At 36.9% G+C, this 71,712-nt stretch overlaps 6 protein-coding genes across 12 annotated transcripts in view; 5 read left to right on the top strand and 1 right to left on the bottom strand.

Moving 5' to 3' along the window:
* The window catches only part of LOC148880967 (Acid phosphatase/vanadium-dependent haloperoxidase-related protein), a 10,509-nt gene extending 7,693 nt beyond the window's left edge, over positions 1-2,816 (top strand). Inside the window, exon 2 of the mRNA XM_088963117.1 lies at positions 2,447-2,816. Within this exon, the coding sequence (XP_088819243.1) occupies positions 2,447-2,608 (162 nt within the window). The 3' untranslated portion in view covers positions 2,609-2,816. The remainder of the gene's footprint in view (positions 1-2,446) is intronic.
* Positions 2,817-24,542: 21,726 nt separating this feature from the next.
* SOS3 (Calcium-binding EF-hand family protein) lies at positions 24,543-32,880 on the top strand. The gene is made up of 9 exons (XM_088963116.1): positions 24,543-25,036; positions 28,687-28,845; positions 29,441-29,523; positions 29,623-29,682; positions 30,268-30,376; positions 30,559-30,611; positions 31,651-31,731; positions 31,827-31,939; positions 32,344-32,880. Exons 2-9 carry the CDS (start codon positions 28,767-28,769, stop codon positions 32,423-32,425), a joined length of 660 nt encoding a protein of 219 aa, XP_088819242.1. The 5' UTR covers positions 24,543-25,036; positions 28,687-28,766; the 3' UTR covers positions 32,426-32,880.
* A 2,456-nt stretch (positions 32,881-35,336) lies between these two features.
* On the top strand, positions 35,337-45,128 carry LOC148880965 (uncharacterized). 5 transcript variants are annotated; one of them, XM_088963100.1, is made up of 6 exons: positions 35,337-35,761; positions 35,977-36,428; positions 40,077-40,271; positions 41,606-41,635; positions 41,749-42,858; positions 44,360-45,128. In XM_088963100.1, exons 2-6 carry the CDS (start codon positions 35,994-35,996, stop codon positions 44,909-44,911), a joined length of 2,322 nt encoding a protein of 773 aa, XP_088819226.1. In that variant the 5' UTR covers positions 35,337-35,761; positions 35,977-35,993; the 3' UTR covers positions 44,912-45,128. The 5 variants fall into 5 exon arrangements, with proteins under 5 accessions (XP_088819226.1, XP_088819229.1, XP_088819228.1 ...); XM_088963103.1 differs by having other exon boundaries at positions 35,339-35,761; positions 40,168-40,271; XM_088963102.1 differs by having other exon boundaries at positions 35,339-35,761; positions 44,199-45,128.
* Positions 45,129-52,063: 6,935 nt separating this feature from the next.
* LOC148880964 (phosphatidylinositol 4-kinase gamma 4-like) lies at positions 52,064-56,215 on the top strand. 2 transcript variants are annotated; one of them, XM_088963115.1, is made up of 3 exons: positions 52,064-54,335; positions 55,464-55,859; positions 55,948-56,215. In XM_088963115.1, exons 1-2 carry the CDS (start codon positions 52,947-52,949, stop codon positions 55,848-55,850), a joined length of 1,776 nt encoding a protein of 591 aa, XP_088819241.1. In that variant the 5' UTR covers positions 52,064-52,946; the 3' UTR covers positions 55,851-55,859; positions 55,948-56,215. The 2 variants fall into 2 exon arrangements, with proteins under 2 accessions (XP_088819241.1, XP_088819240.1); XM_088963114.1 differs by having other exon boundaries at positions 55,464-56,215.
* A 2,004-nt stretch (positions 56,216-58,219) lies between these two features.
* Positions 58,220-59,129, top strand: LOC148880963 (uncharacterized). The gene has a single exon (XM_088963113.1). The coding sequence runs from the start codon at positions 58,407-58,409 to the stop codon at positions 58,995-58,997; it is 591 nt and encodes a 196-aa protein (XP_088819239.1). The 5' UTR covers positions 58,220-58,406; the 3' UTR covers positions 58,998-59,129.
* Positions 59,130-68,183: 9,054 nt separating this feature from the next.
* LOC148880962 (putative pectinesterase/pectinesterase inhibitor 61) lies at positions 68,184-71,652 on the bottom strand. Of its 2 annotated transcripts, XM_088963098.1 has the most exons (4): positions 69,820-71,652; positions 69,597-69,653; positions 69,313-69,449; positions 68,184-69,185 (listed from the first exon to the last, which is right to left on the bottom strand). In XM_088963098.1, exons 1-4 carry the CDS (start codon positions 70,797-70,799, stop codon positions 68,488-68,490), a joined length of 1,872 nt encoding a protein of 623 aa, XP_088819224.1. In that variant the 5' UTR covers positions 70,800-71,652; the 3' UTR covers positions 68,184-68,487. The 2 variants fall into 2 exon arrangements, with proteins under 2 accessions (XP_088819224.1, XP_088819225.1); XM_088963099.1 differs by lacking the exon at positions 69,597-69,653.
* Between the last annotated feature and the right edge of the window lie 60 nt (positions 71,653-71,712).

Genomic DNA, 71,712 nt, shown 5'->3' with positions numbered 1-71,712 from the left:
GCAGTTATGGAAAAAATGTTTAACCTTGGATAAATTATTGCATAGGGGAATGCCTTAGGAGCAACAGGGGTGTGTCTTTTGTTCTAAAGAGTTGGAAACTGCCTACCATTTCTTCCTGCACTGCCCGAATACTATCAAAATTTGGAATGTTCTTCTGAATACCTTTGGATGGTTAGCTGTTTTCTTCATTCTATCTGAGCTTTTCTTTGGAGCTGGAAGATCAGTGTGTCAGTAGTAGGGGTATGGAGGTTGCTTCCCATAGCTGTTTTTTGGCCTAACATGAGAGGAATGAAATTCTCGAGTTTTTGAGCACACCTATGCTGATAGTGATTTTATGCTGAACAGTAAAGGAAGACTTTGTTCATGGTTGGCTGTTCATAAGGATTTCAGGGGGTTGGGCTGTAACAGATGTTTTATTCTCTTGTTAATCTCCTGCTAACTTGTATAGTCCTATATGCAGGAGGACATTTCTTGGTTCCATGGTAAAATCTCAGGCAGTCAGGCTGACAAGTGTGACAATGTGGGTTCAAGTCTGAGAGATGTCAATGTGTATGAAAACATGCCAAAGTTTAGGTCTATCCAGTCCTGGATAGCTGGGACCAACCTTGTGCAGTGGCTGTTTGGAAATTCCTCAGTACTACTTTCTGACTCTTTTAGGATCAGTTATTTTGAGATTTAATTAAATCCAATCAAAATGGGAGCTGTACATGCAATGAGAATAAAATATACTAAAGACAGTACCTGAAGGCCCCCTCCCAAGCCTTGGAGATAAGGTCCCTACCCAACCAACCACATGAAGTACTAGTATAGAACAAAATGATCCTTCCCTAGTCATGCTATGGAATAATCAAAGGGGGTTTGAAGAAATTTAAGAGGAAATAGGGGGATTTAATGGGGAAGGGGGGATGTTACAAACATTGAGTATTGAAGTGAGGAAAGGGGAGAGAGAGAGAGATTTGAGAGTAATTTTATCAGAGAAAGTAAGATAGATTTTAATAGAGAAAATTAAGAGGGAGTTTATGAGGAGACATTTTAGTAAATTCTCTATTTTTACTTCTTCAGGTGTGGATAAGGAGAGAAAGGAGACTCCATGCACGGCTTGTGGTGAGAGGCCTTTCGCCCCCCTACACTTATCCTTGTATAGATATAAGATTGACTCTCAAAAACTGTCTGCTAGAAAGTTAGCTGATCTGGTTGGAAAATTGAATGAGAGTTCCCTTAAGCCACCGAAGACCTAGCTTCCCTAATGTAATGACACAACAACCAAGGACCCTTCTTTCATCCCTCACCCGCCAAATGATCACTTGGGAGGTCTCTCCCTCCAATCTATGGAAGTCCAAAGAAAAATTAGCCTCAAATCCTAAAGTAATGCCCAAATTTGTGCTGTCTGATACTGTTGTGACCAAATGGACATAGGTTACATTAGTAGTATGTACATTTCAAGATTTCAATAAATGAAACCTCTGGCATTTTTTTTCACAAAGTGGCTGCTCTCAATAAGTGAGAACTTCCTATTCAGAAACTAGAAGTTTTGCAGAAACAAGCTGCTGAAGAACTTAGTATTTCATAAGATATACAAATCTTTCCCTTTTTGTCATTTCAAAAAAGCTTTATAAATAGTTCACTTTTAATGAAATTTTTACCTGAGTAGACCTGTTCACGGGCCGGTCTGGGCTGGGCCGGGCTTTGCCTCTATATTAACAGAATATGTTCAGGCCCAAGCCCGAGCCCGACCTGACCCTCGGGCCTAGGTTTTGAGCCCGATCCTGGCACTAATATAAAGCCCGAAGACCGGGCCCTAACCCGAGCCCGGTTAGAGATTTAGAAAAAAATATTATTTCCTTTTTAATTCAATTAAAAGCTGTTTTGAGAAAGCCTGGTTATATATATATATATATATATATATATATATATATATATATATATATATATATATGTGCTTTTTTATTATATAAAATATAATTTTATTAATATAATACATTATCACGTCAGGCTCGGGCTTGGGCCGGGCTTTTTTGAGAAAGCCCGAGCCCGACTCAAAATAAAGTCAGACCCGATATTTTAGGCCTGAACCCGAGCCTGCGGGCCTGAAATCTTGTCCAAGCCCGACTTAGATCGGGCTAGGCCAGGCTGGCCCGTCGGGCTACCTGTCTCATGAACAGGTCTACCTGTGAGGAAGCTCAGGATGACCATTAGATAGATCCACTAATAGCATGGTCATGAGTCATGACTGTTAGAGGCTTCTATCTGATGGTTCTGTCCCCTGAAGACATTGGGGCTAAAAATTATGTTTGGTTAAATGATCCCAGGCATGTGCTTCTGAATTCCCAACTTCATGCTTGCATGGGATGTATTTGTGCTATGTTGGGCCAACATGATTTTAGTTCCCAAAATTCATAATTCTGCTACCATGGGTCCTATTACTCAAAGACAATTATTCTGGCAGGTTCTTAATATGATCATTCAGGACTTGTTTCAAGGGCATCCTATCAGTCAAAGAAAGCTTAAGGAACTCCTTGGTCACACCCCATCACAGGTTCTTGCTGGAGCTCTACTTGGCATCTTGGTTGCCTGCTTTTGTTGTCAAAGTTGTCTGGCATCTACCTAGGTTTTTGCAGGGAACTGCCGACTGCGGTAGATATATTGTCATTGTTGTGACATTCAAATTAAGCCATCCTGTCTCACACTCTCATTTGATAACTCTGGTGTATTCTATATAATTCTTTGAGAACCAAAATTCTTTTGGTGGCTGAGCCTTCTGAGTTCTGAGTTCTCAATTCTTTCAGCAGAGTAACAAATAATCTTTCCTGGTCCTAGATATGTCCTTTTTATGCATGGTGTCTGCAAATTTCATTATCGGTTGCCTTAGAATTATTTTATGCACTGCATGATATATCTGCCTTCCATGGGAAACAAAATTTCAGCCAGATTGAACAAGCGGTTATTTTTTAAGGTTACTTGGATAAATGTTTTACGTCTTATACTGGTTGGTTGCATTTGCATCAGTCCCAAAACATGAACAAGCGAACTATGGATATGAACTTCAATCTAATTAAACTGAGGATTTTTATTTCTCTTTTTCCTGTCTGTGCGCCTTCATGTTTTGGGGGTTGATTCTGACTGAGGTTAGGGTTTATGGTGATTTTCGTCGGATCGTTATAGAGAATGAGCTAATGGGGATAACGATCAAAATCAATATGACGATATGACATCAATCAAGGGCATTCAAAGAAAGAGGAGGGTGCAGTTATGCTCATATGTTCTGCTAGAAATAAGACATACAGACTACACGCTACACAGATCTCAATTACAGCTGCATAGCTGGTTGTACACACCTTGTATCTAGCAGATCTGGAGTCGCTATGAGCTGTCAGCAGCGATCACACGGTATTGTTGGTAAAATGCAATCGACAATTTAGGTACCATCTAAATCAAAGGATCATTTACTAATACACCCCTATACTTTCATGGATTTAAATCTAGCTTATAGTTTGTATTTTATTAAAATACTTCTATAGTTTCATAGATTTTTTTTTTTTTTAAATCTAGCCTATAGTTTGCATTTTTACTAAAGCACCCCTATGGTTTGCAATTCATTTATTTAACTGATATTTCATTAGATAACAGTCGAAAATGACAATTTTGACTTTAATGTTAATTTGAATAAATTTAATCAAAAGAAAATAAAAATGAAATTATTATTTTTATTCTTAGTAAAAATAGAGCAAACACTCTATTTGGTTCTATTTGGTTAAATTTGTTCTGTATGAAGAAGTGTTAGGGGTAATTTTGAAATAAACAATCATGGGTCCATGTCCTTGAACGTTGTTGCTTTAGTTTAGGTGATCATGCTACAATTTTCAGATGGCAAAAAAATACTTCTTAATGAAAGGTCCATTAAATAAATAGGTTGCAAAGGGGTGCTTTAATAAAATGAAAACTATAGAATAGGTTTAAGTAAATCTGTGAAACAATAGAGGGTGTTCTAGTAAATGATCTAAAATTCAAAATACAACTCCCATGATCATGGGCATGTGCTAAGAGCGGCCTTGACTTGGTCCTAGGCAGTTCCACCCCAGCCCACTAGGCCGATATGCTTTATGCTCGTTCTAGTAAAACTATGTATATTTGAATCCGGTTTGACACTTTTCATGTCGGATCCAATCTGAAGACCCGATCAGATTTGATATGACTCGATTTGAGTTCAAATCTTATTGGCACGTCAGATTTTCGAATCTGATCCAATCTGACTTGTTTTCTTTAAAATTAATAAATTATTAAAAGAAAAATAAAATATACTAATTTAAATAAAGTAAAAAAAATACAAATATTTTTAATTATTTTCATCATATAAATAAATAAATAACATATGTGTATTATATATATATATATATATTTATTTATAAATAACATAACATTTTTTTTAGATGGTACCTAGCTAAATGATCTAAAATTCAAAATACAACTCGCATGATCATGGGCATGTGCTAGGAGCGGCCCTGGCTTGGTCCTAGGCAATTCCACCCCAGCCCACTAGGCCGATATGCTTTATGCTCGTTCTAGTAAAACTATGTATATTTGAATCCGGTTTGACACTTTTCATGTCAGATCCGATCAGATTTGATATGACTCGATTTGAGTTCAAATCTTATTGGCACGTCAGATTTTCGGATCTGATCCAATCTGACTTGTTTTCTTTAAAATTAATAAATTATTAAAAGAAAAATAAAATATACTAATTTAAATAAAGTAAAAAAATACAAATATTTTTAATTATTTTCATCATATAAATAAATAAATAACATGTGTATTATATATATATATATATATATATATATATATATATATATTTATTTATTTATAAATAACATAACATTTTTGTTTAGATGGTACCTAGCATTTTTATTTTATAAAAATAAAATATATTTATAAATAAATAAAAACATATATATATATATATATATATATATATATATATATATATATATATATATATATATATATAATACATCGGGTTTGATCTTTTCGAATCGGATAAGGGTGATCCAAATCCGAGCTGAAGATCCGAACAATGCTAATCCGAATCCCGACCAAATAGGATCGGATCGAATCATAATCCGATCCATTTGCACCCCTATTTTGGCTTTGTGTGGAATTGTGGATACAATGGTTTTTAAAAACGAATCAGTGATCGAACTGGTCAGGGGTCTGGTTACCGATTCAAATGGTTAACCTATTGGTTCAGCAATTTGCTAACCAAAATCAATGGTTTTAGGGGAAAAAGCGGTTTTGGAGGAAAACGACAACTGGTTCCCGGTTTTTTTGGTCCGACCGTCCGGTCCAATCCGGTTTTGAAAATAGTGGTGGATACACAACGGGAGTTCCAGCCTTTGGGTATATGAAAAAAAAAAGCTCACAAAACCTTGCCGTGTGTGCAAAGTAGGTTCACTTTTATAGGTAAATTCTAGGGTAAATTACAAAGACCCTCTGTACTATGGGGTCTATGACAAAGACCCCCCTATAAGACAAAGGCCCCCTTCCGTTAGCCTTTCGTCCAAAAAGGCTGTTACAATATTTTTTAATCCCCATACTACCCTTGAAGATGAGAATTGGAAATAGTACAACGTTGGGACTAAACCCATTTAATATAGACTATAGCCAAATGGTGATTGTCTATTGGTACTGTACAAACAGGCAAATACTACTACAAATACTACAACCAAATGATGATTCGATCCTGAGCTGGCAATTCCAGGGATGAACAAAGCGGAAGCAACAAAGGTTGCTTCAATGAAGATTTATCCAAAATGAGTAGTATCATAAACCCTTAATAGAGTCTCATACCGTTTTTCCCTTCGAATCTTCTTGATTCCATAGAGACTCCGTGGTTGGGGATCAGTCCAAAACCCCCCAATTGGTCGGAAAGGGATGACATTATCCGGCGAGCATAGAGTGGAAGGCGAACAACGTTGATCTTTCACTATCTCTTCGGATGATAAAGAAGAAGAGGTAATGGGAAGAAGGCTTTAGAGAAGCTGGTGAATCCACTTATTGCTCCGTGAAGAAGGCCTTCTCTTCCATGGTTTTCATCATTCGAGTCACAGTTATGCCTTGCAGATGCAGGAGATCCTTTTCTATGAAAGTCTGCAAGAGATTCTAGATCGAGTGCAGAATCCCTTGGACATGATTCGTAGACCAACCTTGGACTGGTTCTACAGTAAATCCTCTGGGCCATCAATTACTTCATGCCATTGGTTGTAATTTTGTTGCTGATGATCATGAAAATGCAGATAGAAAACCTGCAGAATAGATTTACATGTGAAAAGATCAACTTAAGGTGAATGTGTGGATAATAGAATAGAGTACATTCTTCACACTTGATACAAGTTCTAGCTGATCTCTGAGTTTGTAAGTGTGAAGATGTGAATGAAAGAATATGACCCATTCTTTTGGGAGTTGCCTTCCATAGTGGCCGAGTCAAATTGTCTACAACCAGGAATTTCAGACCTTCATACATCGCTGTAGCTTCAGCCTCTAGAGGAGATAAATTGTCCAAGGGAATTGGTCTGGCAAATACTAAAGTGCCCAGATGGTCTCTAATGAGGAATCCCGAATCAGATTTGAGAGTTCCAACTGCCCCGTCTACATTTAGTTTGACCATACCGTGAGGTGGTCTACACCACTGTTGTTGGTGTCCAGAATGAGCTAGTTACAGATTGAAGGAAAATCGTCCTGAGTCAATCGGTGGCAGTGAACTGGTTGTAAAAAAGTGAGTAGGAAATCTGGGTTCAACTGCAAGATCCCTCCACCTCTATCTTTCATCTACCTTTTCGTGGGCTTGGCCCATAATTAATCTGATCATCCAAAACTTTAGCCCATTTGTTTTTGTTTTGTTTTTTCCTCTACTTTCCTATTGCACCATTCCACGTGTATTTATACGTGTCATTTCATATAAAGTAGATATTTATTTTGGATTTCATGCAAACCATAATAAAAATTAAATCCAAATACCATATAATTGTTATATTTGTTGCACTTTCACTTAAAACATTTCATTTATTGAAATATAGTAATCATCATTAATATAAACAAAATATATCTTTACAAAATTAAATTTCCACCACTTTCGCAGTCAAATATATTCTCTTTTTTTTGGCGCGGGGCTCTGGTGGAAAAACAAATGGCTGGCTGTCTTTCCAAGAAGACAAGAGAGGTCCATAACGATAGGAATGGATGAAACTTGAAAAGAGCCATCTGCCAACCTTAGGCGCACGGTGCACCTAATTAAGTAATGCTAATAAAATGAAGAGTAGGTGCTGCATCGTTTACTTCTTAGAAGGCGACTTTGCCTTCTCTATAATCTTGTCAAATTAGCAGCTTTTATTTTAATCGTGAAATATGAGATCAAAAAGGTAGAAGACAAGGATATCGATAAGTGAAAGTGACGTTTTGGTTGAGCGGTGAATAGGCATCCAAAATTAAGAAGCATGCGTTATTCCTTTTAAAAAAATATCGCCCATTAGTTTATTAATTTTCTTTTTTTTTTTTTATAAGCCATTAGTTTATTAGTTATCCTAATATGTTATTGACTAGGAATATAATATTGGTGTTTGGCAACCTGGCGTTTTGTTCCTTTTGTCTTTAAATAATTAGCCACGTCATCATGTAGCATAAAAGCGCAAATTTTTTTTTCTCATTTTATACAAAGCCAAAACATCAATTCAATGGTAGATGCCAAGATGCCATAATGGGGGAGAATTATTCCAATGCCCATGCCAAAAAAAAAAAAAAAAGAATAAACAGATTTTTTTTTTCGTTTCTTTTCTTTTTTTCTCCAAGTCCTTTTGTAATCGAAACATTTTTTTTTTAAATAAAAAGAACTACCACATTTTAAACCTTGAAGATGAAATACAGAGATGAGAGAGTATTTTGGGGTGGTGATGCTTAGGGTACATTTTGGTTTGTAATCGGAATAAAAATGATCATTCCCAGTCTGTTTGGTTCAGACAAGAAGGGAAGTGGAAATAAAAATCTTCAAGAATGTGATTTCATTCTCAAATTCCCAAAGGAGGAGCATGGAATGGACATTCCCTCAAATGACGAAATATCATTCCAGAAGAAATGAAAATGAGATTCCAATTCCACTCAATCTAACAACTGGAATCAGATTATTATTATTATTATTATTATTATTATTATTATTATCATCATCATCATCAAAATAAATATCTTTCAACCCAACCCATGTATCAGATTGGGTCTATATGGTTTGGACAATTTTTAAACGGTTAAGTGGAGATGACCCATTTTGGTGCACATAATGGTGCCAATTGCCCTTATTTAATATAAAAAAGGTATAAGTTGTTGTTAGATATAAAAAAACTAAAACAAATGTTTTTTTTTTTTTTTTCCATTTTATGCTTCATGCTTTCAATACAATTAAAACTACAAGAAAACAATATGGAAACTTTCTAGAAAACTTGAATATTGCTAAAGTTTAGACTTTCAACAATAGCATTGCAACATCTCAAGTAAGAAATAAATAACCAAAAGATTTCTTCTAATAAATAGTTTAAAAAAATGAGCACAAAATATTGAGACACAAATAAAGGGAATACAAGTGTACAAGAAAAGGCCACGCCAGCCTTTAAAGAATTTAAACTAACAACCAACCACTAGAACAAACTAAATAACAAACTAGACAAGTGAAGAGGCTGGTATAACAAAATTGTAACAACAATATATAAATAAGGAAAGGAAGTTAGGAGGGGATTATCGATTTGGGAATACAATCTCTCTCTCTCTCTCTCTGGAGGCAAGCTCTCTTGAAAGAGTCCCTGAGTTAGGCAGTCCCTAACAAGTTGGTATCAGAGTCAAGATGCCAAGCACAAGGTCATCCGCAATGGAGAACAGAGTTGACAACATGGAAGGAGAAATGCAAAGAATATCGGCTGACGTCAAAGAAATCAAAGAAAGCTTTGCATCCTTGCTTGAACGACTAGCACATGCACTACTTGCACCAAATCAGGAAGAGTGCAGTGACACTAGTCATCGAAGCGGATCAAGAACAGCAAGAATCGAGTTTCCCATCTTCGCAGGGGGAGATCCCACATCCTGGCTTCTGCATACAGAAAGATACTTCGATTACCACGACACACAAGGACCTAATCGTGTTCCATTAGCTTCTGCACACCTATAAGGAGAGGCGATCGTCTAGTACCAGTGGTACTGGCAATGGCACCCAAGAGCCACATGGGCAAACTTCACCGATGCCTTAACCATGCGATTTGGAGTCTCGACTTTTGAGAACTATGATGAAAGCCTCGCTAAGCTACGACAGACCGGCTCCGTCCAAGATTATCAGATGGTGTTCGAAAGATTAGTTGTGCGTGTGTAAGGCTGGCCCGAAAATGCGCTTGTCGGCAGTTTTGTTGGTGGACTCAGGGAAGAATTGCGGCTGGAGGTAAAAGCCATGCAACCCACCATCATTCTTGAAACAACAGCATTAGCTCGACTACGTGAAGACAAACTGAGTCGGGCAAGAAGGATTTATTGACCTCTGGGAGTTGCGATCATCCCAAGTATACCAAACCCAGAACCAATTATCTTGGGTAAATCGGAGCCTAGATCAGGAGTAGGAATCATAGGCAAGGACGCCAACTCTGGCTCAGACCCCGACTCAGCCAAGAGGTTAACTTGGGTTGAGATGCAAGCCTGACGGGAAAAGGGCCTTTGTTAGGCATGTGGAAACAAATTCGGGTCGAGCCATCACTGTAAAATCCCTCAAGTTTTCTTCCTTCAACCTAAAATCGAATATATCGAGCAATCAACAGACATTGGAGAGCCAATGGACAACCAAGAATGGGGGCAATGGACAAAGGAATACCCGGAAGTATCCCTGCAAGCCTTGACCGGTCTTGCTTCTTCTCAAACTATGAGAGTAACCAGACTGGTAAAAGGGCGCCATGTGTCGGTTCTGATAGACAATGGCAGCACCCTCAATTTCATTACCCAAACATTGGTCAAACAACTAGGGATTCCGGTCCAACCATGTACAACCTTCTGAGTGTACGTAGCTAATGGGAGCAACCTGGTGTGTGACAGTACGTGCACAGAATTAAAGATGAGGATACAAGGACATGAGTTTTAGGTAGATCTGCACCCCCTGGAAATCAGTGGAGCATATGTAGTTCTCGGAGTCCAATGGTTAAGGCAAGCCGGTGATATGTGATTTGGCCCGTCTCACCAAGTCACCATGAATTTTTAAGTGGGCAGCTCACAAGTGAATATTCAAGGGCAGTTGTCTAAGGGTCCAAGACCTATTAGTCTCATCTCCCTAAGGAAACAGGCAACAGACCCATCCCACATCGTTTTAATGCAGATAAACTCCCATGGGAACGGCCCCATTCTAGCCCAAGGAAGCAAATCCAAAGATGGCCGCACACAACTACAGCAGCTACTTTAGAAGTTCTCAGTGATCTTCCAAGAACCTAAGGAACTACCACTGAAGCGTGCCCATGATCATTGCATTCCATTGCTGCCCGGAACTGCACCCACAAATGTGAGGCCATATCGTTACCCCTATTTTTAGAAACTAGAGATTGAGAGGCAAGTGCAAGATATGCTTGACAGAAAAATTATACAACCTAGCCAAAGTCCATTCTCTTCGCCAGTATTACTTGTGAAAAAGAAGGATGGGACATGGCGGTTTTGTATAGACTATAGGGCTCTAAACAACATTACTGTGAAGGATCGATTTCCCATACCGGTAATTGAACTACTAGATGAACTCGGAAGGGCCACCATATTCTCTAAACTAGACCTGAGATCGGGATATCATCAAATTTGGGTCCATGAGGGAGACATCCACAAGACTGCCTTTCGTACACACAAAGGGCATTATGAATTTCTGGTTATGCCATTTGGATTGACCAATGCGCCAGCTACGTTCCAAGCCCTTATGAATGACATATTTTGACCCCATTTACGCAAATTTATACTCATTTTTTTATGATATACTTGTATATATCACTACATGGGATGAACACCTAGTACATCTACAAATCACCTTGGAACTGCTAAGGACTCATAAACTCCTTGCAAAGGAGTCAAAATGCGCATTTGGACAGACACAAGTACATTATTTAGGGCACATGGTTGGAAACGATATTGTAGCAACAGACCCAGAAAAGATCTCAAGCATGATAAATTGGCCCTGACAAGTTTAATAGGGTACTACCGGCAATTCATTAGAGGGTATGGACCGATTGCTGCCCCCTTGACAATTTTACTTAAGAAGAATGGGTTCTACTGGACTAGGAGGCCCAATAGGCCTTCGAGACACTCAAAACAACTGTCTCATCCCCACCGACGCTCGCACTTCCAGACTTCTCAAAGGACTTCATCATTGAATGTGATGCATCAAGCCAAGGAGTTGGAGCAACTCTCATGCAAGAAGAAAGGCCACTAGCGTTTTTCAGCAAAGCAATGACAACACAAAAATGGGCCAAATCAGTATACGAACGCAAACTGATAGCAATTGTTCTCGCAGTTCAAAGGTGGCGGCCCTAACTTTTAGGAAGGAGGTTCGTCATACGAACTGACCACCATAGTCTGAAATTTCTATTGGAGCATTCCGTACTATCCCCGGAATGGCAGCGATGGATAGCAAAATTACTTGGCTACGATTATGTCATTAAATACAAGGCAGGGCACACTAACAAGGTAGCGGATGCACTGTCACGCCAACCACAACTATTTCCATTACTTCTCACAGGCCCAACATGTTCCATCATGGGTCAACTAAGGGAAGAAGCTGAAAGGCACCCACAACTAAGCAAGCTGCATTCATAGGTCCAAGAGGACCCTACTAGCCACCCAGGGTACACAATGGAGAATAAATTGTTGTTGTATAAACGTCGAATGGTGATACCACAGGATTCAGCCCATATTCAGCAGCTTCTGGAAGTGTTCCACTCATCCCCAGCAGGAGGACACTCAAGGATCTTGCGCACTTACAAGAGACTAGCCACCCAATTTCATTGGAAAGGCATGTGAAATTCGGTCCAAAAATTCATAGCCGAATGCGTCATTTGCTAGAAAAGTAAGGCGAATACCCAATCTCCACCAGGACTACTACAACCACTCCTAATTCCTACACAAGTGTGGGCAGATATATCCATGGACTTTATAACGGGGCTCCCCCTTTCCTATGGAAAGTCCGTCATTCTCATAGTGGTTGATAGATTCACCAAATACTGCCATTTTCTCCCTCTATCCCACCCCTTTACAGCTTCCATGGTGGCTGAGATTTTTACTAAGGAGGTGGCACGACTGCATGATACCCCTAACTCTATTGTCTCAGATCGCGACTATAGGGAGTGAAACTCTTCAAATATACCAGCTACCACCCTCAAACAGATGGGCAGACTGAGGTGGTCAACCGAAGTTTGGAAACCTATCTAAGGTGCTATACAGGGGATAGGCCACGTCAGTGGCTCAAGTGGCTTCATTGGGCAGAATGGTGGTACAATACCACGTATCATAGTGCACCAGGAATGACTCCCTTTCGGGCTCTATATGGACGGGACCCACCTCCCCTACTCCCATATGAGAAAGGGTCTACAACAGTAGTAGTAGTAGAAGACCAACTCCTCCAGTGAGATAGGGTGTTACAAGATCTCAAATCCCACCTCCATCGGGCCCAACAATGGATGGAAGACTTCTACAACAGAAGGCATAGGCCTGTCCAGCACTAGATTGGGGAGCAAGTCTTCCTTAAATTACAACCATACAAGTAAGTTTTAGTAGCAAGCCACCGGTGGAACAAACTGAGCCCTAGGTGCTTCGGCCCATTTCGGCTACCATACAGGCTTGACATCCTAGCAACATCAAAATTACACCATGTATTCCATGTATCCCTATTGAAGAAATGGCCAAAAATAGGAGCAATAACAACCACCCTCCCATCATTCTTGGAAGATGGCCAAGTTCAAACTGAGCCCACTCAGATAACATATTTCAGGTGGATACACAAAGGGAATCACGTCGAACCAGAGGCATTGGTGGTATGGTCAGGTCTCCCAATTGAAGATGCAACTTGAGAACCTTACTTGGATTTAAAGAATAGATTCCCACATTTTGACCTTGGGGGCAAGGTCGCTTTCAAGGGAGGAGGGACTGTTGAGACACAAATAAAGGGAATACAAGTATATAAGAAAAGGCCACACTAGCCTTTAAAGAATATAACTAACAGCCAACCATTAGAACAAACTAGACAAGTGGACTAGACAAGTGGAGAGGCTGGTATAACAGAATTGTAACAGCAGTATATAAATAAGGAAAGGAAGTTAGGAGGGGATTATCGATTTGGGAATACAATCTCTCTTTCTTTCTCTCTCTCTCTCTCTCTCTCTCTCATTCAAGAGGTAGGCTCCCTCGAAAAAGTCCCTAAGTTAGGCAGTCCCTAACACAAAACCCTTCTTGCCTATAAAAATACTATAAACTGAATGATATTTTGCTCTACTTAAATAAACATTATTGTCAATAAGTCTCCAAATAATCTCCAAGGGAAAATGCACTTGTTCCTTTAAAAGGAAAAATATTAAACCCCAAAGCATTTAAAAATTCAAAGAAATTAAAACCCAATTACAACGGCAGGCATATAGATTAAAGAAGAGAAGAGAGAGATGAAAGCATACTTGGGATGTTTTCCCATTTATAATTTATTTATAAATAATTATTTGGGTTGTGTTGTGTGGTGGTGAGTGTGTTCTACTGTTTTTTCTCTCTTGTTTCTTTGCTTTACTTTCCTTCTCTTTCTTAGTGTGTTCACTTCGGTTCGGTGAAGAGAAAGATATAGACAAAAAGAGAAAGGGGGTGTATGAAGAGATGCTGAAAAAGCAAGAGATGGAATGTCCCTCTGATAATGGTGATGAATTAGATGTTTTTTCTTCTACTTTATTATTTAATAAAATTCACTACTATTATGCTCCTTATCACTGTGGCTTTAATCTTTGTAATTATTGCTAAATAAAGTGTTTTTCTTCAAAATTTGGATGGTTAATGGTATTCTCCTAAAAATAGTAAATTGTCATTTACATGTTAACAACTTAACAATATGTTAGGCTTGAAAACAAAGATTAGACTAAAAGGGTTTGAATTTTTATATTCAGATTATCATCTTTTATTCATTGTTATTAATTAATTGACCAAAAGATTGTAGATTATGAGAAATTTTGAGAAATACCCAGGTTGCTCAACCAGAAACCCAAATTGATCATCTCTCAATCTGAAAAGCCTTTTAAATTCAAGATCTACTTTCCATTTCTTTTCTGCCATAACTTTTTGTTTCAACACAATCTAAATTAATTCATTAGATAAGAAATAATTGTTTGAATTTCTGCAATTTCCTTGTGTATAAAAGAATAATAATAGAGCTACATTAGTGACATATCCCATCTCATAAAATTTCTGAAACTGAAAAGAGAGGGAGGAAAGAAGGAAAGATCTTATTCTATAAAACATTGAATATCAGTTAAGAACCAAAGGTCTTATATTCTGCTTGTCAGTAAAATACCATTAAGGAAGCATAGAAAGAGAGGGAGGAAAGAAGGAAGAGAATTCAAAACATAAACAAATAAAGAAATGCTAAAAGAAGCAAATCTTAAGTAAATCCTAGTGTTTTACCATTTTTCATTGCCGCTTGGATCCAAAGATGCTTATGCCCACCGACTACAGACACAGAATTTAAACTACGTATTTATTGACTTCTTAAAATTAGATTTAATTTTAAGGAAAAAACCAATGATAGAAAGCAATCTTATTTAATATTTACAGGTCAAGATTTAATTCAAGCCTTGCTACTCATCATTTTTCCGTGGCAATCTTGATAAATTGGCCTACATCTTTCTAATGAATGCCCGAAATCCCAAGTCCATTAAAAGAAGCAAATATTAAGTAGATCCCAGCGTTTTACCATTTTCTTTCATTTCTATTTCAAGCAAGGTAATAATGACATCATCTCTGATGGAGGGAGGCTTCAAGGTGGGAGTCGCCCCATACAATATACATCATGAATTTTAGAGAATACCATTCTACGATTGTTTACCTATAAAACCAAATTAAATTAAATAAATTTATATAGAGAGAAATAGGACGGAGCCCCTATTTTAACATCTGACAATGAAAATTCTATCTATAAGACTGTAACCCACCTCAGTTAAACCTGTTATAGAACATAAACTAAATCTACACTTCTAACTGCAAAACCAAACTATTTTGACATCTAGAAGAAGAAGGGTGAAGCCCCTGTTTTGACGTCCAAAACGACAATGAAAATATTGTGTGCAAGTCACATCAGTTGACCTATTACAAAACAAACCCCTCGTAGAGCTTGATTGTTGAAAAACCCAAACAAAGATTTGAAAGAGAAGACGGAGTGGGGCTTGATTGTAGGAACGGAATAGAATGGGATGATAGCTTGAGAGCAAACCGAGTTTATTGTGGAGCTTGATCGCTGGAACAGGATGATAGAATGGGAAACGATAATAGCTCTAGACCAAACTGAGTGAGAGAGACGTTTGGAATACCCTGGTGGGAGATGCTTCGGAAGTCCAATTTTCTCTTGCGCATCATTGGACTTCATTGTTATTACGTGGATTTAAAAAAAAAAAAAATTGAGAAATTAAGAAAGGAGAGACGACGCCTAATTAAATGGTTCCTACCTGGAATGTGGCTTGGATGCCTAGCTGAATGGTTACTACCTGGAAGGTGGCTTGGATGCCAAGCTAAATGGTGACAAGCTGGAGAGGTGGTTATGGTGCCTAGCCTAATGGTGACAAGCTTAAGAAGTGGCTCTGATTCCTAACTGAATGGTGATGAGTTGGAGATGTGACTCTGATGCCTAATTGAATGGTGACGAGCTGGAGATGTGATTTTAATGCCTGGCTATATGGTGACGAGTTGGAGAGGTGACTCTGATGCCTAATTGAATGGTGACGAGCTGGAGAAATGGCTTTGATGCCTAACTGAATGGTGACGAGCTGGAGAGGTGGCTCTGATGCCTAACTGAATGGTGATGATCTGGAGAGGTGGCTCTAATGCCTAACTGAATTGTGACGAGCCGGAGAGGTGAATCCAATGCCTAACTGAATGGTGACAAGCTGGAGAGGTGACTTTAATTTTTGGCTATATGGTGACAAGCTGGAGAGGTGACTCTGATGTCTAATTGAATGGTGACGAGCTGGAGAGGTGACTCTGATGCCTAACTGAACAGTGACGGGCTAGAGAGGTGATTCTGGTGTGACCTACAAGGAAACCATGTCAAAGTGCCTGGGTTGTTTTATCCGGGGTGGGCACTCTGATGCTTAAGTTAGCAAATGCGGAGATTTTGTGAGAGATGAAAGTAAGAGAGCTACAAAGCTACGAGAACTAAATTGCGCATGTACTTTCTAAGGTTAGAGGTAAGGCCTTTATATACGCATTGTTTGGTCTGGGCATCACGCAACGCGTCTAGGATCTCAGGGAAGACATGCCTAATTGCTCTGAAGTCCTCGGAGGTAGTCATGCACGTAGGCCAATCTTTGCACCTTACTGGGTTTCCTCCAAAACATTCGATGCGAGAGATGACTTCCGAGAGACCAAGGAGTGGTGGGATGCATGTAGAATTCGTTGGCGAGCATATCTCGCAGGTCACCACCTAGACCTCAATCAGGTCCGCAAACCCTCGAGGGAGGTCGCTTCGATTGGTACTAACAATGTACCATAGGTCGGCCCTAGACGAGGTGCTGCTAGTCACCCTGAGTTGTGGACGAGGTCACCAGTTGGGTTCCCACCAGGTCAGTAGAAGACGTAGGTCACTAGGTCGTGGAGGAGGCAAGTCGACAACGGAGGCAGGTCGTCAGGTCAGCGGCAAAGATAGGTCGTTAGGTCGACGACAGAGGCAGGTCACTAGGTCGCCAGCTAGGACTCCATCATTTTTGCTAAGGCAAGTTGTCACCTAGGTAGTTCTGGGGTGTCACCTAGTTGTTTCGAGATGCCATGTGTCATGATGTCAGTAAATGGCCAAATCTGCCATCATCAGTAATGATTGTTGTTTTATACTTTTAAAATATAAAAAAATAGGAAAAATGTAAAAAACGGAAAAATTAAATTAATAGCTTCTCTCAAAGGAGAGACATTTTGATAGTGGACCATCCAAAATAATTAATTGATCGAATTCGAATCAAATCAAATATTTGAATATTTAATCAAATTTGACTTCAAATGTTAATTTTCAATATCCATCAGATATCAAATCGGATTCATATATCAAATTTTCTAATTGGATTCGAATTCGGATAATTGTATGATTCGATTTGAATTCGATCCTTTTATACCCCTAATGTTGAACAAAGGTTACAATCACTGTGATTGAATCACACCACTCCCCATTTCAACGGGATGAATACGGTTACGAGTAATCCCAACTTTAAATCAGGTCAAAGTGAGTTCATACTTAACCCGACCCACCGGCTTCTAGTTTGTGGATATTAGGGGGTGTTATGGGAAAACCGAGCAGATTGGCGATATTGGGGTGACAAATTGATTACCCTTGTAGTAGGAAAAATAATTAAGGATCCGGTTCACAAAGGAACTACAATCAAAATCAATCTATTGGAATTGAAATTAGAATGAATGATTTATTTCATTGTTTGTTTGCTTGAGACGAGAGAATCAGAATTGGTTAAAATGGATTTTCATTCCTAAAGGAGAGGGAGAGAATAGACATTCTCTCGATTGGAAGAATGAATGAAAATAGAATTTCAATTCTGTCCAACCAAATGATTGGACCATTCGGTTCTGATTCCAGACCCCTATCTCCATGAACCACATCCACCATAAACATGTTTGGTAGAGATATGTACCACTGATTAGGGTTTGGGTAAAATGCAGAGAACTACCAAATACTTTACGTGTAGTGGTAAATAGGCCCCTGAACTTTCATTTGCAACAAAGAGCTACCCCGTTCTCTGGTTCCATGCTCTATTCCTGCTTTGGCATTCCATCACTTATAAACTTTTATGAAATGTCTTAATTTTTGTATTTCTTAAATTCAAGTTTTGAAATTTTCTTATCTTTGAACTGTTTTTGTTTCTCGTCTCTTTTAAATAAATGAAAAGAAAAATAAAATAAAAGAAGATAGAAAATTTAAAATTTGAGTTTAAAAATAAATACAATAGAGGAGGTTTCATTGGTCAATTTGGAAAGAGTACAAATGCAAATATGTACAGCATAAATACATACAAAATAATACAAAATATAAGGTTTTACACTCTACATATTTGTATTTGTACTCCTTCCAAACTCAGCCTAAAAGTTTGAAACCGAATGAAAAGTAACTCTCTGTGGCAAGTGAAAGGTCCAAGATCTAAGGTTTAATATCTCTAATAATTAATTAGCTATTTTCATGAATTAGTTATTTTAATATTTATTATTGCCTTTACAATTAACGAAAATGCAAAAAATAAATTAATTGAAATTGAAATTAATTTACTACTAAAATTTACTGAAAATTAATTTTAACACTAATATTTTTAAAATGTTAAAAAAGAAATTTTCAGTAATTTTTTAAAATAATTTTGAGATACATATTAAAAATATTAAGTAATATTAAATTATTTAAATATTCTCAGAAATAATTGAAAACAATTTCGAGATACTTATTAAACAATATCCAATTTATTGATATTTTCATTAATTAGTTAGTTTAATATTTATTATTTATTTTAATGCTTCCATTAATTATTTATTAATTTTAAATTTACTGAAAATGCAAAAAAAACTAATTTTAACTAAAATCATTTTTCCACTAAATATTAGTGAAAGAGTTTTAGTAATATTGAAAATTGATATTTTTCAGAATGTTAAAAATTAATTTCAGTAATTTTTGAAATTTTCAGCAATTTACTAAAACCTTTCAACAATGATTGAGAATAATTTTTAGATGCTTATTAATGTTTCAGTAATTATTGAAAATTTTCAATAATTTTTTGTGGGAATTATTGTCAGTAAAAATCAATTACATATAATAATTTTTGAAACTTAGTTATTGATTTTTTGGTGATTTGATTTATGTATTTTCATGAAATGATCAATCAATATTTGTCAAGGATTAATTAATTATTCGGATAAATAATTACTGAAAATTTAATAATTAAAATTTATTGAAAAATTACTGATTGTGGTCCATTTATGTATTTATTGATATCAATTGGTTATGGTGCTTAAATTGTGGTGAAATTATCTCTTGATTTTGAATTATTTGTATATTTTCCCGTCCATCGCACAGGTCCCTGCTAGTAAACCATATAAAAACCAAAAACATGGTTTAATTAATTTGGGTAGTTAAATTAAATTGTGAAATATTTTTTATATTTTCAATAATAATTGATACAATTGAATATTGTTTAGTAAATATCAACACCTAAACTACAATTTTTTGTAATTTTGGTAAATTGAAAATTTTAATTACTAAGAATTACTTGCTGAAAATTACTGATTTTGGTAGTTTAATTTCAGAATTTTTGGAAATTCATTATTGAAATCAATAATTATAAAAAATTAATAATTAATTAGAATATTTATACATACAAATTTAATAATTAAAAATATTTAGTAACTTTTAGCAATAAGTAGTTATTGATATTTTTAGTAATTTTGGTCAATTTATTTACATTTAATTATACTATCAAATAATAATGAATTTTTAAGTAGAAAATTAATTTCAATAAATATAAATTTATTTTTTGTATTTTCAGTAATTTTGATATTTACTATAATTGTTGTGTAATAGTTAGTGAACCTCTTATTTTTAAGTAGGTGTTAATATTTTTTAATTTAGTAATTATAGTTTAGAAAGGTAAACTATATCAATTTAATTTAGTAATTAAAATTTTTAATTTACCAAAATTGCGAAAAAATATAGTTTAGGTGTTGATATTTACTAAATAATATTCAATTATATCAATAATTGTTGAAAATATAAAAAATATTTCACAAATTAATTTAACTACCCAAATTAATTTAACCAGGTTTTTGGTTTTTAGATGGTTTATAATATAGATTAAGAGGCGTTTTAGGAGGAATTTTATATGGGAGAGATTGTTTTAGAGAAATTTTAGGAGGGATTGAGCAAAACATGAGAGAGAGAGAGAGAGAGTGGAACTCTGGTGAAGAATAGAGGGCTTCCATGTGGCAATATTAATATAGATTAAGAGGTGTTGGAAGAATTTTAGGTGGGAGAGGTAGTTTAGGATAAATTTTAGGAAGGAGTTGGCTTAGTGATTGGGAACGTGAGAGAGAGATTTAGAGTGGGTATCTAGTGTAAAAGAGAGGGTTGCCAAACGTGGGACCTAATCACTTTACAGGTGTTTTGATGAAAGAAGGAGAGGGGTGCTAACGTGGGACCTAATCACTTTACAAATGGCCAAACTCAAATTGGCCCAACCTAGTTAGGTTGGCAAATTGCTAAAATGAAACCAACCGGAAATACTAGAAAACAACAAACTTGAGTCGAGTTGGGTCGTGTTGGTCAGTTTCACTGGTTTGATGAACAACCTAACTAAAATTAATTATTCTTATTTTTGTATTATAAAATTATTAAAAGTAGTATATAGAATATAACCAATTATTAATTATTTAAAAGGTTAAAATATAAAACAATTATCTACTCTTACGTGTTTTTATTGTTTAGCTTTCGCTTAACAAAGCCTGTGCATCGCACGGGTCCTTGCTAGTATAACATTAAAGCTATAGATGAGAATATGGGTGCTCATGGTTAATCAAACCATGGGCATTTTTTTAAACCGAATCAATCGTACTGGTTTTTGTAAAACCAGTAATCGAAGCAAATCAAAGCTAATCGGTTCAATTAACCATTGGTTCGGTTCCTTGGTTTTTTTATTTTCATAGTGTTATATATAATAAATATAACATGCTATATTATATTATGAAAAGACTAGAAATATATATAAAATATTATATTATAAACAATAAATAATATATTATATATTGTAATATATTTATAATATATATATATATATATAACACACACACTAGAAAAAGTGTATGCGCGTTGCACATGGCAATATCAAATGATGATGATGATAATAGTTAGTAACCAAATGACCCTACTGGTTGAACCATTTACCTATTTAACTAGGAAAATGGACTATGATTAAGACATTAATTCATTTTTTTTTCTTTGTATTTTAGCCATTTCTATCTTTACTAACAATAATTCTTATTTTTCAAACATATTTTTGTTTAATATGAAGAATATATAATATTAATGCATGTTCAAATTTTTCTATCAAATTTATAAAAAAATTATATATTTTTATTTGTTATTATTTAATTTTTGAGATAATAAAAAATTCTTATTTACCAAGAGTAAATGCAATTTCAATATATTGTTTGAATATTGGTTTTTAATATTATGATCAAATAAATTATACACACACACACACACACACACACACACCTTTTTTTTTTTTTTTATATATATATATATATATATATATATATATATATATATATATATATCATTTATGTATACTATATTTTATTTTTTGTTTATTTTAAATATGTTATTTATATTGCACTTTAGTAAACTTCTTATATGATGAAAACAGTTGAAAAATACTTATATTTTTTGTTTTTCTTTATTTAAACTATTATATTTTCTTTTCCTTTTAATAATTTATTATTTTTTTAAAATTAAATTGGGTCATATCAGATTCGAATATCCATCATATTGATCATATTCATATTTGAATCAATACTTATGAGATCCAATTAGATATTCTTTTCGAATCAAATACAAATCCGATCTAATCTAATCCGTTTGCATCCCTACCAAACCACTTGCCACAATAACCTGCCTAATTAAATCATTGAACCATTTGACATGGTTGGGTCATGTGTTAGACATTAATGCTCTTTATTTTTTATCCTAATTTTTATCCCATTTCTATCATTAATGAAAATAATTATCATTAATCATACTTTTTTATATGATGAATATGTAATATTATAGAATGTATCAAATTATATACAAATTTCTACATTTTCTAGAATTTTATGTATTTTATTATTTAATAATAATATCATGTGTTGATCCATTTGACATGGATAGTTGAGCTACTAATCCACCACTTGGATGGAAAAACCATTTTTTCTTTTTTGATTGATTTTAAATCATATATTACATTTTCATCATCAATAAAAATAATTCTTATTTTTGCATTTATTTTTGCACGTGGTAGTACCAAATGATGATGATGATAATAATCATTAATCAAAGGACCTTACTAGTTTAACCATTAACCTATTTAACCAGGAAAATGGACTATGATTAAGGCATTAATTCATTTTTTCTTCATGTTTTAGTCATTTCTATCTTTACTCTTCTCATTTTTTCAAACATATTTTTGTTTAATACGAATAATATATAAATTAATGTATGTTCAAAATTTTTTATAAAATTTATAAAAAAATGTATATTTTTATTTTTTATTATTTAATTTATGAGATAATAAAAAATACTTTTTACCGAGAGGAAATGCAATTCCAGTATATTGTTTGAACATTGGTTTTCAAAATTGTGGTCAAATAAATAATTTATATATATAGTATATATATTATTTATATATAATATACATGTTATTTATTATTTATTTGTAAATACATTATTTATATTATATTTTTGTAAACTTTTTATATGATGGAAATAGTTGAAAAAATACTTACATTTTTTGTTTTTTATTTCAACTATTATATTTTTCTTGTTATTTTAATAATTTAATACTTTTTTAAAAATATTAAATCGGATCATTTCAAATTTGAATATACCTAATTCAAATATGATATGATCTATTTGCACCCCTACCAAACCACTTGCCTACGATGATCTAGCTAATTAAATTATTGAACCATTTGGCATGGTTAGTCAGATCATGTGTTAGACATTAATGCTCTTTATTTTTATCCTAACTTTTATCCCATTTCTTTCATTAATGAAAATAATTCTCATTAATCACAATTTTTTATATGATGAATATATAATATTATAAAATGTACCCAAAATTATCAACAAATTTCTATATTTTATAGAATTTTATGTATTTTATTATTTAATAATAACATCCATTTGACATGGATAGTTTAACCACTAACCCATCACTTGGATGGAAAAACCATTTTACTTTTTTGGTTGATTTTAAATCATATATTCCATTTTCATCATTGATAAAAGTAGTTCTTATTTTCACATTTATTTTTGTTTAATATGGTGAATATATAATAATAAAATTGTATCAATATGCTTTATACAAAGTTTTTTATTTTTTTTAGTATGTATGTATGTATGTATGTGTATGTATATCTTTAATATTCGTTACTTAGTTATGACATCATAGATTGGCCCATTTGACCTAGAATGTTAGATCATTACCTACCATCCAGATATGGAAATAGTTTCATTTTCAAACTGGTTTTAAATTTTGCATTTCATTTATATCATTGATAAAAAATTATTATTTATCATACTTATTTTATTTATATTATTAGTATATAATATTATAGATGTGCCCCAAATTGTTTCATTTTTTTGTACTATTATATTTTAATTTTTTTTAATTATACATCATGGGTTAACCTATTTGACCTGAATGGTTGAACCACTAACCCACCCCTAGATAGGAAGATGGTTTAATTCCTCATCGGTTTTAAGTTGTATATTTGATGTCCATCATTAATAAAATTATGTCTATTTTGTCATAGTTATTTTTTAATATGACAACTATATAATAATATAAACTGTCCATTTTTTTTCAAAATTTATTTATTTTTTCTATATTTTTGTATTTCTTATATTTCTAAATTCGTATTATTTATTTATGACACCATGTAATTATCCATTTGACCCAAATGATTGAAGTACTTACCCATGACCTAGATGGAAAATGTGATTTTATTTATAGGTTTATTTTAAAAACATAAAAATTTATTTTATTAATGATTATTATGTATGGATTTATTAGTGGACTTTAACGAAGATAAATAAAAGTATTTTTTATATTTCTAAATTTGTATTATTTATTTATGACATCATGAAATTATCCATTTGACCCAAATGGTTGAAGTACTTACCCACCACCTAGATGAAAATATGATTTCATTTTTATGTTTATTTTAAAATATAAAAATTTATTATATTAATAATTATTGTGTATGAATTTATTAGTAGAATTTAATGATGATAAATAAAATTATAAATGTTGGATTTATTTAATGACTTAAGTATAAAATTTGATGAGAGATAATTTAACTTATTAGATGGGGAAAATCTCTCGATGAAATGGAATATGTAGGTTTGGACAAGGTTCCTAGTGGGTATGAGATCCGAACACTACGGATTGGTCAAATTCAAACAACTCAAATGTGAAACATTTTTTCGGATACTACCATGAATATGATACGCACAGTAGCAGCGTAGCTTTAATTAACAGTGGACCCCCACATTTCATCATCTCAACGTTCAGTCAGTCGTTCACGTTCCTCAAACAGACCGTATTATTATACGAATACGACGGTACGACTACCATCGTTCATTTGCTCTAAACGGATTTACGGATACGACGATCGTAGAATACAGGGGGGGAAGTGGGGACGGACAGAGCGTACGTGGTCTGGATGTGGGAGTCTGGTTCCTGGTACGAGCCGACACTCGACAGGGAAAAGTTCAACGTACTCTCTTTCTTCTTCTCTTTAAAGAAAAATTAATTAAGGGGCGGGCAGCGACATTGAAAACCAGAAAAACCATGATGGTTAGCAGAGAAAGTCACAGCTCACACAGAGATATTATAGCGAGCGAGTGAAGGAGGGTGGAGAGAGAGAGAGAGAGATAGAGATAGAGATAGAGAGAGACGCATATAGAATAGAGGCTGAGAGAGCGAAGAACAGTTAGACCTTCAAACTACAAACCAACAATCAGGTCAGTTCAAATCATATTAGATTTTCATTAAATGCCAGCGTTTTTGAAAATTGCTACTTCTTTTTCTGCAACAGTAACGGTTTTGATTAAGTGATAGGTTCTTCGTTCGTTTTGTTCTTTCTAAATTTCTGCAATTCCTAAAGCAGTTCAGTTAGTCGTTGGAACAGGGAAGATCTCCTCCTCAGAGAATTTTATCGAGGGTTTCTTATTTCATTTACGATATTGAATTGCTGAATCCAGTATACGGACCAAAGAAGTTGAAAATTTTCCGAACAGCCAATTGCTATTACAACATTAAACTTGAATCCGATTCATATTAACTAAATTTTACCACTCTACCGCGCCTTTTCTTTTGCCCGGAGGTTTGCTTCTGTTTAGCTTTTGTGTACTACATTATGGTTTACTGTTAATTAGTTATTAATATTATTAAGAGTGGAATAACTGAAAAAAAGCACCTTTTTTCTACTGCTGGAGTCATACACCTTTAATGTTTAATCTGACTCAAGCAAGATTCCCCAATATTGATTTGGGTTTTCATTCTCAAATCTTTTAAGAGGATTCTTCTCCATTTTGGTATTTGGGCATTTAGACTATAACTTTTGGGACTCCTTGGAGTTGAAGTAGGTATTTTGGTCCTTTTACGTCAATTGATTCCCAAATCACAACCTGGTCTGTGTTGAGAACATGTCTTTTTTTTTTTTTTGGCTCAGTTTGAGGGGGTTAATTTCAATGTTTTCATATTTTCTCTCTCTTCTGCCCCTTCTTAATAACAAGTGATCATATACCCCTATAGGAGCATAATTCACATTAAGGGGGTGTTGGGTACTGTGGCCAAAAAATGGTGGTACGTTCCAGGCCACTGAGAAATGGTGTATTTTGGAACACACTACGCCACACCAAGCGTTCTGTATTGTGGTTATGTGGTGTGTTCCAATGCCTTGAGATTTGGAATACATGAGTTATTATTAAAATATTCCAAATAATTGTTTGATGAGTGTTCCAAGGTGTGGTGGGTTTTGGAGAATGAGATTTTGGTGTGATGAAAATATTGGGATATATTCAGTTCCATAATACACTATACACTATAGCTCATCCCAGAACACATCACAAAGTAAAAGAATGCCATTATCTGTTGTGCACTCTGGAACCAAACAAAATGAGCCACAGTCATGTCCAAGGTGTGGTGGGTTCTGAAGCATGAGATTTTAGTGTGGTGAAAATATTGCGATATATTCAGTTCCAGAATACACTATACACTATAGCTTATCCCAGAACACATCACAATGTAAAAGAATGCCATTCTCTGTTTCAGTTCCAGAATACACTATACACTATAGCTCATCCCAAAACACATCACAATGTAAAAGATTGCCATTCTCTGTTGTGCACTCTGGAACCAAATGAAATGAGCCACAGCCATGCTACAGAACACCCCCTAAATGTCCTTTCTATTCATGCAACTTAGGCTCAGTTTGGAAGGAGTACAAATACAAATGTGTAAGTGCAAAACTTGTATTTTGTATTATTATGTATGTATTTGTACTGTACATATTTGTATTTGTACTCTTTCCAAACTGATCCTTAAGGGCAAAGCAGAAACTACTTTCCAAGGTAGCTTGTCACTGATAATTTTGCATTTAAACTGGAAAAAGAAAATAGAAAGAGTCTTATGTGATTGTATTTCCATGGAAAATAGGTAGACCACATTATCTAACCATCCAATTCAGGTTTTTTACTTGGATTATTTGGACTTGGTTGATTTTGTTTAGAGCTGTTGATATGGCTTACCGATTGCTCTTAATGTACTGAAAATCCTAACCTATTGTAAAACATAAAGAAATTTGAATCAAATTGGGTTCTGAAGTTGCAAATTGTAAAGTTGTTCATTGTTTTCTATAAATTTATCAAAATTTAAAAACATTAGAAAAGTGATTTTACCCCATTTCAATCTATATCTACCATATATATACTTAATAAAACTATGACGGTTTACCACTTATACAAGAAACATATGATGATGTGATCAAGTTTACCTTGAAATCCAATTAACCTACATAATGATTCTTTAATCTTAATTAGATGGAAGCTGAACCCAAATAAATCTTAACTTTAGTTTTTTGGAGAAGGTGAAAGGAGATAGGAGGTGGAGTGGGTAAACATTAATTAGTAAGTTGCAATTATTGAAAGAAAAGTAAAAGGCTGGAAGAGATTCATTTTGAAACATTCATAGAAGAAAACATGAAGTACTGCAAAGGTGCCATTCACTTGAAAGAATTGAGTGAGAGAAGGCAGAAGAGCTAGGAAGAAATTGAAATGGTGAAAGTGATGAATGCGGATAAAGCCAGTGGGTCTAGACGGCTTTAATATGACAATTTTAAAACATTTGGAGCATTGTTAAAGATGTTAGGATGGCTAGTATATTTCAGGAGGGAGGTTTTTTGCATAAGGTGGCAAATGTATCTTTTATTATGTACATACCAATAAAAAAAAGGAAAAACTCAAGTGAAGGATATCTGACCTTTTAGTTTAATATCCAGCCCCTATAAAATCATAGCACAGATATTATCTGTAAAAATTAAAACGGTGATGGATGAAATTATAGGCCATGGATTTTGGAGAAAAATGGAGCTAGATTTTCTCTTGCATTTCCTCAGTTTTGCTTTTTCATTTTGGTGAACAGTTCATCTACGGAGTTCTTTCAAGCATCTTGGGGTATTAGGGAAGGTGACCCCTTGTCTTCTTTTCTATTTGTTTTAATGGTGGAAATTTTAGCTCCATGTATTTAGAGGGGAACTGGTGCTGGACGGAGCTGGAGGAATGCATAAATCTTCTTTCCAAGCTGGAGATTTTGATACTTAATTCCAGTGACTCAGAATGGTGGAAAAAAATGCAAGGATGGAAGAGAGAGGGCAGAGATAAGATCTTTTATCTTAGGGTCGATTTGTATATATGTACTTTCTGTTGTATTTAAATTAATAAAATTGAAAGTTATTGATAAAAAAAGAATGCAAGGATGGAAAATTTATATGGATTTGGAGCAACCCAATTCCACCAAGAGCGGAAGTTTTTTCATGGCTGGTAGCACTTGACGGCATCTTAACTTTAACCATTTGAAAGCTAGAGGATTGCAGCTTTCGAACAAAAGTGTTATACACAAGAAGCAAGAGAACACTGGTCACCTGTTTTTATTCCTTGGTGAACAGTTGAATAGTTTGTGGTTGAATTGTTTTTATTTTCATTACCCAGTTAGCCCTTTGGAACAATTTAGATTTCTTAAGAAACAAATTACCCACTTTGGAGCATGTATATTTGAATATATAGTGGTGGGCAATAGATTGTACAGGCTTGTAGTTTGACTTATGATAATTGAAACTTCAAGTTCATATGGGCATGTATCAGCCTATCAGGTGGGTTATCTGATTGTTTGCTCACTACTACAACAATTTGTTTTGGTCTAGTTCTATTATCTGATTGGATTTTTTTTCCTGGCACCTCCAACAAGTGACCAGACAGATGTTTTGGATTGTTGTAAACCACATTTCCTAATGTTTTAGAATGAGAATACAAGTTTCTAGTTCCTGATATTATACAAACTTAAGCACATTTTGATGCAATGTCATTGAAAACTTCCCTTGTATGGATATTGGCAGGAATAAATTTAGAAAATTGTCACTAGCATAAGGGACAAGTACTTGCCATATAATCTTATATCAGGATTGTGCTTGTTTTTATGGGCTGCTTTTGCTCAAAGCATTCTAGACAAACACCTGGCTATGAGGAGCCTACTATTCTTGCATCTGAAACATCTTGTGAGTATATTTTATTTCTTTTCCTCTAACTTCTCGGCAACTGTATGTTTTAATTTCATCCCCGCATTTTCCAAAGAAGCTTTAACTTCCAAGTTTTTCCCACTCTAGTGTAATTTATGAGCACATATCAACTATACATTTGTATTGGTAATGATAACGACTTCACTGAATTTAAACCATTAACATACCATTCTTCTGTTTAAAGATATGCTTGAGTCAGGAGACTCAGGACATCTGCATGTTATTGGTACTTAGTGTTGGATAGGTCATCAAGGCCTTTGGTCAACTGGACATTGGGGCCTGACCCCTATGGATGTGTCCAATGTATATGACATGGTTAGGTTAGGATTTAGGTTGGCACATGTGAGTACCATGGAGTTAAATCCATTCTAGACATCCATACAGTTTTGACATAATTGCAGCCTGAATTTGTTTGGCAGGTGGAAATCTGATATGTTGTGTGCATGTAGCAGTATAGAAATGTATCATGCTTCTTCATACTGTGTAACATCTTCTACAGCATGACAGTTGTGACCAATCATAATTTCTAATGGTTATATGTAGAAAATTAAACTAATACTTTCCTCCATGACAGTCACTGTGAGTGAAGTAGAGGCTTTATATGAACTATTTAAGAAACTAAGCAGTTCAATAATTGATGATGGGCTTATTCACAAGGTATTACCCCTAAGGTTTGCATTCTGATACTTTGAGCACTTTGAGTACTTTGAACCTCATACTTCGAGCACTAATTAATTAATCTATCTTGGTGTCCAGGAAGAATTCCAGTTTGCACTTTTCAGGAACAGCAACAAGCGGAATCTTTTTGCAGATAGGGTGTGTAATATTAGCTCATTAATTTTTCATTTTTATGGGGTTTAAGCTTATTTTATTTGTTCCCTGATAGTATGAATAATTTGTCTAGAAGTTCCATTGGATTTATGTCCTTATTCCTTTTCTTGGAGGTTACCCATAATTCTGAAAAGCTATGAGCTGCTATCTTGGAGGTTACAGAGGTTCTTGTAAATATTTGATGGTCTTACATTAGAAAGCTTAGAACATTGAGGTGCTTAATTATTTCATTATTGTTTGTCTGCACCCATAGTATATTATTTTGTTGATATATGCACAGTTAAACTTGTTATTGCAGTATTTGAATACACCAGCAACCTTGCTGCTGCTTCTTAGTTGTCCTATGTAGTATAAGTAATGGGTGGATAAGATTAAAACCTCCAAGAGATAATGATTATTTGGAGTTAAATTATTAGCACTAATTGTTCCACGTAGTTTGATTAGGATGAACTGCATAGGGAAGTTCATTTTTAATTGTATTCAACATTTTTTTTTTCTTTTGTCACAATATGCATGTGTCCCGGTTTTCTTAGTTGTGTAATTGCATTGTCTCTTGGATCTTTCATGCAGATTTTTGATCTGTTTGATGTCAAGCGCAATGGAGTTATTGAATTTGGAGAGTTTGTTCGATCATTGAGTGTCTTTCACCCAAACACTCCTCAATCTGACAAAATTGCTTGTAAGAAATTACTTGCCATAATATATAAATTTAGTTTTATTTTGATGTTTATCATTTTTTTTTCTATTGGAAATTTCAGCATTTTCTATGTGATGTTTCTCTCTTTGGGATCATAGTTTCTTTTTCATGCCATCCTACTCAGTATGTTCCTTACTAATAATTTTTACAAAATATTGTGGCAGTTGCGTTTAGATTGTATGATCTAAGGCATACCGGCTATATTGAACGTGAAGAGGTAGTGCTGCAATTTTTTTTTTCTATTTATTTATATTTTTTTTGCTGTTGTACATTGTATTTAAGGCAATGCAGTTATAGCTTTGTTGATTCTTTATTTGTTCATCATCTTTTCCCAACTATATGGAGTCAGCTACATGAATCCTGTTTCACCATTCCCATCTGTTTAATGCCATATCCATTGTTTGTTCCTGTTGAAAATTATGCACTGTGCCTCTGGTTATTGTTTTGTTTTAATTCCACATTGAGATGGTTATGGTTGTGGAATGCAGAGAAAATGATCATGATGAAAACTGCACTATGATGCAACCAGACCAATGGGCCCCAAATCGTGTGTCCACATGCTCAACCTCATTGCCTTCTCTAGAATGAACTTTTGCCAAGACTTACATACCTTTTCTAGTTCAAGCTGCTGTCCTACTTGATATCAATTGTAAAGCCTATTTGACAACTCCTATAGGTCCAACTTGGAAGAGTATAAAGGCATTTCTTAGATATTGATAGCTATTTGAATTGCAAATTAAGGTTTCCCTGTAATGGAACCTTCCACTACCTACAAAGATACATGCCATTCCATTCCAACTTAATGATAATTCTGCATTTGCCCTTGCAGCTTTTGAATTATTTTGAGAAGAGAAACTTTCTTACATGGTATATAAAACTGATGAGAATGATCTGCACTATTTTGTTCGCTTTTCTCCCCCCTTAGTTTTTGTACTTCTGTTGATATTGATGCAAAGTTCAAGTACATAACTTCAAATCAAGTGCTTGTTGAAACTTGCACTAAAATGTTTTAGCACTACATATCTTAAATTTATAATCATGATATATTTTGCATAAACTCTTAACCTGTGTACAAGGATGATAAACATATGTGCATGATTTGGACTATTTTTTATTGAATTTTTTGACTCCATATATCACAAGTAAAATACTTTTTTGCATTTATAATCATATCTTGAGGTGAGTCTGTGCCTGTTTATTATTCCAGTGTGCACACTTCTAATTCTGAGTAACTATTCGTTTTTGTCACTTGGCAGTTGAAGGAAATGGTACTGGCTCTTTTAAATGAATCTGATCTGATTCTTTCAGATGATGTTGTTGAAACAATTGTAGATAAGGTGTGTATGCTATCGATGAACTGTAAAAAATGGCTATTCACAAACCACACATTGTGCACTTAAATCCTATTTATTTTCTTTTTGTCTCTTTGCAGACATTCATAGATGCTGATTCAAAAGGTGATGGAAAAATTGATATGGAAGAGTGGAAGGAGTTTGTAGCACGGAATCCTTCTCTGATGAAGAATATGACTCTCCCATACTTAAAGTGGGTCCTCTTTTCTACATTTTAGTTTGCATATTACGTGCCAACTTGCAACCTATGATTTTGCCTTGACAGTTCTCTCCACAAGTTGTTTGTCGTGCATTGCATACTTTATGGCCCGTGGGTTTAGGTGATTACAAATTTTTTTCCCCTTAGAGATAGATAAAGGTTTAACTTTTAGATTATTAGAGTTCTGTGAACAGCTCAAGCATGCACCTCTGCTTACCTGATGATATCTATATAACAGCCATTGGGGGTAGATTATAGTAATATGCTACTCATCTGAAAGCAACAATTTAGATATGTGGATGAACTGGGCCATGATTAATTTGCTGTGCATTTTCTACATTTTGTGTTTATCCTTGCAGAATCTCTGATCTGTTTGTAACTTTGTTCCCATACTTCAGGGACATAACCCTAGCGTTTCCCAGCTTTGTGGTAAACTCTGAGGTTGAAGATTCAGAAATGGTGACTAATGTACAAGGGTGATATCAACGTCTCTCTTTTGACTTGAGATGGTTGAAACCATGAAGCAACTTGGAGGAAAGTCATGTTCATATGGTTCACCTCTAACGTGATGGGTAATAAGATGAAAAGAAGATTACAGAGACGGGTACAGACCAGCTAAAGGTCTTGTCACCACCACCTCTGTCATCTTAAACTCTCACCAGCTAAAGGTCTTGTCTCCACCACCTCTGACATCTTAAACCCTCACGGGCGTTCCTGTGATATGGGGCAGGTATAAATTAATTGTAGAAGGTTTAGTTTTTGGAAGTTGGATCTACAGAAATCAGTTCGAATCCATTTCAAACGTGTATATTTCGGCAGTTCGAAAATGGAACATGAGTAGTAACTAATAAGACACCAAGGATGAGAATGTGTAATCCTGTTTAGTTACAACTACCCGAATGGAAAATAATGATATTGTTGGTTTATTTCCATTATATCCATAATTTCAAGTATTCATTGTACTGCTATTGTTAACGTATTGTTTCCCTTTTCTTAAGGCCGTGTTTGGTTGCAGTGCAAATAAATTTGCACTTGTACAAATGTAAAAAAAATGCAAATTCTTGTTTAATTTTGTTTTGGATTTAACTTTATTCTGTACTGCAATCAAACAAAATAAGCTGAAATTTGGAACAAAAATAAGTCCGAATTTACACTTAAATCATTTGCACTGTCGCAACAGTTCAAATTTATTTGCATTGCAATCAAACACAGCATAATGCTCAGTTTGGGAAGAGTACAAATGCAAATTTATTCAGTGCAAAGCCTTTATATTGTATTTCTAAACCTTATATTTACACTGTACATATTTGTATTTATACTCTTTCCAAACTGAACCTTTTATTTCATCCCCTCTAATTCGCAAGGAATTCTGGCATAGTCTGCATCATCGACCAACATAGTTACTTGCAGACCATGGTATTCTGCATCGACTAACTGTATTCAAATATGAAGTTTTTTTGGTAGGCGACCATAATATTCAAATATTTACTGATTTAGATTGATTCCAATCCAAACCTGGTTCATTGATACATGTATTCTTATCTTCTATCAATGGATTGGATATTGGTTTAATCTCACCCAACTCAATATAAATCCATTATGGATGGACAGAGTTCAATCCAATCCAATAAATACTTTGGACCATTAAGTCTGGACAATTCAATATCTTTTATGTTTAATCTGTCCAAAACCGATTCATTGCAGCCATACCTAGAATGGAAGATCAAGTATAGAAAACCAAACCTTGCAAAACAATTCTTTCATCCAAATTAATTTTATAGGCATTAGAGGGTCTCAAAGACTAAAGTTTTTAAAAAGCTTTTAATGTTGGTGTATTTAAGCATATCTAGATGCACCGATATGGATATGATATATGCCGATATTTTGATCCTTTTGCCTAGGGCCAAAACAAAATAACCTGTGTAACGTGTTCTTGCTATATATTGTCTACTGATGAATGGAATTGCTTGCGGGCTTAAAAAAACACAAAAAAGAACAAAAAAAAAAACTTGTTAAGTTAGCAAGCTATATATGTGGACAATGGAATTGAACACGTGGCCAATCCAGAGATCCCACATTTGATGGATAGTTTGGATAAGCCACAATGTCTATACTTGGCCTTAGGATTTAAAAAAAAATGATAATATACATGTATGTCATTATATATGTAAATACATACATACAGATATATTTATAAAAAAAATCATCAAAAATCTAAATCGTTTAGATTCGATCAGGTGGATTCGGATTTGACCCGACCAAGATATAACCAATTCACTAGGAGTGCAAATTGGGTGAGCTGGAAGAGTTTAAAATCTAACCGAAGCCCAGTCCTAAATATTAGGCCTAAGGTCCTAGCCAAAATTTTCAACCAGGGCCCAACCCAAATTGAGAGTTGCAATACTTGGATTTGAACTGGGGGCCATGCTAGGCACGAGTTGGTTAATGGGATCAAGTGAGCCTATTAGGCCCAGTGTAAATACGTGTACATATATATGTATAACTAGTTGGGCTAGGCTCGGATTGAGCTACCTAAAGGCTAGGCCCGGGCCAGCCCAAAAATAAAAATGCTCGAGCCTCGAGGTGTTGGACTGGATCGGTCCGGACTCTGGTTGGCCCACCCAGGTTGCACTCCTACAATTCGCACAGGCACAACCGCGCGAAAAAATGTATTTGATTACTTTGTCACGTACACGTGTCAATGAGCAACATTTTAAGTTTAAATTAATGGAAAGTGTGGAAAACAGAGCTGACACCTGTCTCCAGAAAAACCACACGGTCCACGCAACTTGAACTTAAGCGGTCAACTAGACTTTCCCTCCAATGTCCGATCACGTCTCTTTGGGGCGCCAAAGTGATAACATGGTGCCAGTGCCACAAAATAAAATGTTCCGTAATCGCTACGTGTCAATTCTCTCAAGGGCCAAAACGAAAAAAATATCTCTCAGGCCAAAACGGACATGTCCACAGGTTTGTGGTTACTTGCTTTTATAAATAAATAAATAAATTCTAATTCAACGTCCCAAGATGTTGTTTGAATGGTTGAGATGCGAGAGACGACCTCCGTTTGATGGTCCCAGAACAGAACAGCCTAGGGTTTTTCGTTAATGGTTGGTCCATTTTGTCTTTTACCGACAGAAAGCAGGGGCCTTTTGTGTGATAGGACACTGCCGGTCCCCTGAGGTACCAACGACATCGATGATCTACAGGTCCTATCTGTTACAATCTATCTACAATGGGATCGGAATCTTTCTTCATCATTAATCCTGATTATCTGAATCGAATATGCAGAAATAGAAAGGTTCTGATCCGAGTGTACGGGACATATGTCAGTAGGCGTGGTAGCACCGTAGCACTTAAATAAAACAGATAGAAGAATACAAAAGTCTTCGGTGGCAAAATTCCAATTTCGTTTCCCGCATTATGTTTTTGGTAGGTCCGAACCGAAGCATTGTGGTGGAACTGTGGAAGAACTGCGGACCTAGATCTTCTCCACATCCATCGGCTAATCCCTGTTTGATACTTTTGAGTTTGATTTCACAGCCACAGCGATTATTTCGACGAATAAACCACATTTCGTTTCGGATACAGATATTTACCTCTTCGTGATCCATCATTTCGAGTTCTTCAAGATATTCTGATTCCGACAAAATTCTGATAATCTCCTGTTTTTGTTGACATGTTTGATTTTTATCAATCACGTCCAACCATTCTGCACTCCTAGGGTTCTCGATCCTACTACTTTGGAGATCGGCTACCTTAATGATTTTCAATTTCTCTTAGAAGTTAGAACCTATGCAGAGAGTTTCTTAGCAAGTGAAGTAACTTTTGTCCTTTGGAATGCGATCTGTTTCCCATTTTTATTATTCTCCTCTCAGCATATTTACATTGTCTATCGTCTTAGACCAGTAAATTTTTACATTCTACGTTCTATGCCTTATCAGCAGCAGTCATTCACTCCAGCCCTGTTATAGCTCTGTTTTTTCACTAACGATTTTGTGTGATTTCGTGCTGTCTTGTCGTCATTCCAGGTTTCTCTTTCTGTGTAATGCAATCGAAGACGAACAAGAAGAATTTGAAACGTGTTCGATCATTCCCCTCCGATATGACTTTAACTGATAACTCAGTCGCCCAGACCCATGATGATTGCTTCCTGTTCCCTGTCGAAGAGATTGTCCAGTATCCGTTGCCAGGCTATGTTGCTCCTTCTTCCATCACTTTTAGTCCCGATGATAGTTTGATTACTTATCTATTCAGCCCCGATGGCATTTTGAATAGGAGGGTTTTCGCTTTCGATCTAAGGACCTGTAAACGAGAACTGTTTTTTAGTCCTCCCGACGGAGGGCTCGATGAGAGTAACATATCCCCAGAAGAGAAGTTGAGGAGGGAGAGACTGAGGGAGCGTGGATTAGGGGTCACACGATACGAATGGGTCAAGTCTATCTCCAAGAAGAAAACGATCATGGTGCCTTTGCCAACTGGGGTTCGTTCTGTAATCTTTGATGTTCATTATGTAATTGAATTGTTTCAATTTTAATAGAATTCTTCAACCTTCCAATATTTGGCTTTTATTACATATGGAGGCAATTGTGCTCGTTTTGGTACTGCAGTAGCTAACGTATAAAGCCTTCCCTTCAAAGTGGTGTACTTGCAGCGAAGGGATAAATCTGTCTATCTTCCCTGGCTCTTGTATATGCATAGTGGAACAGATTCAATTGGATCGACCCAACCGATAAATCAGTTACTCCCTTGTAATCTTCTAATACACTCGTATGACTGTCATAACCGCCGAATTGAGGCAGCGTTTAAGAAACCTTTTGACATTATTTATACGTGCATGGTGCATCCATCATTACCGAAAGTGAAACGACTATGGTCCCAAGTCTAGCAAGATATTAAATTACATTTCTCTGATTCTTCGCTGTCGGACTTGACTTATTGGCTCCTTCAAAATTTGAAACCCGGTTCCTTGGCTACAAGTATTCTGTTCTTTTCCTGAACTAAGTGTGTTATTTTATCAGACCATGCAATAGAATGTGATAGATTTGATGGTTGGGTCACCTCATAGGGTTCACGTTCTATGTTTTGTTTCCTCCATTGTTTTGTCAATCACCAATTGCCCCAAACACATCCCATTTATATAGAGGAGGTTTGACCTACAGCTTTGTCTAATTCTCTTTAGAAAAATGCTTCTTGAAGTTTATATGCACATAGAACCATGCAGAAGTAGTGTTATTTATCAGTCGTTGTCATAGAAGGTAGAAGACTGAGAGCATAGATTTCAAAGGGTGGTGGATCAATTAATATGTGCAAAAGTTGTCTTAGTGGAATCATTTTGGCACTAATTGATTTTATACACAAGAATAGGTCAGGAAGCAGGGCAGCATTATGCCTTAGATGATCTCAATGTACTTTACAGACAGATGTTTCCAACTGTAAGTATAACAATAATTTCCTAGCGTATGACAATGATGTGGTTTCTTATAAAATGGCAAATGCATGCAAGCATGCAAGGAGAAGTTCTAAAACACCAGGGAGGCAGTTGGGATACATTTTAGAAATACATAATGAAATGCCTGCAAATTGCTTGAGAAATGCCTCTGTGTTTGTTTCCATGTAGAAGGGCCATAAAACAGAGACTTTACAGGCTGAAAATTTTATTTTTTCTTTTACAGTGAAACTAGTGTTGCCTTAGTGTATGTTGCTCTTTTCCATTTTTTGTGTTATTGTCTTCATCCCAGAGATTGGGAAGGCATAGAGAGCATAAGTACATCAAGTGATTCCCCCAATTCCCCAAAATAATTCCACCCTGTCCACCCCCTGCTTTTCTAAGGAATGAAGGAATGGCTATGAACCCAACTGAACTAATTATACATTAATTCTTTTATCTCCTTAATAACATTACTAAATAGCCACAGAACCCTGTCCCCATTTTGCAGCCAGCCCACAACCACTTTGGAATCCCCTTAAATTATCAGATGTGTGAAACTTAGATCCTTTAATGGGTTCAGCCCTTGAAGGCTGCCAACAGCTCTTCCCTAATAGAGTTCCTGTAACCTGGTCTTGAAAATAAGGCTAAGATGTCTCCACTTTCATTCTAAAGGCCCCCTCTCTCCAATTCCTGACTGACCAGGGTTACCCCTGTTTCATCCATCATAGTTCAGCTTTATAAATTGTGCTGTAGAAGTCCAGCTAGCCTTGACTGCAGCCTTGTATGTGGAGGATGAAGCCCCCATTGCCAGCCTTAATTGATGCCATCGATGGTAAAGTCTTGTAATGCTAGTCTCATCACTAGCATTACAAAGAAGGCAAACAGCACACACACAAGAAAATAGTCTCTAGGAGGAAAGCACCAAATGATAAAATCATGCTTAGAAAAGTCAGGTTTGACTTCGTCAAGCAACTTAGTCAAAGCAAGAATCTCAAGAATTTCTGCAAAGATAAGGATATTAGTCTTTCAAAGGAACATTACACCACCAGAGATATCCCCAAAACAAAAAGTTGCCCTGAGCATAAAAATCATACGGTATCGGTATGAATCATAAGAAACAAGAGAGGAAACCTGGAATTGCTTCAGACAGGAAGCTAATGTTGCTTTTGCATTTACCCCAGCATCCCAGCCATTAGCATGCAATACTCCATACCCACCCCATGCCACTTGTCTTGGTCCAATGGAAGCCTCTGAAGCCACTTTCCTTATAAGGTCATGTTTTTTTATCTCAAGTTGCCTACTCCCAACCCTCCTAGTTTCTTGCTTCTACGCACTATCCCCCAACTAAATGGTCCTTCTTCCCTAAAGCTTGATTTTCTGGTGTATGGGTTTGCTATGCACTACAACCTCATAGTCATAGGTCTCTATCTTGGTATTGTGTGGTCTTCACATCATTGCATGTTCTGTTTCCCCACCACATTTCTATCCTCTTTTGTTGTAATTACTGACTGTAGCCCAGGGTCTGGGGAATGGGACCAGGACAAGAAAAATGCTAGAGTTCTTGAACTTTATTAGTCTCTCCTGGAATTGCCTCTTGTAGTAGAGAAAACCTAGGAGATGCTATTGGGAAAGAACCATGGAAGAAGATTTGAATTATGATGAATATGTGGATATGTATAGAACAATTAGTGTAGTACATAAACAATTTTTCTCTTAACTATTAATGTTTTATTCATATTTGGATGCATTTAGGTAGGCAATGTTGCATTAGGTCTTTCGTTCTCTGGATTACTAACATTTTCTTTTCATTCACTCATTAAGATGCTACAAGGACATGTTGTTATTTGTAAATGATACGAAAATGCTAAGGCTCTCACTAATACCCATGTTTCAGAAAGTTAATACAATAAGCCTTTCCTACTTTAATAAAACTACAATCTAATACTATAATTTATGTAACGAATTAATTGTATATTGATCCCGGTGTACTTATATTCCTTAAACTAGTGTTTATCTGTCTTGGACTCTTAATAGTGTTTATCAGTACAACGTATTGCCATGAGAAGTGAAAGCATTTCTATCATCATCATCATCTCATCATCATCTATGCCTTGTCCTAACATGAATCCTGTTCCACCATTCCATTTCAGAGCCATATCCATTGCTAAACTATGGGCCTTTAATTTGTATAATCTATAATTTGAGTAAAAGAATCATGTTTTCTTTCTCTGTCTCTCTAAGATTGTTTCTTATAGTTTTTATTAAAGCTTGTTTAATTTGTTGAAATTTTTATGTTCAAGTTATCAAAATTTATTCCTTTACCAATTTTTGTGATAACTGCATGGCCCAAAACCAATGATCATGCTGCTTATTCTCAACTTTTGTCTATCGATTTTAGTTGCATTTTATGTCTATGATTTGAAAATAACATGTTTGGTGTTCAGATTCATACTTTTGGAAGTTGAAGCTCTTTTGTCTTATCCCTTTACCTTTTTGTTTGTTGTTTTTAATCCAGATGGTTCTCTTTAATTATGTGATGCTCTGACAATGCAATTGGTTCTTACTACACAATTGCTTCACTAAACTTGTCGTTTTCTTGCTTAGGACTACTGCTATCAGTTTGAATCTGAACGTGTTCACTCTTTCCCTTTATATTTATACTGTATTGAACTTTGAGTGACTTGGATTCTCTACTGTCAGATCTATTTCCAGGATCTTTCTTGTTCTAAGCCAGTGCTTAAGTTGCCTAGCACACCATGCTCACCTATCATTGATCCATCTCTCTCTCCAGATGGAAATATGCTTGCCTATGTAAGAAACAATGAGCTTCATGTTTTCAACCTGTTGTACAGCACAGAGAAACAATTAACATTTGGAGCTGAGGGAAATGCTCTGGTGAGCTTTATTTTTCTTGGACATCACTTTGTTTAGTCTTTATTTATTTATTTATTTGCTGCTGTTATCATTGTTTCAAGTGACAAAATGATGATAGTCATATTTTTGTATCGATGTTGTGTTCAGTTATACTTTACCATACTTTGGTTACATAAGATCAACTAGACTGCTTTAGTAGTGGACCTTTGCTTTAGTTTTTTCTTTATTTTTGTTATCTGGCTTGATAAAAAACAATTTTGGGATCTTATTCAGTATTTCTCTTAGGTGGTATTTGTAAATCTGAAGTCTAATACCTCTGAGGTCTGATAAAATCTTATTAGGACAAGAGCTTTTTTTGTCTTTAATGGGATCTGTCTAAAGTATGATTAGACTATCATGCTAGATTTGTTGGCTCGAGCAAGGTTCAAAGTATCGACACAAGCCGGTACGTTGGTACTTTTTTTTAAGTTTTATTTATTTATTTTTCAAAACCGGTTCAGAGGGGTCGGTTTAAGGCTTGACTACCCTCTGAACCATGGTCTGACCCGAGACAACCCCTGGAGGGGCATATCGGTATTGAGAAGCCATCGGCACGATACGTATCGGCTGATACGTATCGATACTTTGAACCTTGGGTTCGAGTGGCAATTACACTTTCCTCTCTTTGAGCATGGATATGAGAAAGTTCTAAAATGTTGAAAGAGCAAAAACACCTGTATAGAATATTGATGATTCAATCACTTATCAGAGTAAAATTTCGTATGTAAGTGGGTCTATCTGATGTGTAAGAAAATGGACTAAAAAGGGGGATAACCACTTATCTAATTAGTTTCGGACAAAATTGTCAATGGTTCAGACTTCCAAAAATCACCTTATTGTTAGGTAGAAAATTTGGGAACCTCCCAACAAACCATATACAATATACCTCCATAATACGGTGGACATATCTAATTAGTTTCAGACAAAATTGTCAATGGTTCAGATTTCCAAAAACCACCTTATTGTTAGTTAGAAAATTTGGGAATCTCCTAACAAACCATATACAATATACCTCCATAATATGGTGGAAGAATGCTGGGGTTATGGGCTTGAACTGTAATGGACCTTTAAGTCACAAGGGCCACATTTCAAACAAGGATTTAGTAGAAAGATGCTAGTTTATGGTGTTAGTTTTGTAAATTTATGTTTTATGGGCTCCACAATGGAATGACCCTTGCTGCATTTTATGTTCTTTTTGATGTGCATGTAAGGTGGATATCATTGGATTTCAGAGAAATTAAATTACTTGGCTCAGAAGCAATCTTTTGATAGTATTTTTGAATTTCACTTTTGTTTTTCTTTTCTTGTTATTTCAGAGTCATGGTCTTGCTGAATATATAGCCCAGGTGAGACTCTCTCTTTCTCTCTCATGATAATATATATCCTTTCTTTTCGTGTTTATGTATGTAGTTTTTCTGGGCAAAATTTTTCTCAGATTCTCAATATTTTCTTGCTCCAGGAAGAGATGGATCGAAAGAATGGATTCTGGTGGTCACCGGACAGCAAATACATTGCATTCACTGAAGTTGATTCATCTGAAATACCCCTTTTCAGAATCGTGCATCAGGGTAAGAGTTCAGTTGGTTCAGATGCTCAGGAAGACCATGCTTATCCATTTGCCGGAGCATCAAATGTCAAAGTCCGGCTTGGAGTTGTTTCTGCTTCTGGGGGTCCAATTACTTGGATGGACATTCTTTGTGGAGAAAAAGATCAGTCCATCAAAAATGAAGAATATTTGGCCAGAGTCAATTGGTTGCCTAGAAATATTCTCATCGTTCAGGTTTTGAATAGGTCCCATTCCATACTGAAAATCCTGAAGTTTGATATTAACACAGGCCAGAGAAACGTTATATTGGTAGAAAAAGGAGATCCATGGATTAATTTACATGACTGTTTTACACCTGTGGACAAGGGAGTGGATCATTTCTCTGGGGGATTTATATGGGCAAGTGAGAAAACAGGTTTTCGGCATCTTTATCTTCATGACATTAATGGAGATTGCTTGGGACCTCTCACTGAGGGTGATTGGATGGTTGAGCAAATTGCTGGTGTGAATGAAGCTGCAGGACTTGTGTATTTTACTGGAACTGTGGATGGACCTTTGGAATCTAATTTGTATTGCACAAGCCTGTTTCCTGATAGGAGGTACCCATTAGATGCACCACGGAGGTTGACTCATGGCAAAGGGAGGCATATAGTTGTGCTTGATCATCAGTTGCAGAGGTTTGTTGATGTTCATGATTCTTTGAGCTCTCCACCTAGGGTATTGCTTTGTTCATTGCATGATGGAAGCTTAATAATGCCTCTATATGAGCAGCCATCCACCACTTCACGATCAAAAAAGCTCCAACTTCAACTGCCAGAGATTGTCCAGATACCTGCTAATGATGGGACCATCTTATATGGAGCCTTATACAAGCCTGATGCAGATAGATTTGGACCTCCACCGTACAAAACCTTGATCAGTGTGTATGGTGGGCCCAATGTCCAGCTTGTTTGCGACTCCTGGATGAATACAGTGGATATGAGAGCTCAGTATTTCCGGAGTAAGGGCATCTTAGTATGGAAGGTTAGTACTTTCACAGGTGTATCTTAAAACTAGGTTTCTAGTTTTCTTTGTAAAGACAGATTGAATGTTCTATTATTGCACGCTTGGTTTTTGAATATTTACCAACTGTTTGCCAGTGTCCTGCTTGGGTTATAAGGCGGAAAAACTTCCAAAATCCCAATTGCATTGGCAGTACTCTAGACAGCAGTCACACAATAAATCTTATGTTATTAGTTATTGCGTAGGAAATTAGTTATTGCGTAGGAGTTTATTGGCCTATTGACTCCCATCACACAATATATCTTATGTCATTATATTATCGTTTAAAATGCATCTTTTATGGAGCACCTCTAGGTGTGGATTTTTTCATTAGAGAAACTCAGTTCATTCTAACTTGTTTCTTTAGTTATTTTATGAATCAGTTTGTTTCCTTAGTTGAATAGAAACTATAAACTTTTACAAATGATCTGACATGCAAGTATCAAACATTAATAGTAGAATGGCAGTAAGACTACATAGCCTATGAACAAAAGTATTAATAGTAGAATACCGTGATGTAGACCACAAGTTGAGCCCTATCGTAGTGAATAAATTACTACATTACTGAACCTATAATATGGTTCTTCATACAAAATATGATATGATTAGCACAAACTACACCTAAAATTGGCCACCCTATTTAAAGCACAAACATGGGGCAAGGCAACACCAATTAGGTGCCATAAAACCTAGGCGAGACACCTTGCTTGACAACTATGATTGTAGAGAGTACACATTATTTGGATTTCTCCCAAGGAACACTGAACACACGGGGTGAGATAGAAGGGGCTGAATATTAGGTTACTGATAAAAAAGGGGCTGAATATTAGGGGATCGGATTTTTATTTGATACCACTGACTTGTACTGTCTAGGCCTAGAGTATTGGGTCTTATTTGGATAGCTTTGATATTTAATTGCTTTTCTAGTGCAGATAAAGTACTTAGTTCATGGTATATTTCTCTTGTTATTAGCCTTTTATGACTTGATTAGCAATCTTTTATAACCATCCAAATGTTTTCAGCACCTTTTTTTTAGTGGCCCAGGCCATGCCTTGCTTAGAGGATAGAACCAATGGACAGAAATGAAGATCAGGATCCACACAATCAGATGGGTCCTGCACTAAGCGATATTTTCAACAAGTTAAGCAGCAGCACAGTCAAATGATCCTAGTTAAATTTGTTGGATTAGAAAGTTAAGACAGAGTATCCAACGGTTGATAGCTATTATTTGAATTCCAAGAAAAAAAAGAACAATAACTGAGAAGCTGAAAATGATCTAATATATATCTTTTTTTTGATTTTTTGGACAATTGATCATTCAGGTGAGACCTATTTGGTTGTGGGTCCAGATCCTCCATACGTGTGGCAAATGGCAATTGAAGGGAGGGCTCCTCATCGAAGTTATTGTAGTGAGAAATGCCTTGTTGTAGCATTTCTAAAATATTATTTGTTAACAGAATTGGTTTTGGTTTTACTTTTACAGTTGGATAACAGAGGGAGTGCTCGACGTGGAATCAAGTTTGAGAGCCATATGAAACACAACTTTGGGCGCATTGATGCCGAAGATCAGCTTTGTGGAGCGGAGTGGCTGGTAAAACAAGGGCTTGCGAAAGCAGGGCGGATTGGCTTATATGGGTGGAGCTACGGAGGGTACCTCTCGGCCATGGCTTTGGCCAGGTTCCCCGACACATTCGGATGTGCAGTGTGTGGCGCCCCTGTGACAGCATGGGATGGGTACGATACGTTTTACACAGAGAAGTACATGGGGTTGCCCTGGGAGAATGCTGCGTGTTACGAGTATAGCTCGGTGATGCACCATGTGCACAAGATGAGAGGGAGGTTGTTACTTGTGCACGGAATGATGGATGAGAATGTACATTTCCGGCACACTGCAAGGCTCATAAATGCAATTGTTGCAGCTGCAAAACCCTATGAGCTTCTGGTTTTTCCTGATGAACGCCACATGCCCCGCCCCCTAAGAGACCGTATTTATATGGAACACAGGATTTGGGAGTTCATAGAGCGGAATTTGTGAAGAATTTCTGTTGTGTTGATCCATTCCCTCCTCACCTTTTCTTTCTTTTCATTTTCCTTCTTGGTCTTCTAATTAATTTTTATCTTTTGCTGTTGTTATGTTATTATATGCCTTACTTCTCATGATCTCATCTCATACACAGCCATACAGGTACCGCTGCAATAATATAAATCTAGCCCTACCCTATATCATCCACTCATATCAATTTCAAATTCAATGCCGCCTTTATCGATGCCCATCAGGCATTGTGGAGGTACATTTGTACTTAATTTTAAACATTGAAAATGTTAAAAAAAAAATGGTTTAGGGCTTTAGGCATGAAGTATAATGTTACAAATTACAATTGTTGTATAAATGCCATTAGTTGCCATTGGGCATCATATAGGATGAAATGCATCCTCTGAAGTCTGAACCGATGTTTCCTCGAAAGGTTAGTTTTACATAACTTGAGATGGTGCAGTAAAAATGGACAAGTCAACACACTTTTACGGTGTTTACGTGGCGATAAAATGGCTTTGTAACACCATGATTCCAAAACCATGTTTTTTTTTTTTTTTTTTTACAACGCTTTATATTGTGTAATTAATTCCATTTATTACTAGTTTTTCGGTAATTAACTCGATCAACTCCATTTGACTAAATTTATACTCACTTCTATACAAAATTTGTATGCTGTAGGTGGGTTTTACCCATTTGAAGACTTGTTCAACCTAGTTAGTGGGTTATGAGTTGAACATTAAATTTTTTATACTGCTTTTATCTATTATTTATTTTTAGCCATTTTCATTACTAATGGTCCATCCCCCAAGCTATAACCTCCCTATCCCAAGTGCAGCACCCCAAGTTCCGCTACAAGCCTACAACTAGCAGGGAGATCTTATCAATCAGATTGTTGGCATTTTGTATTATTTAATAACAATACTTTTTATACTTAATTTCATTCAATATGATGAATATATAATGTTAGAAATATGTTTAATTTTTTTTTTTGTAATTTTTATTTATTATTTATATATTATTTGCTTTATGACATCAAAGAATTGACACCTAGATGTTCAAACCATTGTACTGCAATCTAGAGCCAAAAAACTGAAACACTAGAGTCTGGACATAACCAGCCATTGCATGTTTGTTGTCAGTACCACCATTCACTGAAAATGCATGTGGTTTGCCATACAAAAATGAAAATCTCCTTTGGTAATGTTTCTATCTGATATACTGATATACGTAATGAAGGATCTTAGAACTATACCAAAAAAAAAAAAAAAAAAAAGAAAAAGAAAAAGTGCGTTGTGACTTGTAGTGGTGGGCTATTTGTAATTTTTTTTATTGGGGGGCCACTTAGTAAAAATGAAAAGATGAGGTTGCATTCTGTACACCCGTTGAATGAGAGGCGAACACGTGTTAATCACGAATTAACGGAAGTTTTCTCCGTTATTAATAATTTGGCTGTTGAACTGGCTATTGTTTTGACTCTCCTCCGATTGAACTGCCCATAAAAGACAAAAAAAAAAAAAAAAAAAAAAATTAAAGGATTTCTTTCAAAGGATTTCATGCAAACTCCCTCAGTCCCACAAATTTGAACGAATATTCCTGACGGAGAAGAAGAGAAGAGGAGGCCATAAAACGTTTTGTTGCCGATGCCCGGCGGTGTGTGGATAGGGATCAGTGCAGGAAAGCAACAAAAACTCTGCAAAGTGGAGAGAGAACGAGGAGGAACGCATGGCATGCGTGTTAGTGTTGCTTTCTCTTTCTACTTCTTCCTCTTCTTCCCAACTTCTTCTTTCTTCTTCTTCTGACAACTATTACTCCTCACACCGACAGTCATCAGTCGTCAGAACAAAGTTAATCTCCCCAAGCCCTAACCCCTGTGTCAGTAGATTAAACACCCCTATTACCATGTCCTCCTTTTAAAAAACCCCTTGTTTCTGGTCGACATGTCCTACCTGTTCGTCCTTCAAATTGGACCTAGCACTGGAGAAGCCGAAGAAGAAGAAGAGAAGAAGGATATGTTGTCGCCGCCGGAACTCTGTTGCTGTTGATTCGCCGCCAGAGCTCTGTCGCTACTGATGGACAAGGGTTTTTCTGTTGTATGGGTAGGGTTAGGTGGAGAGAAAGAGACGAAAGAAAGAAGTGGAAGAAGAAGAGTCGATGAAACTGGGAAAAAGGGGCATTTTAATTGAACATTCACCCGGTTCGTGTTCGCGCGAACCGGTTCGTTTACTCGCAAACCGGACCAGACCGTGTTAATGCACGCACAAACGTGCGTTAACGTTAGCCGTATTGACGTGTCGATACGTCATTCGCAAGATGTGTTAAGAACGGAATAGGAACCCTTTTTTTTATTAGCTAATGTAAGAAAAGAAACTTTTTAATCTTTTCTGTTTTTAGATGTAAGAGAAGTTAAAGACAATATAACTTTGGAGAATCAAGGTGGGGCTTAATCAAATCATTCTTTAGGTAAAGGTAAGTCTTTTTCTTACATATTAAAATTAGAATAAGGTTTTTTGCCAAACACTCGTTTTTGGGCCACTTTCCGACAAAGAAAATAGGTCTAGTAGAGGTATCGCATCATTAGGATTTGAACAAATCCAACCTTGTGTCTTCTGGATTCCAAATTTAGGTCATAAAAAATCAGCATCCCGACAATGTTTTTAATCGAACTTTGGTTCTAAATTGTAATTCTCAATGAGATTTTCAGAATGGCTGGTAGAACTCCTTATTTGGATTGAAAATTTTTGGTTCTAAATTGGAATTCTCAATGAGGTTTTCAAAATGGCAGGTAGAACTCCTTATTTGGATATTTGTAGTGCAAGTTATGAATTTTGAAAGTCGGTATTCTAAAAATGTTAAATTGGAGAATTTAGGAAAAAATTAGCAATTAACCCCGATTTTAGGTTTGATGATCTTTTTGGCCAGAAGTGATGTTTAAGTTGTAGTATGTCATAAGCTTTTTGGTCACACATGTGAAATGCGAAATGGACAATTGATCTGGAAGTTACGAGTCTTCGAAGTTGGGTCTATGAACACAGTAAATTCGGAAATTCTAGCATAGCAATGGCTATTTAATCATTTCTAGATGTGACTCGATTTTAATTTGTAATATGCTTTGAAAAGTTTATATTGGAAAATAAATTCTAATTTTAGGTAGCTGAAGTGTAAGTTACATATAAAAGTTGATGCTGCTGAAAATTGGAAATGTAAGAGTCTTAGAACCTAAGTTAATAAACTACGTTACCTTAGATTTGGGCAGAAGTGTAGAACGATATAATAAGTTAGAAACATATACATCATGAATATGAATTTAGCAATATTAGTTTTGAAATTGGTGGTATTGATTACTCATTTCGCTTTTATTTGTACTTTAGATTTGATACATTGCGTAAGTGACTTATTACTCTTTATTTGGTTATATTATCATTGTTATGTTAAGTTCGTTTTGCAAGCCTCATGTGTGAATACGTGGTCTCCTATCAATGGAGAGAAATTGGTTGTAGTCTACCTTTCTTAATTTGCTATCTGACTCTGAATTTGAATATATTGATTTCATCCCTCAATGTGTATATTTCATACAGCTCCTTCTTACGATTTGCGAATTATTGAAATTTTGATTTTTGAGTGTGTAATTATTTTTTCTAGAATCTATTAATTTGTCCTAAGACCTATCTTGTGAATTTTGGGGAATATGTGGATTATATGATTTTTGCCTGTTTCTCGTATTACATGCTTGGTTTAATTAAGGAGATGGAATGTTACAAAGGGTTGTACTCGTTATTCTGAACTCTCTTATTTTTCAGAGGCTGAACTTCTTGTACTCCTTCTCTTATTCTGTACTACAGAAGTTTGTTAGTTGGATTTTGGATTTATTATGTCATTGGAGACCGGAGTTATCACTAAGGTCTCAGGCATTTTGATGAAACTGAATTTATTAGAGATTATATGGTTTTATTTTTATTTAAAGGCTTATTTTCAGAAATTTAGATCTTGATAGTAAATAAGTAAAGCCATAACATATATTCTGTTTTAGTTTACTTATTTTCAAAACCTCTTGATTATTGTTTTCTATACAGTAGTTATCCATAAACCTAATTTTGTATTTATCATACTAAGGGTACAAGTTAAAAGTAATGGATTTTCTTAAAACTTTTTAAAATCTTTTTGTCATGTTAAGCTTAAAACGGTGGATGCGCATTAAGCAGTATGTAGTAATGGCCTAAAAGGCTAAAACCTCTATTAAAAATAAATATATTTATAATTTGTAGCAATGGCCTGATATCTATATTTGAATTGGTGTGGTCCAATTTTTTGCGCTATGGCCTGTGGACTGGTCTTGGCCTCATCTCATGGGCTTCAAAATTTGGACCCATCTTTGTCTGAGGTTGTGGACCTGTGGTTACAGGCTTCTTGGAATTTTCCTCTTGGAGTTGGCGGTGGACGCACACCCATACCCACAAAATCGGATTTGCTCGTCAAACAGGGCGCCGCACAGATACATCTCACTATGCATTGAGAATATCTCTCGTGTTTATACGTTATTATTTATGTTCTCAATGTCTGTGAATTCAATTTGAGACGCCCTTGGGAGAGGAGCAAATCCCAATTCCATGCCCACACGTATCTAAAATGCTAATGAATAAAAGGAAAAGCTTCGGACAGCTGTGCTGCAGCACTCGAACGCTCTCTCCTCCTGAAACTGAGTGCGGTGGGGGAGGGGGATCGGGTCTGGATCTCTAAACGGAAGAGTCCAACTTCCTTCGTTTTCGTGCGGCCCAAGTTTGAGCCCAACGGCTCCGACAGGGTTTTAGTTTTGGGGACGCGCGTTTCGTTTCGGTTTGGAATCTGGATGGTGACGATGATGATACCATCTTCCGCGTATTTACGTGGACGGTGGACCCCATTCCCATCCCACTTTAATTTGAATCGCGCAAGTCTAGGGTTTGGAATTTGGACGTTGTAACTAGATTCTTATGTGCGGAGATGGAGACCAAACTTTTTGATTTTTCAGATGTTCACGTGTTTTCTCTAATTACAGTCAGACACGTGTTATTCCATTATAGACGTGTCAATGCTTTCACAGCTCTTCCAATTAAATATCGTCTGCCAGCTTCAACCGAAAATGACCCCTACAACCCAACGGCCGTCTCCGTCCCGTCACCCCACCGATGCCCGATGGAGATGGCCCCGACCCCGGAGCCTTTTATTATTATTATTATTCAAGTGCAGATTTGATAAGCGACGTTTGGACTTTATGACAAGTTTTTTGCTTTTAAGCCTTGGGGTGAAGGAACCAGGAAATAAAATTGAGCCAAAAAAAAAAAAAAAAAGAAAAAAACAGAAGAAGAAGATTGTCTTGAACATGCGTATGTTAAAAAGTTGTTTAAAAAAAAAAAACAATTTTAAAGTCAAAATACTTTCAAGTTTTATACAAAAACCCTAAAATTAGGGTTTTAATAAAGCTTAGGTATCAATTATGGGTTTGGGTTAGATTAACAACCAACCCTGAGTTATGTTTGGTTTGAAAGAAAAAGTGGGAAAAGAAAAGGAAAAATAGGAAAACCTTATGTTCTGTTTGGTTTGTGGGATGGGGATGAGAAAAATGGAATATTTTAAAAATATTCATTTTTCTCTCATTTGTTTTGAGGGAAAGAGAGGGATGGGATGAGAAAAATGTGTGATGTCAAATTCCAAAATCATGGATTTGGGATCGCACCAAAACCGTACGACCCCCGATGGAAAATTTTGAGAAAGAGGAGGGAATGAGGAACAACTTGTGTGGAGAATACAGGAGCAAGAGTTGGTTCGGTGATAGTGATGTTCAAACCGAGAAGCAGGAGTTGGAGGGGTCACACCAAAACCATCGATGATATGCTACCTCCCCTTCCCTAAGGGCATTCCCCGGGTGACGTTCTCTGTTGACGCCCCTCGAAGTGAGAGGATCTTTCATTTCAGTAGAGAAGCGATACTGAAGCTGATATCCAGAGTGATAATAACTAGTCGAGGTTGAAGCTAAGATTAATAGCTTCAGCGATATTGAAGCTAAGATTAACCAATTAAAAATCTAGAGTGATAATAACCAGTTGATACTAAAGTTGAAATCCAGAGTGATAACAAACAGATTAACAGTCGAGGCTGAGATTTTGCGGAAGCAAAATAACGATGCCTGGAGACCCCAAAGTGATAATAACTAGAATCCCAATGGGAAGATAACTTCTGTTACCGACAGCTGGCTAAGGAACACCATTTTGAACTCTCAAGCTACTAAAATCGCCGATCAGATGGTCGAGATTTCATCCTTCTAATCTCTCTACGCCCAGCTATGGCGTTTAGTCACACGAGCAAGAAAGCTCCCCCCCTTCGAAGGCAACCACTGTTGTCTATGAATTGAACCCAAGGTCGATCTGTACTACTTTGGAAACGCGATTCAGAGCATTCCAACGATCGCTTTTGCTAGGGAGATACTTTCGGGGGATCTGCGGGCATGCATGCTTCTACTACACGGAAATGTAATCACGTACAACAATGTAGTAGTGCGACGGGTAGTGGATGACTGGGAGAAGCACTATTTATCATCTCTGACGGCATTGTCCGAAAGTAAGAAATGATGAATGCGCTTTTCCCATTAAAATTTTTCCACTTTCCCATCCCATCCCATCCCATCTTTCCTCATTCCACCCAAATCTTCCCACAAACCAAATGAAACCTTACAAACTTTGTATAGGTTTTCATTTCTTTCACTTCTTTTCTCTACCTTCTCGTTCAAACCAAACATAGCTTAAGCAAAAAACCTGAGACCCGATCAAATTCCTGCTCAATCCCATGCATTAGTGTATTTGGAGTACACATACAAACACTCTCATCAGTCTCTTATTTTCATAAAACTTGATGGACCTTATTTTAAATTTATTTATTTTCTTTGTGGGGGTAACAAGTAAAAATTTCTACATATTCAGGCATCTTATATGAAATTGCCTGAACCTTTTTTTTTCATAACTTTTAATATTATTTCTTCAATATTTTATTTTTTATTAGTTTTAGAATAGTAAGAAAGGGCAAAAGACCGTGTACATCCTTAAACGCCGTTAGTTAGTCGCAGAGTTTCCGTCAAAAGATCGGGTCCATGCGTATAAAGAGCCGACGGAGGCGGTCTCGGTTACCCTTTTCTCTTCTTCCAAAATCTCTTACCCTTGTTGTTTCTCAGTCTTCAGAGCAGAAAAATACAAGGCGAATCTCTGGGAGACATTTCACAAACCGAGGGCAGGTCAGAGCAATCTCGATTCTGGTCATGTTTATCATCTCCGAGAATTAGATAAGATCCGTTCATTTCCTCGTCAATTAATCGCTATCTTTGCTATATCTGTTCTTCCATTTAAGCTTCGCTTTGTCTTTTCATCCTCGGTTCTTTCCTTTGGTAAGAATCCACTCTCCTTCTCTTCCTCAGTCTTACCGTTTCAGTATTTTTTTGTTCTTTCTTTTTCGTGTTTGAAAAATCCTACATTTTCTTGAATCCATAAAACCCCTGATAGAACATCATTCCAGAAAGAATTTTGACGACCAATCGGTTTTAGTGGCGCTGGATTTGTGTTGAAGAAGCAGTAGTAGCTTGAAAGCAAACTCGGTTGTGATAAGAAGTCCGCATTTCGCCTTTCCGATTTTCCAGGATTAACTGGGGTTTCATTTTTTGTATGAAAGCTCTGCTCTTGGAGGAGGATAGGGAAGACTTTGCTTTAAGATTTTGAGGGCAATTCCTTAATCTGTTTTGATTAAGGTTTGTTCTTGAATTCTAGGGCCAGGGAATGCATTGCTAGCGTTGAAATTGGATTTTTCTTTAGTTTTCCTCTTCCTTTTGGTGTTTTTTCCCCCTTTTGTACATGCTTTTTTCCCGCATTCTTCGTTAGATTTAGGTTTTTCCATCCTCAGGGAAATCAATCCTTTTCCATCTGATGCCCTTTTCAGCAAGGATCGTGAGATATTGTTGATGGATTCTAAGATTTAAGCTATTTTACCATAAATTAGGGCATAAAAATTTGTATAAAAAATGTCTACCGCCGGTGTCGCCCTTAGTCCGATTCGTAAAGAATCTGTACTTTCCCCTGGGTATTTCCATGGTTGGCCGGGTCCTTGCTCCGATGAGTCGATACTGATTTACCTAACAGTTGCCGGTTCTGTGATTCCCATGCGTGTATTGGAGTCCGACTCGATTGCGTCAATGAAGCTAAGAATACAGACCTCCAAAGGCTTTGTTGTGAGTAAGCAGAAGCTAGTTTTTGGGGGCAGGGAGCTGGCGCGGAATGATTCTCTTGTCCGGGACTATGGAGTCGCCGATGGAAATGTTCTGCATTTGGTTCTCCGGCTTTCTGATCTCCAGGTAATCACTGTTAAGACTGCATGTGGGAAGGAATTTGAGTTTCATGTTGAGAGGTGCAGAAATATAGGATACATTAAACAGAAGATTGCCAAAAAGGGAAAAGGTTTGGTCGACCTAGAGGACCACGAGCTTATATGTAATGGAGAGAAACTTGAGGACCAGTGGCTCATCGATGATATCTGTAAAAACAATGACGCTGTGCTTCACTTGCTGGTTCGAAAATCTGCAAAAGTTAGGGCTAAACCTGTTGAGAAAGATTTCGAACTGTCCATTGTTGCATCAAATTCAAATGAGAGGAGAGATAATGATAATGATGAAGTAAATGGGCAGAACTGCCAGAGTCCAGGACCTGAGGAGCTTCATGTTGTAGCTAGAAAGCCTCCACACAGAGATTTCTGGTTAGAACCAGTTGTTGTTAATCCAAAGGTTGAATTATCTTCTATCCTCAGAGATTTGATTAGATCTACATTTGATGGATTGGACAAAGGGAACCAACCTGTCAGATCTTCTGAGGGTTCGGGAGGAGCATATTTTTTGCAAGATTCATCAGGTCACAATTATGTGTCTGTTTTTAAGCCAATTGATGAGGAACCCAAGGCGGTGAATAATCCTAGGGGGCTTCCAGTATCTTCCGATGGTGAAGGGTTGAAGATAGGGACAAGAGTAGGTGAGGGGGCATTGAGAGAAGTTGCAGCATACATTCTGGATCACCCACTGAAGGGGCCTCGGTCAATATCTGCTGAGGAAATTGGGTTTGCTGGGGTCCCCCCAACGGTTATGGTGAAATGTCTGCATGAAGGGTTTAATCATCCAGAAGGTTATCAGTATGCACCTAGAAACATAAAGATTGGATCATTGCAGATGTTCAAGAAGAACATCGGTAGCTGTGAGGACATGGGTCCTCGGGCTTTCCCGGTGGAAGAGGTTCATAAGATCTCTGTGTTGGATATAAGATTGGCGAATGCAGATAGACATGCTGGGAATATTCTGGTGAACAAAGATGATGGGGGCCAGATCGTGCTAATTCCTATTGATCATGGATACTGCTTACCAGAGAATGTGAGTGTTTCCCGTCTTCTTCTTATGCTTCATACTTCTGTTGCTTCTGCTCATTTAACTCAAAAATTTCTTCTTCTGTTTTGTTTTGTCTTTATAGCTCCATGAGTGATAACTTATTTAAGTAGTTCCAAATCTTGTTGTTGTTTAAAGGTATCTCTCTTTCTTTTGTATGTAAAGTATTTTAAGTTCTAGTGCAAAATTGTTTTCAACCATAGGAAGTATGCATCATGTTAATTCAAATGCTTGTGAACTCCTCTCCACTCCTTCCTACTTTGTCCCAGGAGATGATCTCATCTGCCTAACTAGTTGTGCTTTCAAATACCTCTTGTGTTATGAAATATCTGTGTTTGAACAGAGAGTAGGGTGGATGTAAGCCATGTTGCATCCTGAATCCACTATATTTGTTTCTACTAGAACAAAATTATTAGCCTCAACTTTTCTTCTAATGAAGGTAGACCTTTTCCCTAGTATTAATATAAAGGAGAAGATTCTTGTGTCGACAATACATATTAAACCTTATTCCTTGTTTTTTGTTCGAGTAGTGAATTCCTGTTTTTTATTAACCTCTTTATCTCCATTAAATGTATCAAGGATATAAGTGGGATACCAAAACAGACTGGTTTTCCAGTTGAAAAGGTGAATTAACTGCATTCAAATCTTCCATACCAGAATATTGTCAATTTATGTCCTTAGTGACGGCCTTCTGAAAAGAAATATCCTTAATGTCATTTTTTAGTTTTCTTGTCTGTGGAGATGCCTAGGGGCACTTACATGATTGCACTGGGAGACTTTTATAGCACTTTTTCCAATGTTGTGGTGAATCGAAAATTTGTCTCCAACTTATATCCGTTAACAATAGTGAATTAGATGGCTTCTTGGTTTTCCCTAAGCATTCTGTCACCCTTGAAGAGTGGAGTGGAAGCTTATTATTACAGCCGAAAGAAATATTCATTCCTTATCATGCAGAATGTTCTGCAACTAGGAATTAATTTAGTTGTGCAAGTTGGCTAGTTATCAATGTTGTTTTCTTTCCTGGTGTGACAGCAATTCCTATTGTTATCTTTAGTTTCATTTATACTGTTCCTTACCAGTTTCTATCATCCTACATGTCATCTATTCTTCTTACAGTTTGAAGATTGCACATTTGATTGGCTATACTGGCCACAAGCCCGAGTGCCATACAATCCTGAAACCATTAAATACATAAATTCATTGGATGCTGAAGAAGATATTGCCCTTCTGAAGTTCCATGGGTGGGATGTGTCGCCTAAGTGTGCCCGTACATTGTGCATATCTACCATGCTTCTGAAGAAGGGGGCTGAACGAGGGCTCACTCCCTTTGCCATCGGAAATATCATTTGCAGAGAGACCTTGAAGGAGGAGTCTGTAATTGAGAAGATTGTACGTGAAGCGCAGGATGGCGTTCTACCTGGCATGAGTGAATCTGCATTCCTTGAATCGGTCTCCCAGATCATGGATCGCCACCTTGACGAGCTCACCATCAAACTGCAGTGAAATATATAGGTATATATATGTGTAAATATGCATATGTTGTGGTACATATGTATGTAATAGGGATGGTTGATGGGGTCCATTGTTGGATGGACTGCAGGATGGATATTTTATGTGGATTAGCTGCTGGAATTAGGGTTCCACCCGCCCACTTTATTTTGTTTATAAACTTTGAGACTTTGCGCAACTACTACCTCCACAAAGAGGTGAGCGGCATTTCTTGTTTTACTTGTTAAATGTCCTCCTACCTTGCCTGTTTATTTTATTCTTTCAACTATTCTGCTTCTGCAGATGAACCAAAACTCGGGATCGTAATGAAAGAATTGTATGCAATGGATGTATAATAATTATTTAAAATATTTCTTCCAGATTTTTTTTTTTGTATTGCAGGTACCTTCATAGTTGAGAACCGAGAGTACATACATATAATTCACTTCGGTAGTGTAGGCTGGTCACTGGTGTGCTTACGCTCAAATTGAAGTTGAACAATCACGTAGTTCAACTTTGAACTTTGAATTGACGAGGCTTCTGTTCTGTCGAGAATGCAGACAGTTTTGCAAGTGTGAGGGGGCTAATGTCACGGTATTTTGAGTTTCTGACACACTAGTTAGGTACCTGTAACTGTAAGGCGTCTATGACCATGCAGTAGTTGTGGCAATGTTACAAATTGCAATGAATGGGTTTGGTTATGTGTGGCTGCTGATCCCAACTTTTGCCCAACTGCGACTGTTTTGTTTGGTTCCCAACTCCCATGCTCTCTTCACTTTACATCCTGGACCCTTCCCTTGTATGTTTTATTTCAATGAGACTTAAATGCATGATTGGGCTGCGTTATTATATCTTGATACATATATTGTTAACAAAATCTGATTTTTTAGGCTCCATTTGCAAGGAGTACAAATACAAATTTGCTGAATGAGTCTCGTACAGGACATAAGACACGACGCCGACGCGTGAGTCATGGCTCTGCAAGTCGCAGAGAGAGCAATTGGATTTGCTTTTCAAACCAACCTCGTTACATTGCAGCCGTGCGTGCATGGGGAACATCTTCCCATCCATGATTGACCACCTCACACCAATCTCACAGTATGTGGATGGGTACCGTTGGGGCACGCTTTGTGGGTGTTGGGGTGTCAAGCCCAACTCTCAAATCTGGACGGACAGACATCTCTTTCCCAACCCAGTTTACATTAGCGCCCCATATGCACTTCTCGTACTAGTTCCGAATACATGATTGCGATGTGCTGTAGGTGGAGTGCGCTTTGATGCAAACTCTCTTTCCCCTCACTGAGACATTGATTGAGGGAAGGGGGTGTGTAGTGGCGTGCATCATTTAACACGGCCAACCCAACCAGCTATGCCTGTGCCATTGATGAAAATTTCCCTGTCGTGCCTTGGCCGGTTGGTCTGGTCCCTAGGGTACTTTTTATTTTTTTTTTTGTCAAGGTTTAATATGTAACATGCTTCTCTTGATGCAGTGTGTATTATATGCATTTTTACAAGGACTAGGTGGCCCGGGTGGATTGGGGTTGGTGCCCAATCATTGACACGTGGCAATTAATATAGTCCATATCATGCCATATCTGATCTATATTAGTCCATGTGGACCAACAACATATGTTGGTGGAATGATTTTTGTTTGTTTGCTGATTTTATTTTGTTTAGCAAGTTTTCTTACTTCCGTTCCAAGTTTTCCATCTTTTATCTTACATGCTGGTAGGAGAGTTTTTGTATGTGACACCAATCTTGTGTCAAAATGGAAGAAAACTCACTCGATCGAATCAAGAAGAAGATGAGAAGGAAGAAGATAATGCATTCTATTTTTCATTTAACATTGATGGATCCATGATTTTGTCCCAAAATTTTAAGGTACATAAGATGGATCCATGAATAATCTATCAAATCCTTTGATTCATCAACAATTTACTTAAGAAAACATTTTTTTTTAAATTTTGGTAGTTTATATAAATAAAAAAATAGAATATTTGTTCTAATAATTAAAAGAAAAGTCTTAAGACCCTTTGATTTATGGATTTTATATTCTCATGGATGTACTAGATGTTTTTGTTGTATTAATAGAACTTTTGTTAATGCTACAATACATAACTAGATCTTTCCTAAGTATTATTGGTGTGTTTCCAAATTCCCAAAAGTGTACCATTTTCAATTTTACCTATACACTTTTCAATACCGATATCTACCTGATTTCAAATCGAAATTCAAGACTAATCCCCCTTTAAAGACAGTGAACAGAAAAAAGAAAAGCCTATCTCAACCGTCCATCTTACTGGTTCCCCTTTTTTTCTCTTTTTTAAGAATATAATAATAACATAAATTATTAGATTAGGACAAAACTAAGCAACTTTTACTCATATTGTCGTCTTGAGTCCTGACTTTCATTTCATCTGCACTTTTTCTTCCTCAATAGACATAATCTCTGAGAGAGAGAGAGAGAGAGAGAGAGAGAGAGAGAGAGAAGTGAGGAATATATCTCGCAGGTCGGAGCCCATCTCTCCATTGTTAACTGAATTGAATGAAAAAAACGAGGAGAAAAGCAAAATGAACAACAAGAAGCCTGAGAGACCTCCATCAGGCCGTACGAATCTGGCATCATGCATCGTGGCGACCATCTTCTTAATCTTCGTTGTCGTCGTACTTCTTATAGTTTTCTTCTCCCTCTTCAAGCCCAAGGATCCAAGACTCGCCGTCAGCGCCATCCAGCTCCCCATCTTCTCCATCTCCAGCACCACCGTCAACTTTACTTTCTCACAGTACGTCTCCGTCAGAAACCCTAACCACGCTGTCTTCACCCACTTCGACAGCTCTCTGCAGCTCCTCTACTCTGGAAGCCAGGTTGGTTTCATGTTCATCCCCGCCGGTAGGATCGATGCTGGCCATACCCAATACATGTCCGCTACGTTCTCCGTCGATTCATTCCCGTTGGCAGCATCAACAAACGGGAGACTCACTTCCGCTGACGACATTAATAATGAGTTCCGGCTCGGACCGACCCTAGAGATTGAATCGAGAATAAGAATGGCGGGCAGAGTAAGGTTTCTACATTTCCTAACGCACCATGTGGAGGCCAGGGCAGATTGTAGGGTTGCAATTGCTGTGATCGATGGATCAGTCTTAGGATTTCATTGCTGATTCCTCCTTTTGCTTTCTTTCTTCTTCTTCTTCTTCTTCCAATTTGAGTTTTCAATTTGATCCCAACTTAGTGGGAAAATTATTAAAGAGAGAAATATATATCGAAATTTCCACCCTTTTCTTCCTGGGTTATTTTCTGATGTAGTAGTGTTGTTTCCGCCAACTTCATCCCTGTCTATTCTTTTTATGATTTCGAAATATGAACCAATCTTTTCCTTTTATTTCCTTTATTTGTTTTCTAACTCATCAGTTTTGAAGGTGAAACCAAGTAAAGCTCCCATGGCTGAGGGAGAGGAACAACTCTGCTGTATTTGAAGCTTTGTTTTGCCGTTGTAAAAAGGTCTATGACAGTGCTTTTGCTGATTTGCAGTTGAAGCAGAGTCTGAATCATGGGTGAGTGAGACTTGGGAGGAGGCCAACTGGAACTAATGGGTCAAGGAATAGGAATGGATTGGTCACACGAAAAGTGGGGTCTGGTAATTCATCTTCATCATCATCAAGCCTAGAAATAACCAACTATATGGGTCCGGCTTCATGAATCATGAATCCTTCCGTTCTGTTCAGTGCGGGTCTGGTGATTCAAATTTCAAAACCAAAGACACTATTAGTATTTTAGTACTGGTTTGTTTCCAAAATCCCTGTGGGTATAGAGCATAGACGTTGCTTGAGGTTTAGGTTGGAGCCATTGGAGTAAAAAAGGGTTAAAACAAGATAAAAGACGGAATCCTGATGGCAAAACTCAAAAGAAAAGTTTAAAAATTAAAATACTATAAAGGTCTGAGTCTCTGAGAGTAGTAGTCTTTCGATTATGGGGTGTTCACTTTCGCTGTGTGGAATCCTCTGCGTGGCCATGAGATGAATTTCTAGCTCTAGTGCCAGCAGCTTCTTTCTTTAACGGCATTCTATGATTTAGATTTAGATTTATTTATCCAGTAGCAGTAGGACCATCTCCTTTCACAGCCGGTAGTGGTCTTGTGGGGGGAGGAGGTTATTCATTTCAATCCATCTATCTACACATCTTTCCAAAAATTTCACAAAGTCTGAACAGTGGAAAACCAACTACCCAACCATGACTGTTTTGTCTCAAGGGATGGCATCTGCAAGAGAACCACTTGGTTTTAGCCTGATCCAGTTTCTGACTGTCACTGTGACTCTGTGAGCTGCTTACTCAGTTTTAGAAGTTGGGTTATACACATTTTTGGTCCCAAAGGTGGAATGGAACCGGTTTTAGGTGATTCAACTGTTGATCAACAGATGATTCATCCATCCATCATCAATTCATCTAAGGGGATGTTTGGTTGGAGAAATTAATTTGTTGCATCAGCTGATTTCCCAAATCACATGAAACTTTCTCATTTGGTAAGACCAATTTTTCGAAAATCAGTTGGTCACGATTTACATAACTTGGGGGTGATTCTCAAAGCTTTGGGAATTGGGAGAAGCTTCGCCAATGGGGGAGAGGGGGTGATTTTCCAATTGATTTCTGGTAGTGACATGCAAGCAAACAACTATTGGCATGTCCACGTTTTATTAGAAAAATCAGTGATTCCCTAAACCTCCCCACAATTACTGATTCTCCAGTAAATTATTTTGATTCCTCCAACCAAACACCACCAAGTATCTTTCTTTCTGGTATCTAAAATAAACCCATTAATATAATTCAACCATTTCTATTAAAAATAAAAAAAGAAACAGCCAACGAAAGATCCTTTGTCTCATGTTGGTTTGTTAGAGAACTCTTGTTTCTAGATTTAGCATTTACACAATGCATTTTATATGTTTCCATAAGTGGTGATATGGAGCATTTTCAAATGATACAAGAGATAATGGGTCTGATACAAGAGACATAATCCGCCTCGCCCCAAACCCAACATCAAACCCCAAACTCAAGAGAATTATAATTCTCCCTCGAAAACTCAGCCCAAATCCAATTAATCTATACTACCTATAAAAGAGCAAATGTCTCTTTTTTTTTTAGAATTTTCATTGGACATTTTTACCCCTTATCTAAGCAGCATACAACGGGCATAAAAGAGGGTATATACGTTCTTTACTCTCACATCAAAAACTGCCTATCAATTATAAATAGTTTTATTTTGAACATACTGTCACATGTAAATGCACCTACATATTTACTAGTACGATTAAAAATTCAAATGCAATATAGGAACATTGATATAATCCTCTCGACACAAAGTAATAAGAGATTGAGGAAGATGAGAGTTAGGGCCTAATAAGACCAATCTATTTTCATCAATACCTTTACTAATAAGATAGTCGGCACAAGCCGCACAACAGTTCCCTTCTCTTAGAGTGTGCATAAAAACAGTATTCGTATCAGGTAGATTTAATCATGAGAAAATATTTCAAAATTGAGAATGCCGCATTCAGCATTTCTGGAATTCTTCACCTACTTATTTACTGAATGAAGTGTAGCTCCAAAAATTCTATCACATACCAAACATTCTGCTTTGAGTTTGTATTTCAATAGTTGACAAAAACCACCTTAGGCTAAGTTCGTGAGTGGTTAAAAAAGAGTATTTATTCGAATAAGTACTTATTTTGGTTTGGGATCACACTAATAAGTACTTATTTGTGTTTGGGAAATAAGTCCATATAAGTGCTTATTATTTGAAAAGCATAAATTTTGGGCTTATTTTTAATTGTTTATTTCTTTTCTAGCCTATCTTGACCCGTCATATCAATTTTAAAATACATATACTACCCCTCTTTAAAATAAGTGTTTTTTTTTTAGCAAATACTGATAAGTGCTTATTAGAATAAACACCTGTTTTTAAGCACTCCCAAACTTCCCCTTAGATGAGAACATACAATGTACATCATTTTATTGAGGACCTTTTACTGGAGCAAAATCTAGGGTTAAAGTTATCAATGGGTTGGATCTACCCAATAGGAACTGAACCAACCGGACCGGTTACGTTGGTTTTGGTTATATTGTTTGTGTGCCGATTAATTATTGGGTCGGGATTGGTACTGTTTGTTTCAAACTAATTAAGACCCAAGCCATTTATAAGATAATTTTGGTTAAAATTAAGTTCCAAAAAAATATAATTGGTTAAGTTCTGAATGTATTTTATAGAACCGACTAATAATCAAGTATAATTAATTATTATATAAAAAAATTAAGTTCCAATCAAGTATAATTAATTATTATATAAAAAAATTAAGTTCCAATCAAGTATAATTGGGTCTAATAATTGGTTAAGTTCCGGATATATTTTATAAAACCGACTAATAATCAGTTCAGGACTGGTCCGCCCTGTTCCGAACCGGACTCAATCCATTGAAAGTTCTTTCTAGAGTTCCTTGAACAATGTAATATCTTTTTATCTTATATATCTCTCTTTTGCTTAATTCATTTTAAGGGGGGTGTTTAGTTCACTACAGATAAATGACTTTTCTAGTAATATCCTCCTTTAGCTTTATCTCTTTTGAACATGTACATAGACAATATAATCGAATGGCCCATATTTTTGCTTATTTATCGTGTAAGGGTCAATTTAAGTTACACTACAACTCGCTCATATCATTTCATGTAACTTTCAGCATATAAATACATACTTATCCTTTTGACAAAAAAAAAAAAAAAAAACAAAAACAAAAACAAAACGACTGTCAATAAGTAAAATAAACAGACAATAAGCAATCTAAGTCACTTTTTCACAAGTAACTTACTATAAACCTACTGACAAGCCAAACACCACCTCTGTGACAGGACCCATGTTTGAAAATTACTAGGATCGAATCCAATCAAAGCAATGGATCTTTCTTAATTATTCCCTTTATTCTTCATTCATTGAGAGACAGTGGGATACTTTTAACTTGGGCATCTGACTTCTGGAGCCAGAAGAATATATAACAATGAGAGGATGCAGATGTTTGACGAGGTCATTATACATGTGGCTATATAAAAAAGTGAACACACAAACCATATTTGTTTGTTTGTTTTTTTTTTTTATTCCATACAGCCCTTACAAATGGTTAGAATTCTCTGGGATCCTTCCTAGGATAATCCTCTAAAATCAACCCTCAAACCACACTATCACTATGTCAGCTAGGGGTTAAGTCTGGGCCCAGCTTATGTCAACCCTGAACCAACCCGACCTGCTATCCAATGTACTCATCATCCCTACCACAATCCAACCTAAAATTCCTTCACCCCAACCTAACCCAATTCAATTTGAAGGCGACATTGGGTTGAATTGGGCTTTGGCCCAGTTTCTTTTGGAGGGGCTTAGGATTTGGGAAAGGTGGGGAGTCCAACTAATTTTCCTTATAGTCCTTCTAACTTCTCTTTAACTCGAAATTCTTTTATTAAGAATTACCCAAAGCCGGCATTCTGGATCATGTGATAACTTGTTTTAAATTGAAGTTTCTTCATGAATGGATTGTGAGAAGGGGAACCCTTACAAATCTCAGCAATATTACCTTATAAAGAATTCTTGGGTCATTTAGACCATTTCCTTGAATAGCTTGACCAGCATATCCGTCCCCTATGTATGAAAAGATTCCTTAATCAGGACAAGTACGCAGCTGCCTTATACCAGCTTCTAAGTCATGGGCCGAGTATTAAAGAGTAAAGAACTCTCTAGGTGAGGTTGGTCAAACCACATCAAACTTGTACCTCAACCTTCTATTACAGTTTTCTAAATAATTCTTCCTTTGAAAGTTTCAAAATTTTAATATTAAACTTGTCTAGGCTTGTTTAAGATAATCCTTCTTTACACGTGGCTAACTCCACTACAATTTCATGGAAGTTCCCCTAATTGAACCCATTAAACATCTGTATCCTAACTATTATCCCCTTTACATTACCCTTTATGCACCACATTATATATCCTACTATGCATAATTATTCATATCCCAAGCCCATTACAATTTGGTCATTCACTTAAATTCCAACCAAATTCCTAAGAGTTAAATGCTTAGAGCAGCAATAACAGCCCAAGAAAAGGGCCTTGAAAGGATTCTTAGATCCTTCCTACCATCTGTTTGATAATGGCTGAAATGGTTGAACTGATGGACTAATTGATTTGTTTTTTAATGGAATAAATATTTAAATTGATTAAAATTTTGAACCCAACTTCAGTTTCAGGCATTGGAGGGCTCACAACCTCCTCAAAAACTAATTCACTAATGATTTATTCATTTTTTTTAACCTGTGTAAGTGTTTGTCAGGTAAAACTTGCCCACTTCAACATGCTTTCAGTGTAAGCTAACAGTTACCCGGATAAAAAAGAGAGATGAGAGGGAGAGTGTTTATGGGCGTGATTCAATATATGGGTTTGGGTATACCTTCCGATATCATCATTTACCTTGGAGACCAATATAACGGAAAATGAATATGGTATTGTGGTTATTTTATTGGTTGACCAACTTACCCATGCTAAATTCTGGCAAACAAACGAGTTCTAAATGACAACAGTAAGTCTATGTCAATGACTTCAGCCATTCCAGCTGTTATCAACCGACAAAAGTCCTGATAGGATAGCCCCAAATTAACACCATTGTATGGGATCCACAGATGAGATCATCTGCGTTCTTCATACTGACCTTACATTATATTTCAACCGCACATTGAGAACATCTTCCGTATTTATTTGTTATTTTTCTTCACGAAAGATATTTCCAATCCATAGTGGAATATGACTGTAAAATCGGTCCGTACGAGAAACAGATCCTATTTGCAGCAGATGAACCTTCTTCTTCTGTACAAAGTACAAACTCTCCACATCCACAACCTGTCGTAGGATTAGCAATACACTTCTTTACTTGGGTAAAATTAAGATGAACGAAAATGAAACAAAATTAGGAAATAGGTGTCAGGTGGGTAGTGTTGAACAAGGGATCAGTTCTAATCAGAGCAAAGTGCCAAACCAAAAACAACTGAATCCACAAAGTTTTGGAAGGAAATAAGCTAGTGGAGGTAGAAACTCTGAAACTGAAGAGGGGGTTTGGCACTATAGTCGATATCTGCGGTTGTGTTGAAAGAATAAACTCCATCATCGTTTTTGCGTTAATGGGTAAAATCCTTGTTTGTTTTATGCCCGTTTATTCGGAAAAGCCAATGCAATGCAATGGCATTCTCTAGAATTTCATGGCTGGACCCATTGTGATTGTATAATCCTCTCAATTCCATCAATACATTGAGTGGGAGAATCGCTTTAATTTCTCCTTCGATGTGACACTTTGGAAAAAAATCAAATGGTAGATCATTTTTTCTGGGATGGAGAAAATTCCATTAGTCAGACTCAGTGAGGGGTGGTGTGGTTGAATCTAAACCATCTTTTATCTTTACACGAATCAATGATGAATCCAGGCTACCTGTTTTACTATAGACAGCAAAAACAGCGATATTATATTGATTTGAGAAAGGCCAATTTGGTCCGTCAGAGAAGTAAATTTCGACGCACATGGGTCCGGGCTGGGGGGGTTCTTGAGCGGAGCCCAGACTATATATGCGCTATAGCAGGTGCTCACCAACCGCTTCCTAAAATGTCCGTTCGAAAGCTTACAGATTCAATTCAAGGTTCTCGTGTCGTGGGTAATGTAAATTAATTGCACATGGTATCTGAGTCAGACTACAGATATACCCATCGAAACGGAAATAATGTTTGCTTTCCTGTGGGTAATGCACATAAAATCTGTCGAATACACCAAAATAGTGTAACTCAGTTGAGCTTCTGCTGCAGCTCTTTTTTATTTCTTTCTGTCCTGCCTGGTAGGCGTGTCCATCAAAAACCTAAAAACCGAAAAATTGAACCGAATTGGAAAATGTGGTTAATCGAATTTATCAGTTCGATTTTAGTTTGACATTTTTGAAAAATCGAAAGACCGATTCGATTTTTGATTAACCTATAAAAAAATCAACAGGTAATTGAACCGACCGATATATTATTTATATGTATATTTTATATATATTTTTAATATATATCACATATTTTTTATATATTATATATATAAATATATACATATAATCTATTTATAAATATATTATATATTATATATTTTTATACATATATCATTTATTATTTATAATATAACATTATACATATATTTATATAATATATATTTAAATATAAAAACCGAAAAATCAAAGAATTAAATCGGTCAAAAACCGAAACCCGTGGACCGATTAACCGGTGGTACTGGTTCAGTTTTGATTTAGAGAAATGAAAAAAGCTGTGATACCGGTTCGATTTGTAAAAATTGCCCATAATTTAGTTAACCAATATAAAGCAAATTAACATTGCTGGGGAATACTTTATGTATTATAAGGCATTATAAAGCAGCTGGGTTTCAGTCTCACTGTATTGTTCATAGCCATTAGCCAAGGAACAAAAATATGGGGACCCAGATTGGTGATTGGTGCTTTGCTTCACTGTTTAGCTGACAATGAATTAATCCCCCAGTGCCAATTAACAGTTGTCGTACTTGCCACTACTCAGTGATTTGAGACAATGTTTTAAAAACCGATTCAGACGTCAAGGGAAAAAAATAAGAAAAACTTTTTTTTTTTTTTCAGTCAGAATAAATAACCCAATTATCATTACATGGTTCATGAGAAATTCGGGAAACACTGCCAAGAAAGAAAAGCAAAAATTTGACGAGCTGCGGTAGAGATGTTACGGTTGCAAATAAGGATTAGATTCCATTTGAATACGAATTCGGGTCTGATAATATATTATATCATCAAGTCTCATGCATGCGATGCAAGAGTTTGGTAGGTTCATACTCATGGTAAAGGTAAAGGAGTTGCTGATTGGTTGGCCAACAAAAGAGTACGTAAAGATGAAGAATTTATTAAGGAAGTACAACAGATCGTGGTAGTATTATTGATCAGATGACTTTTACTCAAGGTTTAAAATATCATACGCGGATAGAGGCGTATTGAGCAATTTGGATAATTTTTTAAATTTCTTTCAAGTCCAGCTCAGAATGTTAATTTAAGGTTTGTTCACCTCTTGAACTGATCAAAACTCCGATTCACCTACCCTCTATAAACATATATAATATAATAATATAGGCGAATACATATAGATACGTCGAACCTTGCTTTTACCCATCCATGATCCATCCGCCACGAAACATATTTTATCCATGGTACGTATATCATTTATTTTTGACTCCACCACTGGTCCAGGCCCAGCCTCCTATTTTCTAAATAAAGGACAGGCGGCTAGTTAGACTTGGATGGACCATACCCCCCTTTTCCTTTCCCTCTTCCCAACATAGCAATTCCCTAATAATTAGATGAGGGGATATTCGTGTGTAAAGACAAATTTAACCCTCTCTTTTTAAATTGCTTATTGATTTCCCCCATTTATCAAATTATTATTAAAACCTAAAAATGAGATGTGAGGAAGTTTTATTTACAAGTCAACAATCAAGGTGGACAAAAAGCACCACAGCACATGCTTGGTTGCCTTGTCCTACCTAAAAAACCAACTACCACCTTAAACGTTTGTGCGAGTCCTCATCTCTTTCATGAAATGATTCAGATAGAAATGAGAGTGAGTGAAAGTGAACCCATTTAAACTCCTCATAGTCATACATCTTCTTCTTCTTCTGCCTCTCAAATCTACCCACTTCATCACTGATAATAATTATAACGCTATGACTAACTGACAAACTGGGAAAGTTTTATGTAACCATTTCATGGTTGACAAAAGCTTCTTTAATCAGGTTAAATATATCTATGCTTCCAACAATTCCATTGTCTCTTCTCTCACTTTTCGGAATCTCTTCTCTTACAACTCTAAAGAGCTTTCCTGTGTTGGGTTTCAATCGAAACTTAGCTAGCTACAAACAGAATTCTTCAAGATTGCACCAACACACTTTGTCAAACAGATCCGACCGTCCGGCTGGTTCGATCAAATTGCGATATGGCCACGGCATCCATATATGAATATATGGTATGATGTTTCTTCCACCAACATTGATTGAGTTGGGGTAGGCTGGTCTCGCCATTTGTTCTCTTCAATGGTACCCAGTACCCACAACTTCTCGCATGCGCATGCATTTCCTCTTACCTACCGTAAGCCAGAAGTCATAATCTCATAATCATAACTCGGTAAATAATAGAATGTCTTGGACTTAAAGAAAAAGAAAATTAGTTAGCACAGAATGGAAAAAAAAATCGAATCAATCGATAAACAGCAGACGAATAGAATGCCTTGGGTTTGTTTTATTTATTTATAACAAGGTGTTGAGATTTGGGAAACCAGTCGACATAAATAAAAATATACGAATCTTTTTCTTCTTTCTTTCTCCATCCAATTCCGCAAATCACAAGTACATTCATTCACGGGATGAATTATATTTAATTATTCCTCTTACACCTTCAAATTTCCACCACCTTTTTCTAGCAGCCACGTGTAAATTAATAATTATCGACCTATAAATTATATATATTATATATATTCTATCTACGATAATGATATACGGAGGGAGGGTGGGTAACTTTAATTTAAACCGATAAGCCAGCTAGAAAGGCTACGCCGGTGGAAGGTAGCCAAGAGGATCCCGATATGAATTGGCCCACCGTGAATTTACTAGCCTCCACGGTAGACGTGATAACCCGGTAACCAGGCCATTTGACTCGAAGGCCCACGGCGGCGCCAGGACCGTAGTTCATGTACTCTCCGTAGTAGAGGGTGTCCAGTGCAAAAGTGGCGTTCCATTCCAGCCAGCCACGTGGATGGATGTGATCTCCCATGTAGGATAGCAGGTAGACGGTTCTGGAATAGAGCTTCCATGGACGGCCCAGATAGGTGGGGAAGTAGGCTTTGGATGCCTCGAGATCGGAGGTGGCTAAGATGCGGCAGTTGTGGATGGAGATTCCGGTGTTCTGGTTGGGATCCTTGCGGTTCTGGGCGGTGATGGTGTTCTTCTGCTGGGCCATGGGCTTCCGGGCGTAGATGGTGCAGTTCTGGAGCACCACGGCGGCGTTTCCGAATATGAAATCCACGGTACCGTAGATGTCGCACTCACGGTAGAATTGGCGTTGGGAGTGAACGTACAGTGTGTCCTGGTATCCTATGATGTTGCATCGATACACCACCGCGTGGTCCGCTCCTACACGCAGTGCCACTGCTTGGTGGTTCGACGGTCCCGCGTAATTCTCGAATGTCATGTCCCGTGCGATGAATCCAGCTCCAGTCGCCGCTATATATATATATATTTATCAATATCAAATCAACGGTAAGGATCAGCCTAACAACTGGCAATAAATTATATAGTGGGCTTTTTTGGGCCTCTTAGGCTTGGGCTTTGTGGGTGAACTTCTACTTACCGAAGGAAGCGGTGTGGAAGGTGGTATATTTTTCGAAGACGTTTTTTCCACCGGTAATGACGGTTTGACCCTTTCCGTCTCCTATAAACATCAAGTTGGTCTTTTTCCTGCCCACCTTGAGATTACTTTCTTCGTACCTGGAACAATTATTATACATGTCAGTCAGTTCTCAGCCAACCCAATTTCTTAAAATTAATTAACTATTAAAATCACAAATTAATCTGTGACCACGGTCTCTCTCACATAGAAGAGGAGTCCAAGTAGTCATAATCATGCATACATACAGTAGTAATGGTAATGGTCGGTCTCCCACTCTCCCTCGACTCAACGCCACTAGTCCACTTAGAAAGGCAAAGGATCAAGGATGAAAGAAAGTGGTGAAGTAGGCAAAGGTGGTCTAATTTGTATTGTCCTCGAAAGGTAATTAAAAGACTAGATTAGGGGTATTTATGTTACTTTGCAAAATGATGATAAAAAAAAAAAAAAAGGGAAAAGTTCACTACTTACGTTCCTGCCTTGACGTAAATGATAGTACGGCGGTTGCTGTGTTCCGGAACGGCCTTTATCGCCTCGGTAATCGTCTTGTACGTTCCGGTGCCGTCCTTGGACACCACAATGTCCGCCTGAATGGAAGAAACCGGCATCTCCAGCAACCTCCGCTCTCTTCTCGTCAGCCATGCCGGCAGCTCTTCCTCCGTCTGGAAGCTGCTTTCCGTCAACAATCTCCGCTTGTTTTGTATCGGAATACCAGAGAAATCCTCGTTCCCACTTGAAGACGCGAAGATCGCCAGACAATTGCTCACCAGCTCCGATATATCCCTCAACCTATTCTGCATCTGATCCTTCACGTTCCCGCTCACATCACTCAGTCCTTCGTTGCAGGTGTCTTGATTCGTCAGTGCCGCGCTCAGCCATGTCATCACGTCTTCGGTGGACCCTACCCCCTTCCCGCCACCTTGTTCCGGTGGCGCCACCGAGTTTAGCGACAGCGACAGCTGGTCCATTGAATCCTCCAGGAGCTCCAGGCAGTCCTCGTACGCCGACCGAGCAAGCGCATCCATTGCAACGTTAGCTATCTCCGATACGCCGTACAATGCCTTCCCAACTCGTTGGAGGGTCATGTTGAAGGAGATGTGAACGAGGTCTCGGTCGCCGGCGGCGAGAGCCCCGGGGAACTCAACCAGTGAGTTGATGCATAGATCCGGGTACCTCGTCTTGCTGCAGGTGCGGGAGATGGCTTGGGTGGGTCGTTTCCGGACGGGGGACAAGGCACCACTGGAACCCTTCGTCCGGAGTCCAACCAGGAGTCCAGCAGAGATCACTGTGGCGACGACGAGGAGGACGGAGAGGAGAGCTAGGACAATGAGCTTGCGCTTTCCCCTCGCCTTCGGCGGTGGCCCGGGCGTGGGTTCTATTTCGAGTTGGCTCAGAGTAGATTCAGGAATAGAACCTACAGACTCGGATGATCCTAGGCGGCCGTAGCCCATTTTCTTCTAAACCAAAGATATAACAGAAGCCAAAAGACGGGGAAAAGTGTTTGTGGTTTGGTTGTGCGTGTTTTTGGGTTTGAGAATTGGAGGAGAGAAAAATCTGGGGAGAAAGTGAAATGAAGATGGGTTGTAGAACAGAAGAAGCTAAGACTATAAGATAGAAGAGAATTGTGAGAGAAGGTTTTGAGGGATTTTATATAAGTTAGTGAGGTTTGTGACTTTGTGAGGGGATGATGGATCAATAGCAGTTGGTGTGAAGTCTATGTCCAAAGGCATGCATTAGCTGTCCTCCTCTATTCTACAAACAGGAGCGCTGAGGAGGAGACGAGGAGACGAGGGGCACGGCCCCCACTCGCCACTCGCCACTCAATCACCACTCACCAGTGTGTCCGTCTTTGGACTCGTGGTGGGTGTGACCCAGACCCACAAATAAGTGAATAACCCTTTTCTTTCTTTTCAACTCAACTCGTAATTCGTAAATCGTAATTCATAAAATAAAAAAGAAGGAAAATCAAGTTTTTCTTTATTTATCACGTGTCACACTCGTCTGGGCCTGGGGAAAGCCTTAGAATTAGAAAGCCAAGTAAGAAGAGAAATACATTCTCTTGGTCTTGGTAAATACTAAATAGAACTCGGAGTGAGTATTTCTCTTGTTCTTATAATATTATTAATTATGGTGAGTGATGGATGACGCAAATAGAAATGGATAAGAGAATGGAGAGACCAAGAGGACGTACATAGAGAGATGAGAGATTCCAATGGGTTTGATTGTTTAATTATATGAGAAATTGTAATTGTACATTTGATTGAAAAATCATTTTTTTTTCTTATAAAAATCAGTTTTGAAATTGTCTCATATTAGAAAATTATAAATTTTGTTTTCAGTTTTTCAATAGGAGTTAATTTACAC

This window comes from Nelumbo lutea, chromosome 1, assembly GCF_056320005.1.
Source record: "Nelumbo lutea isolate HS-2025 chromosome 1, American lotus-T2T, whole genome shotgun sequence".
NCBI classification, from domain to species: Eukaryota; Viridiplantae; Streptophyta; class Magnoliopsida; order Proteales; family Nelumbonaceae; genus Nelumbo; species Nelumbo lutea.
This window is presented reverse-complemented; position numbering and strand designations above follow the sequence as displayed.

Bases quoted from the DNA above. Each gene is read 5' to 3' on its own strand.
- SOS3 (XM_088963116.1), top strand. From the start codon at position 28,767: ATGGGCTGCTTTTGCTCAAAGCATTCTAGACAAACACCTGGCTATGAG. The intron at 30,612-31,650 runs GTAGTGCTGCAA...GTCACTTGGCAG, and splicing joins GCTATATTGAACGTGAAGAG to TTGAAGGAAATGGTACTGGC. The intron at 31,940-32,343 runs GTGGGTCCTCTT...CCCATACTTCAG, and splicing joins ATGACTCTCCCATACTTAAA to GGACATAACCCTAGCGTTTC.
- LOC148880965 (XM_088963100.1), top strand. From the start codon at position 35,994: ATGCAATCGAAGACGAACAAGAAGAATTTGAAACGTGTTCGATCATTC. The intron at 40,272-41,605 runs GTGAGCTTTATT...TTGTTATTTCAG, and splicing joins GAGCTGAGGGAAATGCTCTG to AGTCATGGTCTTGCTGAATA. The intron at 42,859-44,359 runs GTTAGTACTTTC...TTACTTTTACAG, and splicing joins AGGGCATCTTAGTATGGAAG to TTGGATAACAGAGGGAGTGC.
- LOC148880964 (XM_088963115.1), top strand. From the start codon at position 52,947: ATGTCTACCGCCGGTGTCGCCCTTAGTCCGATTCGTAAAGAATCTGTA. The intron at 54,336-55,463 runs GTGAGTGTTTCC...TTCTTCTTACAG, and splicing joins GATACTGCTTACCAGAGAAT to TTTGAAGATTGCACATTTGA.
- LOC148880963 (XM_088963113.1), top strand. From the start codon at position 58,407: ATGAACAACAAGAAGCCTGAGAGACCTCCATCAGGCCGTACGAATCTG.
- LOC148880962 (XM_088963098.1), bottom strand. From the start codon at position 70,799: ATGGGCTACGGCCGCCTAGGATCATCCGAGTCTGTAGGTTCTATTCCT. The intron at 69,450-69,596 runs GTATGTATGCAT...TAATTGTTCCAG, and splicing joins CGACCATTACCATTACTACT to GTACGAAGAAAGTAATCTCA. The intron at 69,186-69,312 runs GTAAGTAGAAGT...ATATATATATAG, and splicing joins CTTCCACACCGCTTCCTTCG to CGGCGACTGGAGCTGGATTC.